Source organism: Mustela putorius, unplaced genomic scaffold (assembly GCF_011764305.1).
Source record: "Mustela putorius furo isolate JIRA1106 unplaced genomic scaffold, ASM1176430v1.1 tig00000281_pilon_pilon_pilon, whole genome shotgun sequence".
In the NCBI taxonomy this organism is placed as follows: Eukaryota; Metazoa; Chordata; class Mammalia; order Carnivora; family Mustelidae; genus Mustela; species Mustela putorius.
Window position 1 is genome coordinate 18,969,815 of NW_025421343.1, and position 63,639 is coordinate 19,033,453.

The window sequence follows — 63,639 nt, forward strand, 5'->3', positions numbered from 1 at the left end:
AGTCTTGCTTAGCAGAGCTCCAAAAGGAAATTTTCCCGTCAGCCATCCCTAAAGGACAAAGGAAGTTTATCTACATTGGAAATTCAACCACCTCCACCACCCACTGCTGCTCTACACAGTCGGAATTATCATTGCAGAGATGGGGCAGGGACAATATAAACATGAAGAAACACTTCATCCAGAATGAACAACGTTGAAGTATCAACTCACTGAGGCACGACACAGCCTGTGCCAGAGATACAGATGCAATACTGTCCCATTTAACCCAAAAAAGGTTTTTCTTTTCTTCCCTGATTTGAGGATATGCTCATGTGGAAATCTTATGAAGGTATCCAAATGAAACCACCACCTTCTCTTTCATAAATCATTTTTATCCAGAAGAATAAAATGTGATGAACTCAGGACCACTGGAAGAATCCAAGGCAAACGGTTTAGTGAGAGTGGAGCCCAGAGAACAGCACTCTTCTTCTCTAGTCAGACACGAACGGTGCATCTGGTCCACCTGACATGCGCGGGGGCAAACACGTTCTGCTTTGCTTCACTGAACAGAATCATCCCTGGGAAATGGGACAAAAGAGAAGTGTGCTGCGCTGAGAGGGCACTCCCAGGAGTAAGAGCAGAGCAGAAGCAGCACTCAGCTGGCATGGGGAAGGGTGTGGGAGGTTTCACCCCCTTCACTCCCGCAGCATCATCTCCTTTTCCATTAAAGCATGTTCACAAGACTACCCTCTCAGTATAACAGAGCAGGTGACGATTTTGGACCCAATTGGGAAGCACATTCTGGGGACAGGGGTGGGGAGTGTTTTGTTTTGTGTGGTGTTTGACTTAGAAGCAAGTTCTTTATGATCAAGAGTTTTCTCCAATTACATACCCCACTGCTTCTGATCCAAGATCTCTATTTACCTAATGAATGGTGCAGGGTGCTCGGGCAGCAACCCAGAACCTGCCAAGGACAGAGTTACTTTGATCAACATCTACAAGCAAAGCCTATGATCTGAGCAGCATATGGCATAGCAGCTAAGAACGAGGACTTCAGAAGCACAGTACTTGGTTCGAGGTCAGTCTCTGTCGGCCATCTGCCCTTAGGCAGGTTCCTTTACTCTGAAGCACCTATGTCTCTGTGTAAAAAGGGAGTGAGAAGAGTATGTTCCTCTTAAAGACGCTAAGAAGTCTAGGTGAGGTGATCCACAGAAGGTACTAGTAACTGTCCCTTAACAAAGCTTAGCAATTTTTACTACCATCATCCGCCAGCATAATTCATAGGCCCAAGGGTCCCAATCTGGAAATGTGACCTCCAGCCAATGGTTGGTTTCTCTCTCCTCTCCTCTGCCACAAGACAAATCCTCTCAGCCTTTAAGTGTTTCCTGCCTTTACGGACAGATGGGTATCATCTAGCTAACTAACTGCATCCCCACTGAAGGGAAAGGACCAGCTCTAACTTATATAGAATGTACTAAAATATTTGGCCATGCATTATTGTTTAGAATGATTTTATTTTAAGGCTACACAATATATATACATTTGTAAGTGCACATATGATGTGTTTTATGTACAAGGGTTAGACAGCTGTTTAAAGACAGCCAGGACCTGCTGGGAAATTATTGTCTATGAAAGTGTAGAAAATAACAAAGATCAACTTAGGAGACAAAAACTAGACATGGATACAAAGTATGGATATAGGTTTTCCCAATTGAGAACAGTATCTTCACCAGCTCCTCCCTGCTAGGTGGTCACCATGGGGGGGGAAACTTTAATCAAAGACGGAGCTTCGGGGTGTTGGTTCCCCGACTGAGGGAGAGAAGGGAAGAGCAACAGACAAAACAGCCACTCTTTGGTAGTGGGCTAGGCAGCACCCAGGCCACAGACGTCCTGGTCACTGAAGGAGCGATGAACCCTGCTCTGCCAGCTTTTCTCAGGCAAACTTAATCCCCTTGCCTCACCAGAATGTCAGAAAGGTCCTCGGTTCCTTCCAGCTTTAGATTCTGAAGAAAGACCAAACATGTGAACTTTAGCATACTGAAAATACAGGAATCATAACATAGATTCTAATCAAGGCAACAGGGTAGTGACTATAAAGAATGAGGTTTGTCCCGGGACTTTAAGTAAAATTACGTTACAGCAAATATAATTTGCAGGATAAAGCTAATTCCAAATCCTTGCCACCTGAAGGGGAAAAATGCAAAAAGCAAGACTTCCTGGGCACTGGCGCCCGAAACAACCTCTCTCTGTAAAGGGCCCAGGAGTGAAACTATTTGCTCTGGCAGGAGCTAAGAGAAGTGAATAGCCACCAGGAGACACGATATGTGACTGTTAACCGTGTCTGTGTCCGTGCGTGGCCTCCTGCAGCCCTCCCCCTCACTGCCCCATCACCTCATCCCTGGCCATCTGCGCAGGCCTTTCTCTCCCATCTGCGTAGGCCTTTCCCTACCTAACAGCTCTCTTCCCACCTGACACCCCCACACCCACCCTGTGAACTCCCCACCAAGCTGGGCACTTGTTTCCCGCAGGATGAAATGGCTGTCCGAAGCCCCTCTCGCCTAAGCTTGCCACAAGCGTACCTCCCCTCACTGGGTCCTGAGGCAGTTGAAATCACCCCCCGCACCCCACAGTGTGACTTCTGTAGCTTGGTTCCTGGTGGTTCCGCTCTGGCTAACAATTTGCACCCTGCTGGCACTGAGGACCCAGCGTCCCGAGTGCTGTCACACCTCACTTCTCAGGGATCTCATTACCAGAGGGGCTGATGACAGACAGGAGTGAAAGCCTGGGAGCAAGGCCACAAAAAGAGACATGTTCTGGTATTAAGTGTTGTGAGATTTCTCTCTGTGGCTCTGGGAAACAGAGCCGATCATCACCGCAGCACTTTCATCACGAGGGCAGAGGTCAGACACAGGCACACAGGAAATCCGGGGCACTTCTACAGCACCCGCTTTTGCTAGCATTCCAGTACAATCCGACCGACCCTCTCAAACCACACTTCGGTGTTCAGACAGGTGCCACACTCTAAGATCCCCCCTCTTAGCTGGGGGCCGGTGGGGGAGGTCAGAATCTACACTGGTGGTACACGAGGGCAGCTAGGGTAGGGATGCTCTGCCTCAGTGACAACATCTGCGTTAGGGACCAGGGCCCCGGGACACAAAGGATATCAAGTTTCATCTGGGCTTGTTGCTGGCTGCCACGCTTGGCTGCCCGCCCGGGGTGGCACCAGCAAACTCTTGAAGAGATGGGTCCCTGCCTGCTCCCTTGGGAACCAACACAGCTGCTCAGCTCTGCAGCTGGCGTGGCGCACTGCAGAGCCTGGCCTGCTGTCACAGTTGGCACGTCTCCTGGCTCCCGATGTGACACTCTGGTCCCAAGCCTTTCTTCACACCTCTTGGTGGTCCAGCTTGGCTGGCCACTGCCTCCATGTCTTGGGACTCCTTCTTCCTGCATCTTCCTCTCATGTCCTCCTCTGTCCCCTCTGTTCTCCACGTTTCCATGTGTCTTGACTTTGGCACTAGTAGGATTTGGCCTTTAAAGCCTTTGACACGCAATGATATCAAAGTGCTTTATGTTTTGAAGCTGGGAACTGATAGACTACAATTCAGCACTTAAATTTTTTCATTTGGGTCCTCCTCATTATTTTCATTGCTAATCATACCCAATGGCCCTTTTCGAAGATTCTTCTAAGTGCCTGGCTAATCCTCTGGGGTCGAAACTATTGTATAAGTCAACTGTATTTAAGATGTCTTGTGAGGTTGCCCAGGAAAGATCTAGAAAAAAACCTCAAACAGGGTGCCACAAATAAAAGAATTACTCCCTTGCACAACCAAATTTACTTACCTTTTCATTGGCTAAGTGTAGGAGACAGGCAAAGGCCAGGGGTATAGAGAGGTTCTGAGCCATGAGAGGAGGAAGGCTGGAAAACAGAGAGGCAAGTATTTAGCTTGGTCACTGTGGTTCTAGGAACAAAGATTCTTTCAACAAGTAAGAACACACATTTCCAGTGAACAAACTAATGAGAAACAAAGAAATATTTCAGATGCATTTTATAAGCAGATTTTTCCAGTTTCTTATTTGGAAATAAAATTTCACTTGCTCCATTCCAGCCAATGGTGCAGAAAAATGCTTTTTTTTAAAAAAATGTCTTTTTAAAAAGTTGGTCTATATTAAGTCATTTATCAATGCAAAGAAGAAACAGAAAAACTGCCCCGAGTATTAAAACAGCAGATGGGGGCGCCTGGGTGGCTTAGTGGGTTAAGCCTCTGCCTTCGGCTCAGGTCATGATCTCAGGGTCCTGGGATTGAGCCCCGCATCAGGCTCTCTGCTCAGCGGGGAGCCTGCTTCTCTTCCTCTCTCTCTGCCTACTTATGATCTCTGTCTTTCAAATAAATAAATAAAATAAAAGCTTAAAAAAAAAAAAACAACAAAACACAGCAGATGGTGTGAGGGTCTGTCACACCAGCAGCTCAGGCTGGAGCACTCTCAGCCGGGGCTCAGAGGAAGGGGCCGGGAGCCCCCCGCGTTCACCGGCTCATACCTCTTCTGCAGGTCCCTTGTGAGCCCGCTGAGCATCTTCTCATCAGCCACCTTCACCGGGTCCTCTTTTCCAGTTTCACTGTGGTTTGTCTAACAGAGGAAGGATATTGACACTTAGACATTCCAGGTCAGTTCACTTTTGAGAAAGCAACATAAATTTCGAAGTTGTACCTCCAAAGAGTTTACAATGAAACCAAAACATTTCTAAGTTACATCTTGAAGAATGGGGACCCATAAAGAGACCCTGTGCCGCAGCCCTGGACTATGACACTGACGAAGTTATGGTAAATGTGGACGTCAATGGCCAGTATAATCCCAGTAAAGGAAGAATTGCAAAGAGGGTTCTGGGCTCCTCTGAAGTAAAAAAATACAAACTAACAAGACCCATGATTATTTATAGCTTCAACCAAGGGCAGCACAGAATCCATAATCTCTAAGGCAAGCAGTTATCAAAGGATATCATGTTTGGTATCTGCATTAAGATAACCCAGAATGTGTACACAGGGAGAGGAGTGGGGTGACAGGACAGGATAGGTGATAGTACAGATAAAACAGTGATAACTATTGGAGAAAAAGGTGTTCACTATACTATGCTCTCTCTGCTTTTGAATACCGTTGAATATTTTCTTTTTTTAAAGATTTATTTAGGGGGACCTGGGTGGCTCAGTGGGTTAAAGCCTCTGCCTTCAGCTCAGGTCATGATCCCAGGGTCCTGGGATCGAGCACCACATCGGGCTCTCTGCTCAGCCAGAAGCCTGCTTCCTCCTCTCTCTCTCTCTGTGCCTGCCTCTCTGCCTCCTTGTGATCTCTGTCTGAAAAAATAAATAAAATCTTTAAAAAAAAAAAAGATTTATTTATTTGAGAGAGAGTAAGAGAGCATGTGTGAGTAGGAAGAGGAGCAGAGAGAGAGAGAGAGAGAGAAAGAGAATCCTCAGATTCCCCACTAAAGGTGGAGCCTAACATGGGGCTGGATCCCAGGACCCTGAGACCATGGCCTAAGTTGAAATCAGGAGTCAGATGTTTAACCAACCGAGCCACCTAGGCACCCTGTTTGAATATTTTCATGATAAAAGATTTTTTTTAATAAAGAATAAATCCTGGATGTCTGGTGTGGCTCAGTTGGTTGAGCAACTGCCTTAAGATCAGATCATGATCCTGGAGTCCAGGGATCGAGTCCCACATCAGGCTCCCTGCTCAGAGGTGGATGGTGTGTGTCTGCTTCTCCCTCTGACCCTCGCCCTCTTATGCTCATTCTCTCTCTCTCTCTCAAATAAACAAACAGAATCTTTAAAAATAAATAAATAAATAAATCCTTTGTTAACCGGGTATAACCAGAGGACAAGGTATAAGTCATTTAAATTAGAAGTTTAAGTAGAACCCCGTTCCCACCTCTTAAAAAGCACATTTCTCTTACATTTGTATCCTATTCAGTTTAGTTGATAAAACCTTATGAATATGACTGAAGCTTTATCTGATAACCATGACTACACAACTCGGGGTCCTCAATCAAATCATGATTTTCACTTCTCAGCCAGCAGGAGAAGGTTTAAGAGAGCAGCAGGCTCAGAACACTGCCTGAACAGAAGAGGTCCAGAAGAAAGAATGAAAGGATTCTGGTTAATTAAGAGCTCCATTCAGCTGGAAAGAATTAGTCAATGTTTCACCTTATTCTGAAGGAGAGAGAGAGAATTTGACAGAAAAAAAAGTAATAATAATAATAATAATTTTTTTTATACTTCTTTTCTACTTAGAATACATCTCCCTATTAGATCAAAGGGCTTAAACATTTTATGGTATGTGAGATGTTAGAATTTGTTTTCCAGAACAGTGGTTCATCAACCTAAATCACACCAGCAGTGAGTATATACACCAAATTTTTCCTCAACTCTGTTTAATTACTAAGGCTGCTAAAGCTCTGTTTAACTGCTAAAGCAGTGGAAATTGCTTTGGTTTGTATTTTGTGATGACCAGCAAAGTTAACTAATGTCTGTGCACTAGTTTACCATCTGTATCACTTTTTGTGTGATTTGTTTGTTCTTGGTTCATCCCACTTTCAGAGGTGTGAGATCTTTCTTGTATTTCTTTTTCTTTTTTTAAGAGTTTATTTATTCATTTGAGAGAGAGAGAGTAAGAGAGAGCATGAGAGGGGAGAAGGTCAGAGGGAGAAGCAGACTGCCCATGGACCTGAGAGCCTGATGCAGGACTCGATCCCATGACTCTGGGATCATGACCTGAGCTGAAGGCAGCCACTTAACCGACTGAGCCACCCAGGTGCCCTGTCTTTCTTGTGTTTCTGAAAGAATACTTTCTCTATTCACTGTTGATCTTGGAGCCTTAACCATGAGCCATTCCCCTCCCACATGCTGGGTAGCTGGAGAGCAAGCAGAGCGTGTTACCTCTGTGTCTGCTTGCTTGGAGAACTTTGTCAGCAAACTCCACATGCTCTGCTTCAACTTCTTCATGTCCATTCTCTTGGCAGTCTTGGCATAATGAATTTCAATTTTATTTACCTAAAATAGATATGTGACAAAGTAAAATTAAGCAAACTAAAGAAACATTTATAATCTACCCATTATAAAATCAAAAAGTCTGGAGTTCAAATAAAGATTCTGATATAGTCTTGATCAAAGGAATGACAGAGCTTTGTTTGGATATGCCAAAACAGAGTCCCTCATTTCAATCTAATTTCTTGTTGATCAAATGCAATCTACATTTTTTTTTTAAAAAAGATTTTATTTATTTATTTGACAGACAGAGATCACAAGTAGGCAGAGAGGCAGGCAGAGAGAGAGAGAGAGAGGAGGAAGCAGGCTTCCTGCGGAGCAGAGAGCCCGATGCGGGGCTCGATCCCAGGACCCTGAGATCATGACCCGAGCCAAAGGCAACAGCCCAAACCACTGAGCCACTCAGGCGCCCCGCAATCTACATTTTTTTTAACTACCTTTTTTTTTTTTAAAGATATTTAAAATTTATTTATTTGACAGAAAGAGAAAGTGAGAGAGAGAGAGCATGAGAGGAGAGGTCAGAGGGAGAAGCAGACTCCCCATGGAGCTGGGAGCCCGATGTAGGACTCGATCCAGGAACTCGGGGATCATAACCTGAGTCAAAAGCCGTCGATTAACCAACTGAGCCACCCTGGCGCCCAAGAACAATCTACATAAAGACTTAGCTGGAGGCTGCCTGGGTGGCTCAGTGGGTTAAAGCCTCTGCTTTCGGCTCAGGTCATGATCTCAGAGTCTTGGGATCGAGCCCTGCATCGAGTCCTGGATCGGGATCTCTGCTCGGCAAGGAGCCTGCTTCCCTTTCTCTCGGCCTGTCTCTCTGCCTACTTGTGATCTCTCTCTCTGTCAAATAAATAAAATCTTAAAAAAAAAAAAAAAAAAAGACTAAGCTGGAATTCTAGGGTAAAGAGCTAGGCCAATCAAATGGATATGAAATCACTAGGCCTGTCACCTGGTATGCAGGTGATTAATGCATCATCGTTTCATATAAATTGAATCTGGCCAAGATTTTCTTTCTTTTTAAAAGACATTTTACTTTTAAGAAATCCTTACACCCCACACGGGGCTTGAACTCACAACCCCGAAATCAAGAGTGGCCTGCTTCATGGATTGAGCCAGAGCCAAATGGCCAGCCTCACCCAAACAGCACAGAAACCGATTTTCCCTGCCTGCAGCCTTCATTCACATACTTTACCACTTTGCTTCTAGTCATATGGTTTATCACCATTTTTTTTTAAAAAATATTTTATTTATTTATTTGACTGATAGATCGCAAGTAGGCAGAGAGACAGGCAGAGAGAGACGGAGAAGCAGGCTCCCTGCTGAGCAGAGAGCCTGATGCAGGACTCGATCCCAGGACCCTGGGATCATGACCTGAGCCCAAGGCAGAGGCTTTAACCCACTGAGCCACCCAGGCGCCCAGTTTATCACCATTTCTAAAGAGATGGCTAGTTCCACACAAACTAAATTAGCCATCAGCTCGAATATTCTCAACATGACCCTACTTAAGAATCAGCCACTTGGAGATCAGCAGGTTAAAACTAAGAAAGAAAAAAACAAAAAATCAAGTCCAGACCAATGTGACTCTCAAATAGGAGGAAAATTAAATAGATCTCAGGCAAACAATCTAACATAATTCTTGGCTTTCATCTTTACCTTCTGAGGTTCAGCTACCAGATTTGACTCCCCATAAGTGATGATGTCTAATCCTTGGACTTCAGGCACATCACCATTCTCTTGTGCTGTCTTGGGTGGATGGCAGGATGTAAGGTCAAAGGTCCCACTTGGTCCCACAAATAAGTCATCCGACTCTTCATAGTCACTGTCAGCAGCCTGGGCAAGGAAACAGTTCTTTAAGTTTGGCAGGATCTTGGAGTGTCCTTGAAAAAGGCTCTATTTATACATTAAGAGCAGAGCACCTGAGAGTTCGTTATATGAGTCAAGCCTAGGATGGTCTTCTAGGTGCCTCCAGTGACCCTCTGGTTACACATAAGCCCTATGAGGAAGGTATCTGCTAACTAAGACCTCCAGAGCAAGGTAGGAGGAATAATCACAACTGCCAGTGTCCCCTTTGGTTTCTAGCCAATTTCAGATTTCATTTTATGGACAGCATTTCCAAAACACCTGAGATCTGACCCACATGCCTCACCCGACGTGAGCACAAGAGGTGTCAGAGGTCTCCAGCCAGCAGTGGGGGTCCTGCCTGGGAGCTGTGAAAAAGTCGTTCTTGGACCAAGACCAACGGGAATGGATCAGATCTCTGGGCTGGGGCCTAGGACTTGGTTTTCAAGCAGGCTCTCTTACCCCCTAAAAATGTGAGAAGCACTTGCCAAGCGGTCTGGATTTTCACTAAAAGGTAACCACCCAACTCTCCTCCAAGGAAGATGACAAGGTGAACAAGCTATTCTTCAGTTCTTGTCCCTCTCCCCAAAGGGACACAGAGACCTAATATTTCCTCCCTTTCTGTTATTTACATTTGCCACTTTATTAGTAGACTCATAAAATTATTTAGTCTAAACTAAGATTTAAAAATGGAGAGTGGCTTATACAAATTCACAACGTAACAACTAAAATCAGAGCTATAAGCCCAGTCTCCTGAATCTACCCCCTAGACCTTTCCCTTTCAGATCCCACCATCTTCACATGTCTGAACGTCCTGTACCCCTAGACAAAAATATTGGTTTCTAAAAGCAAGAGGAGTATTTTCCTCTGAAATCCCAAAATAGTCAAAATAAGTGCTTTGCACAGGCTAAAGACATTGGCTGGTTTATTGGAATATAACCATTCACTTTCCACATACAGGGTTTGAGGTAAAGCAGGCCTAGCTTTTGGCTGTTTCCTCAGCTTTTTGCCATTTCCTGATGCCTGGGGGGCTGGGCAGGCAGCCATAACCCTCCTCCCCCAATTCAGAATTTCCTACAGTCTTCCGCCATATAGGAAAGGGAGGAGATGGGGAATAGAAAAGGCTCTTCTGCTTATGAGAAAGGACAGAGCTCCTCTCTCCTTTTACCTGTAATCCAGGGCAAAAGTTGGAGGTGTCATTAGGGTTATTGTAATCATAGTCTCCAATTTCTTCATAATGTTCGGTTCCTGCTCTCTGGCCTTGGGCAGTCTTAAGTAACTAGAATGAAGGAAAGAACAACTGCAGAAAGCAATTTCTAGAAAAGTAGTTCCAACCTAGGTTGGATGATAACCTTAGTTCTTATGATCAAGCTCCTAGAATTACAGAATTTTAGAGTTTTAAGGGCCGTGAGAAGTCATCTAATCCCGACAACTTCAGTTGCACAACTCCATTCTAGAGCAAGCCCCACGGTAGTAGTGCTTGGAGGCCATCCATCCCAAATAAACCAGAGCAGCTCATTTGCAATTAGGTCTGCACACAATTTCATTTTAAAAAGGGTTCGTTAAAAACAAAATTGCCAAAAAACAAAACAAAAACCCCAACAGAATTGCCTATAGTTATCTGAAAAGAAGTCAACTTGAGGTTGCTCAAGTAATTCTGAGAGAAAACCCACTCATGATTTTAATTCACAGACAGCCTGTCCCATTTCTGGGGAAATCTCTGCTCCCTACATAGCTAGCTATAGGGAGAAACATCCAGCTCTTCTCCCCGTCATTACACCCCCAGGTCTTTGTTCTGTCTTCCAGAGCCTCACAGAACAAGCCTCCCTCCTCTTTTGGGAATGACTGTGACCACAGCCCTTCAAATATTTGCTGCCCGTTAGACCAGTGATTTTTACCTGGGGTATGTGTCTTTGGGGTGAAAGGTCCCCCAGCAATGGGTCTGTGATTAAAGGAGAGAGACTGATACAAAGCAAAGGTCAAGCAAATCTTTATTCCGCGCCAAGCATCGAGAATCAAACCGAATGTTCGGGGCCGTGCCTCTTACAGAGAGGGTGACCTTTCTCTGCTTCACAGACTAGCTTTTAAGGGCAAAGGCCATGTGGTTGGGCCTGGCCACGCATAGGTGGCCAATGAATTTGTAACACACAGAGAAAGCTGCACAGTCATGTTAGGTCACACATAAGTGACCAATTGAATTACAATTTACCCTAGTAGATACTGGAACTAGCCTATCACCTTGGTCAGAATTGGCGCCCAAAAGGCTCCCAAAGGGTGGGGCCCATACTCCTTGGTAACTAGGGAGACAGTATGCGGCCCCCCCCTCCCCACAGATGTCTCCACAAGGCCTGAACCACTCTTGTATTTGGGCTTTGTTATCTGGGACTGGTTTCTGGGACTGGTTTTTAAGTAAGTCCCCTGGGGGGAAGGGGGGCAAGGACAGTTTAAGGGTTAAACAACAAGGTTATTGTTTAACTGGACGGAAATGGAAGTGCTCTGGCTAAAAAGGTCCTTAAAGGAGTGAAGGAAGTGAGGCTGAAGGTATTCAGTTTACAAAGCATACTGAATATTCTACTACAGTGATATAATCCAAAAGCAGGCAAAAAAAAACAAAAAAAAAAAACAAAAACCCAAAAAACCACCACAAAAACCCCCACAATGTTTTTGTAACACAATCCAAAAATAATATTCAATAATAGGTATTTATTGACTTAAGTCCTCTTTCTTCCTCAGTTCCTCATATGACACCATTTCTAAATCCCTCCCCATTTAGGATACTGTCCTTTAGGCACACGGGAAACTGTCCATAGTCTACAAGAAGTGTTTCAGAAAGGGGCTGTGACCGCCTCGTGTTATCAGCTGGTTGCTACTAGAATCCGCCTGTAAGATAATTAATCCGCCTGTAAGATGGTTGATCTGTATGGTCTGTAGCCAAACAGTGCTTACTAACCCAGCATTTAATTTCCAGGGTTCCCAGAGTTTAATAGTCATTATCCCCGTGTAGCCCTGGTGGAAGGGCAGGGATCTTCAGTTCCTGCTGCCTGGCTGCCCTACCACTCAGTGACTTTGACCCTGTGGACAATCAGAAGCAGAAGTTCTTTCTTCTACTATAAACAACAAAACTACAGCCCCTGGAATTAATATGCAAATTCCCACCGAAGGCCACAGTCTTCAGATGCTCCTAATAAGGGCTTGAGGGAAGGGGGTTGGGTAACTCCTGGCCACAGAAAGGAGCTCCAGGCTGGGTAAGGTTTGGTAGCAGTGTCCACTGTCCCTCTGTCCTGCTCTTCTGCCGCAGGGCCCCATTTTCCCATTAGAACACGACCCGGCTAGCATCTAACCAACACTGACCACAACCATCGTTTCTACTACTGCTGCAACTCTGTATCTCTTTCTACATTTTTAAGAGTATTTCTGTTAAGTAAACAGTACTGATTAAAAGGAAAAATATATCAATGTTGGTTTATAAAAACACAATGGGAAATTGTGAATCCGGAGAACTGTATACATATCATTAATGTCTTGTAGAGAAGCAGGCAGAATAAGGAAGAGGAAAATAAAGACAGTTTGTGTCTAGGACACCACAAGACCAGAACACCCAAGGAAAGCAAGTGAGCAGAGGGTCTAGATAAAAGGGAACTTGGCAGGAACCGCTGCCTGGTAACCCTGGCAACAGTGACACGCACTTGCGACCAGCATAGCCAGAAGCAGCCACGCACGCACGCACAGATGAGGTGAACAGCGACTGGGGGCCAGCCCTGGGTGGTCTAGATGCTCATCAGAAAGAGGAGCCTTGACAGAGCCCAGGAAGGTGGCCCAGCTCTAGATAACTCCCTTGAGGACTGCACAGTCAGGTGTTTGGCACCCACACTACCCCATAAGTCACAGTGGGGCTCGTGTCTACACCTGGATCATAAGGAAGGCAGTGTGGCCCGGGGAAAGCAACTGGCTAGTGAATCCACAACATCAATGAGAAAGGGAGAGAATCAAGAAATAACTACCACCACGTAAAAACCTTAGTGAAAGACTGTTTATCTCCCTAGCGTTTCAGCACCAAGGCCTCAGCGGCCACCCAGCAGTCTTACCAGCTGAAGTATCCAAATCTCCAACCTGCATCTATGCCATAAGCTTTCCCTTTAGCTTTGGGAATGCAGCTACACCCGCTGCATTTCCTGGTGACTGCCCCTGGCTAACACCTTCCCCTCCCCTTGCGCTCTCCTTTTCCTCAAAGGCGAGGGCTGGTAGTCAACATTGCCAACCATCTGATTTCTCCCACGCTACCAGCACGTTCGACAGCAGCAGCCTGGAGGAACCAAGGAGCAGTCTTACCCTGGTGCCTGGTTTGAGATGCAGCTGGACAAGATGATCTGTCTCGTAGAAGAAATCCGGGGGAAGAGTGGTGGCTTTCCAATTCTGGTTCTCCAAAGTGGACTTGGCCAGAATAGTAGAAGCCTGTTAATTAAAAATAAAAAACCTTTTTTTTTTTTTTTTTTTGAGAGAAAGGGAGATATTGAGAGAGCACACATGAGGCAGGAGTGGAAGAGTAGCAGAGGGAGAGAATCTCAAGCAGTCTCCACAGAGCCTGTTGCAAGCCTCACAACCCTGAAATCACGACCTCAGCCAAAATCAAGAGTCGGAGTCGGATGCTTAACCAACTGAACCACTCAGGCACCCCAGGCATTTTAGTAAGAATGGTCAAAAAAAAAAAAGATATGGTCAAAACAAATTTTTTTTAAGCAGCTTGGGAAGGATTTGGGCAGCACTAGCCTACTGTCAAGAGTTCCCAGTTCTGTAGCAAAGAGTGATTTTGCTAGACATTATTAATATTCTAAACCTGATTCTACCTGTCACTGAGTTCAGGGCTATTTCTCAATTCCTCTAGAGTTTGAGGGAGAATGAAACCATCCATTTACTCTAAAACTTAAATTTGTAATGAATTTTTTAAAATCTGAGAAGAGTGAAAAGAGCAATTTTAAAAAGCATATAGGCTAATAGATCTAGCACAAACCTTTGTTTTTTTAAAATATACATCAAAGTCAATATCATCGTCAAAGTCAATTTCAAAATCCTTCTTTGTACTCTTCTTTTTGTTCTCTGATTTGGAGGAAGCATCTTCTGCAGAAATGAACACAGATGTCACATTGTTCACCTCTGTGGACAATATTATGTACCCATTTTGCAAGATCTTACCAACCGCAAAAATGCTCACGTTTTTGTCTGAGCATAAAAGCATCAGGAAAGGCAAATCATACACCTAGTTTCATCCCTAACTTAAGATTTGTGGTCTTGCTAACAAAACACACTTACAAGTATGCTAATTAATCCCTTCTTTTCAAAGAGAGAATGTAAAACACATCATGCTGGCAAGGCCCTTCAGAGTTCTAGAGTCCTGCCTTGTAAGCCTATGGTCATTCCCACGTATGGCCTCTGTTTGAAGTCACATGGATACTGGATGATCATCAACACTATCTCTTAAAGTTCACACTTGGAAGTACAGATGTTCAAACTTAGAAGTACATACGTTTGAGTCGGGGTCTAAAGCGCCAGTGATCTGGGCCAGCCCACATTGACATGGTACGGGGACTAAAATAGGAATATTCTCCAGGTTTCGTGGATAGAAGAGGGCACATGGTCCTAATGTCTCCGTCCCCAAGGGGAATCATTTCTCTCCTGTAACACACATGAAATCATATTTTTACCTGTCCAACTGTGTACATGTCAATATCCATAATACAATCATGCCATTTACATGCAAAACAGCGTGTGATGAAACTGAAGACGCTACCTACCCACTTCTCCACAGATGAGCAGCATTTCTAAGAGTAAGTACAATATAAATATTTCATCGTTAATAATTCCTTAGTTTTTACTTCATCAAAGTGCTAAAGTTTCTCTTAATTCTATATTATGATCACAAATAGCTATACAAAGAGGCTTTAAAGTACTTCATGGAATACAAGTTTACCCATCTGAGAGATAAGGAAACAGTGGTAGAGGGAAGGTAAGTTGTCTTTTTTTTTTTTTTTTTAATTTTATTTGAGAAAGAGTGAGAGGGGGAGCACACAAGAGAGGGGGCAGTGGCAGAGGGAGATGCAGGCTTCCCATTGAGTAGGGAGCCGCATGCGGGACTCCATCCCAGCACTTCAGGATCATGACCTGAGCTGAAGGCAGACACTTAACTGACTGAGCCACCCAGACGCCTTGGAGAGAAGGTAAATTTTCACGTAAGACTGCAGTCAAGTAAAATGCCAGAGCTGGGGGCGCCTGGGTGGCTCAGCTAGTTGAGTGACTCCCTTCAGCTCAGGTCATGATCCTGGAGTTTGGGGATTGAGTCCCACATTGGGCTCCATGCTCAGCAGGGGGTCTGCTTCTCCCTCTGACCTTCCCCCTCATGCTCATTCTCTCTCATATAAATAAATAAAACCTTAAAAGAAAAAAATGCCAGAGCTGCAAGGAGGACACAGTTCTCTGAATCTGCCTCAAGATCTTTCCATTCGCAAGGCTTCCAGCCATACAGATGATAATCGCTCAGTCTTTCTTTCCCATCCTTCGTAAGTGAGGGCTCCAATAACACTTGTAGTGCCTACTAAAAGTGAATAGATGTTACTCTGATTTGTCCCTCAAATGACAAATGACAATGGGGGGGGGCACTTATAATCTGTTAAGCCACCTAGCTTTATTCCCGGCTGTGTACGAAGAGTCTGACTGGTCAGTCCAGTATGACAGTTTGGGTTTGGTTTTTCAACCTTTCGGCAATGTTCTAGTCTGTGCGGGGAGCCTGATTCATCAGAAAGTATGCTAGTGCTGCTATACTGCCCTCTAAAGGTCAAGGTCCAAAGGAAACCTCAGACACTGAGCCACTTTTTATCTACACTGAGCTATAAATACACCATCTTCAAACCAAGCCTTGTGTAATAAGGTTAAAATACTTTAAAAGAGGACGTTGCCTTTATGTACAGAATCTTTATTTTAAAACCAGGAATCTGTATTTGTATATTTATTGTGTAATTAAAACTTAATTTTATTTTTATTTTTTTAAAAGATTTTATTTATTTATTTGACAGACAGAGATCACAAGCAGGTAGAGAGGCAGGCAGAGAGAGATAGAGAGGAGGAAGCAGGCTCCCTGCCGAGCAGAGAGCCCGATGTGGGACTCGATCCCAGGACCCTGAGATCATGACCTGAGCCAAAGGCAGAGGCTTAACCCTCTGAGCCACCCAGGCGCCCAAAACTTAATTTTATTATTTAAAAAAAATTTTAATCTGTCCACCCAATGTGGGCCTCAAACTTACAACCCCAATATCAAGAATCACATGCTCTACCAACTGAGCCTGCCAGGCGCCCCTAAAACTTAATTTTAAAAATTAGAATATATGAAAAAAATTCACATTTCTAGTATGTAAAATGCCTTTATGTTATAAAGGAACTCTTCTGTTCTGGCATTCAGGCTGGGAATTTATTGGGAACTTATAGGCAAAGCTATAAAGAGCTTGGATCCCATCCCCTGAGAATCTGTGGGCCAGGGCAGGGCTAAAGCCCTTGAGGCTTGAACTCCAGCCATTTTCTCTCGCAATATACAAGGCTACAAGGCTACGTGGCAGGTGCCTTTTTCATCCCAACTCCCCGACTCAATAACTAACCTACTTCCCAGTGTCCTCAATTCTCCATCAAACATCCCCTCCAGCAAACTCCTCTAATGCCCTCTGGAGGAATTACTTCTTCTACCTGCCCTCCTCCCACAGGGCCCCTCCAGGTTAGTACTGGTTCAGTACATAGCACTAGAATCTATCTGTAGGTCACCTCCCAGCTGGCTCCTGGCATCTCACCATGCAAGTAGTAGAATGCCTCATTCCTGCATGCATGAAACAGGTGGTGGTATGGGCCTAGCCCACAGTCTAGGTCTTTAACCACAGCAAGCACCTGTTTCACAGAGACTGGCTAGAGTAGACACACAGGTTGTTGCTGCTGCAAGAGGGAGTGCATCCAAGCTGCTGTTGGACATACGCCACTATGTTAGGCCTGCCCTTGTCAATGCATGAAGTGTACAGCAGTCTGAATAGTGCCATCCAGGGACCAGCAACAAGGGGCACCCTACAAAACACTGGTATTCCCATAATTCAGCATGGCCCCATCCCATCTCAACCTAGAGAAGCCCATAAAGACCTTTCAGTCCAGGGGCGCGTGGGTGGCTCAATCGGTTAAGCATCTGCCTTTGACTTAGGTCATGATCTCGGGATCCTAACATTGAGCTCCATGTTGGGATCCTTGCTCAGCAGGAGCCTGCTTATCCCTCTCCCTCCCCTTACAGTCTCTCAAATAATAAAATCTTACACACACACACACACACACACACACACACACACTACCTTTTAGTCCAGTACAGTGTTCACAATCCTGGGTGCATAGTACAATTACCCATGGAGTTTTGGAAATGTGATGCAAAGCCTGGCCTCTGGGACTCTCAGTTTAAATGCTCTGGGGTGGAGCCTATTGTCCAAAGTTCATTACAGGCAGTCAGAATTGGTCAAAGGCACTAAGTGATACCCAGCTCTATCCCATTACTTAACTTCTCTGAGCCTGTTTCCTCATCTGTAAAATGGGGACAACAGGACCTCATAAGATTGTTGCAAGGCTTAAGTAATTACATTTTTGTTTTCTGTAAATTATGTGAGATAACATAGGTAAGGCCCCTGGCACAGTAGCTGGCCTGAAGCCAGATTAATAGAGCACTCAATGAGCTCAGACATTACTAATATCATCTAAGCCAAACCCTTCATTTTGTGCATGAGAAAACAAAGACCCCAATAGATGAGGCCACTTGCCTCTACCCCATACCTCACAGCTATGCATGGCAGTCAAGTCCGTGCAGTTTCAATACTGAGCTCTTGGGCGAGGCCAGTGCCATGCCAAGGATAAGGATTTCAAGACAGATATAACTTTGGGCTACAACCCAAATGCCCTGCCCCTAAAGCGCTCAGTAGGATGGATCCTAAGACTTTGTTTTGTTTGAAACTGGGGAGAGAAGTGCAGGCATTTCTTCAAGGTAATAAAATGGAAGTGACTAAAGCCCTTTGCTACCGTCAGTTCCTTAGATGTCAGGAAAGTGATGGTTGTTCATTGACATTTGAATCTGAACTGAAAGAGCTCATCCCACCTACCCACATACCATTTCTCAGTCTGTAGAAGATAGGAGGGGCACAGGGACAAAACTGCAGGTATACTAATAGTATGAATCAGGAGAAGAAAAGAGGGTGCCAAAGGGCCTCGCTGGGTAGTTTTGCCTTAAGGTATCAAATGTTTAGCCCGTCAACTTCTACACAGATGTGAAGAGACATCATCAATCTAATCATTTCCCACATGAGTAGACAAATTATCCTAGACAACTTCTAAGGTTTTGCCCCCCACTAAACCAGCTTGGCTGTCCTGTCCCAGGAACACAAAATTGTTATAGGCACAGGAGTTGTCAGAGGGACTGTTCATCACAGTCTTACGGAGTCTCTGAAACCCAAGCCCAGTCACGACCTTTAGCGGCCCTCAGTGCCACAGGATTATGGAATCCGCTTCCAAATAATATTCAAAAGTAAAACTTACTAATTTCCTAAGTACATATAAATAAAGGTCAACAAAGTTCTGATTTTCTTCTAGGCCTACTAGAGTTAATAAAAAAATTAAATTTCTACAGACAAGGGCACCTGGGTGGCTCAGTGGGTTAAGCCTCTGCCTTCAGCTCAGGTCATGATCTCGGGGTCCTGGGATCGAGTCCTGCATTGGGCTCTCTGCTCGGCAGGGAGCCTGCTTCCCTTCCTCTCTCTGCCTGCCTCTCTGCCTACTTGTGATCTCTGTCAAATAAATAAATAAAATCTTTAATAAAAAAGAAAAAAAAATTGCTACAGACCCATTCTACCACCTCTCCTCCTGCACAACATGTTCGGTTTTATCTGCTTATTTAGTTTCCCCTACTTCGCTTGTCCTGTCTGCCTATCTGGTTAACCCAACACTGCCCAGCCCCTCCTCTTTGCCTGACCCTCCAGGCAGGGGCCACTTTGTTTATACAATCAGCATGTAAGGCTGTTTCTGTCTATAACCAATCTGGAGTGATGTAGCCAAAAGCAAGACTGCACATGGTGTGGAGAAAGCACATTCCGTGCTACCAAAACACACGTGGAAACGACAGCCACCACCGTAGCAGTGCCTATATCCCAAGTTCTCCTCTCCAGCACTTTACACGTTTTAACTTTATCCTTCCAAACTCCTGCAATGTCACCAACAGGTGGCTGAGCTGACATTCCCAGGCAGGTGTGATGCCACTATGGGTCAGAATGGCTCAGCCTGTGTGGACAATGGAGCCAGCAGGCTAGGCTAGCCGATCTCAGAGATGAAATGAGATGGTGCTAGCAGGAAATCTGCTAAGAACCAATGGAAACCTCCTCTGGGAACCTCTTCCAGGCCTTCTGAGAGCCTTACGGGCAGCTCGGAGTGCGGCAGGGCTCCTTCCAGCTCCTGAACTCGGTGCGATCGCCGGCGGCACTGTGCTCAGGTTCATCGTTTGCATCAAAGTCGTCGTCCATGGGCCCGTCAGGGAAGTCCTCGCAGTCACTCTCCTCTACCTCGGCATTGATGTCAAACACCTGCTCGTTTTTCTTGAACTTGTCTACCAGAGCAGAGACAGACTGGGGAGGACAAGGAGAGGATTCTCTAGTTCTCGCCATCCATGCAGCCTGGAGTAACAGCCTGCCTGGACTCCTTCTTAGCCCTGAGTTCCAGGTTCCAGCCTCCCCTCCTGGCTCGCCCTCCCCTGAGTCAAGGTTCTCACGAGAGTAAGGTGCTGAGGAAGTTTATACTGTGCGGCACAGGATGAGGCCGTGTTGTCGTTAGGCACATTTCGTAAAACATGAAACAGGAATTGGCATCCATTAACTACATGTTTAGAGAAAACAGTTTTCCATGGAGACCATTTATTCTGGAAGTGATAGTAAGTAGGCTAAAGGGGGACAAGCTAAAAATATACAGAGAAAAGCTTTACACATGACAGTTTCTCAGGAAACTCTGTGCCAAGGGACTCAACCCTGAAGAGCAGGAAATTCCTTGAGCCTGACAGCAGCCTGAGACCAAAGGCCTGGAATTAGCCATGTTCAAGGGGATAGCCGATTTAAAAAAAAAAAAAAAAAAAGTGCACCCAGGAATGACAGGGCTGCCTCACTCTCATTTCTACCCCCCAGGTTTTAGTCCCTACAGAAGTGCCAAGGGAAATATTTTCTGTACTCCTAGCTAAATAAAAATGATGCCACGGTTTCGGGTTCTCACTGGGCAGAACTCATCTTGGGCCATCTCACTGAAACCACAAGCAGTTGGACAAATGCCCAGAGCCCTCAGAAGTCTAAAAGTTGAACTCACCTCATTATGTGTCTCACTGTCCCATTTCGTGAACTGGAACCCGGCCAGGGAAGGGCAGATCTGGCCGTCCTCTGCACACTGCTGCATGGGCGCTGGAGAGGGCAGGAGCAGGCAAAGAGTATGGATGGAGCACGCGCCCCCCACCTCAGAGTGACCAGGGTAGCATGATGGAGATATGGGGCTTTTTCAACCTCTGTTCTGTGGCAGAGGCTGGCTGGTGGCCAAGCTCCAGGTCACAGACTTCTGTCCAGGGAGAGGGTAGTGCTCAGACAACATACCTATCTTGGAGGGAGGCACCACACTGGCACTCCAAAAATTACTAAAATATTAGGGCTTCTGCCCTAATATTTAACATACACATTTAACTCTGAAATGAATGTCACGCCCAATGTTGGAGTTGGGAAATCAAAAATCCTCAAAGTGTACTAACGGCACTATCAATCACACAATGTTACTTATTTTAGTCCTAAACTAAGCGAGGTACCTTACAGAATTAAAGTCCTAGTTGACAGCAGAAACTTGAAAAATACACTATTAGCACAAATATTTATACTTAGAAAACTTTAGTCAAGAATAGAAAGGAGGAAAGCAGCCCCTGTAACATCTGTGAAGTCCTGGAGGGAAAGGAGCAATTCATGCAACCCACAAGTGTAGCTACTGTATTCCTGCCTAACCGTGCACCCAGACGATCCCCCCAGAGTGTGGAGGGTAGGATGGGAGGCAGGATAAAACCCCTGCCAGGCCAGTAAAACGGGATGACAAAAGGACAGGGCCAGGGATGCCTGGATGGCTCACTCGGTTAAGCATCTGCCCTCGGCTCCAGTCATGATCCCGGGGTTCCAGGATCGAGTCCTGCATCGAGCTCCCCGCTCAGCAGGAAGTCTGCTTCTCCCTCTGCCTGCCTCTCCCCCTGCTTGTGCTAGCTTTCTCACTCTCTAATAAAATCTTAAAAAAAAAAAGGACAGGTCTATTCTCAGACTACCAAGGTGGAGTGTGAAAATAACTACAATACCCTCTTCTCCTCAGGACACCCTGGATTGGTAACAAATAAGAACAAGGCCCCATTGGCTCAACAAAAGCCTATTACAGCCCCTTTTCCAAGTCCAAACTCTGACATTCCTGGCTAACCCCAGGACCCTGAGAAGTGACTGAGAGCCTTGGCTGTTAAGGGGCCCATGCGGGATATGGCACATATGGGCCAAGAGCAATGGCGAGAGTTAGCTACTACTGTTAGCCTCTGTGCTACAGAGGGTAAAGAAGTCCATTTTCCCCAAAAGGATGCCCAACAGGGCATTCCAGAGGAAGCTTCTGGGTAATTTAAACAAGCAACATCATGATGGAGTGTCATGAAACCCATAGCTGTACAGAAACTTTTCTGATGACCGAAATGCCCTGGTGAAATGCATCATGTGTACCCACCTTTTAAATCTGTCGCTTCCACCCAACCTAAATCCGGCAGCTCCAGGGGTTCCTCGGTGGACAGAGTCTGCACATCGGAAGGGAACAGCAGCTCACTTCTGTAGTCATGGCAGTGGAGGGTAGACAGAAACACCCCAGCTGTGCTGCACTCATCGAACGAGGCCGCCGTCTTCTGAAACATGGGGTCGATCTGAGTGAAAAACAGAACAGGCAAGTTATGGGATGCAGACAAAGCAGACAAAATCTCCTTCCCTGGACTCTGTTCATTCCAGGGTATCTCGGCACGTGATCAAAATCGGGAGAGGGCTTTCTTAACCAACCGAGCCACCCAGGCGTCCCTGGGAGAGGGCTTTCTAATAGATCAATAAAATCCCATCCTAGCAGACACTAATTGAAAAGGAAAGCCTATGTGTGGTCAGCTGAATAAAGGTACAGTGTTCAAGTACACAGGAAGTGGCAATAAGCTTCTACTGTGTCACTGTTTATAATCCACACGGACAGTACGCTTCTGCTGGCCTCCTTCCACAAGTCACTGTTTTGAACTAGCTAACCTAGTACAATGCTATCACCACAAATTTCATGGACTTAAAAAGCCTGTGATGGATCTGTTCACAAGATCCCATTATTTACTCTAGGCAGAAAAACAGCCTGGGTGAGTGGGTTAATCTGTTCGGCTCAGGTCATGATCTCAGAGTCCCCATCGGGCTTCTTCAGTGGGGAGCCTGCTTCCTCCTCTCTCTCTCTCTGCCTGCCTCTCTGCCTACTTGTGATCTCTCTCTGTCAAATATATAAATAAAATCTTTAAAAAAAAAAAAAAAAAAAAAAAAAGAAATATTTTCACAGATCTGGAGAACACAACCAAGAGATTCAGGGTAAAGACAGGCAGTCAGCAGGGCTAGATGGATGGGTAAAAGATGGGAGAGGCCCTAAGAGAGCTCCCAGGCTGGAGTAAGGAGCAGGAGTGGCACAGCCAGGGGACAGCAATCCCAAAGGCAGACTGGGGCACAGTGCAGGAGAACGAGGACAGAGCAAGACCCAGGCATGTGTAGCAAGAGTGCAGAAGCCACTTGACTCTACTGGTGGCCCTATGACAGGAAACACGTGGAGTATTAGGTTCACAAGTCTCCTGTATGTCCCAGGACATAGCTACTGTGGAGAGAAGGGCCTCAGGGAGGAAGACAGATGTGGATCTCTGGCTGAGCCTTGGTTCTGAACCTGACCTTGACAGAACTGAGATTCTCCTCTGACCTTTCCAGTAAGCCCATCTCAGCATCCTTCCAGCCCCCAGAGTATGACATACATCAACTCAAGTTCTCCCTGTCTCCTTACCCTTCAGGCTGTCAGTTACACACCCTGGCAGGGCTTCCTCCCAGCACATCTCTACCATCTACCCCTTCCTTTTTCACCCGTTGCCACCAATACAACCCACACCTGAGTTAACGCTTGTCTCTCGTTGCTCCCCATTTCCTATCCTAAAACTTCTAGTGTTGTTACTCCCATTCCTCAAATGTCAACTAGAGCACTGGCTTCCCACCTGGAGACCCACACCTTGAGAGTTCCTATGTGGGTAGTTAGTGAAAAACTCAGCATTTCAAAGAGTCAACATAGAAACTGTAACACCAAAATAAAGCTGAAAACACTAAGACAATTTTCCTCACTTTTTGCCTAGTGAAAACAATGGTTCTTTCATATAAAATGGATCTGATTGACACTTTTTTTTAGTTCTTTGATGGGAAAATGAATTATTGGTGACTGCATAGTTTAGTAGATGAAACTTTTAGCCCCCCCCCCTTTTTTTAAATAGTAATCTCTAAACCCAGCATGGGGTTCAAACTCATGACCCCAAGGTCAAGTGCTACGTGCTCTACAGACAGAGCCAGCCAGGCTCCCCAGCTAGGTGAATCTTTTGAAACAAGGGTCCACAGCAAGGAAGAGAAACAGTAAAAGGAGACGTTATACTTCCCACTTCTTTCTTGAAGGTTCTCTCCACCTACCAGCTCTAACGCATTCATTTTATTTTATTTGTTTGTTCAAAGACTTTATTTGTCAGAGAGAGAGAATGTGCACAACAAACTGCATGGTAAAGTCTAGGGCTGTTTCAGCTTTGTGAGTAAATCCTGGGTTCTAGCCAAACTTGTATACTGTCCAGCTCCTTAAAGAACCAGAATTTTCCTGTTCCATGGCTTTTGCTTGTGCCTCTGCCTAGAATCACCTTCCTGGCAAGGTCCATCTGACAAATACCTACCTTTCCTTTAAGGCCCAGTTCAAATTTCACCTCTTCCATAAACTCTGACCTCCACCCACTCTGATTTCCTATAGTATGTGCCTTGAACTTCCTTGCATTGTATCCATTTGTGCTCTCATGGTATAAAAAACTGGAACATAATCAGGTTGGAATCTCCTGTGATAGCAAACATTTTGCACACAGAGAGCTGTGTCCAAAACAGATCAGCTCACATACAAATAAGAGTTTTCAACTGGTCTAGACACATCCACAGAACGTTTGCTTTCTCATCTCCATGCCATCTCCAAGAGAATGCAGGTTCAGGAAAAAGTTGAAACGTCAAATTCTAGGTTTCTGACAATCACTCGCTCTTGTTATCCTCCGAATTGGGCTCTGGCTATTATAAGTTTATAGCAGAGGACAGAACAAAAAAAGCTTTTTATGACTGGGGTACTCAGTGTTTCTTTAAGACTAGTGGTTTCATTTGGCATAACTGTGGCTGACCACCACAGGCTGAGAGGGAACAGTGCTGCTTGCTCTCTTGTTTTCTCTTTAGAACAATGGGAAAGGCTGGTTGGTATAAGCATCCTCAGACTCCCCAGAACTGGGTCTACCTGGTTGGAAAAAAATGACTGGGAACAGAATTTCTTTTTATTTATTTATTTATTTATTTAAGATTTTATTTATTTATTTGACAGACAGAGATCACAAGTAGGCAGAGAGGCAGGCATAGAGAGACGGAGAAGCAGGCTCCCTGCCATGCAGAGAGCCTGATGTGGGGCTCGATCCCAGGATCCTGGGATCATGACTTGAGCTGAAGGCAGAGGCTTTAACCCACTGAGCCACCCAGGCGCCCCCAGAATTTCTAACTGTGTTGTTGAACAGACATTTCACTACAGATCCAGAAGCAGAGACAAGAATGACAGTGAAATAATACTCAGACTATCTAAGAAGGGGGAAAAACATGGAGAGTTGGGGTGGAGAAGGGAAGGTGGGAGAGAATTATATGGCTCCCCTTTGGATATATACAACATATTACCATGGATAAAGTACTTTGCCAGGGACAGATTCACTACCACAAAACCTGTACATGGATGGGACTGGTGTTAACCTGTTGCGACAGTTTAACAAAGTAAAATTCAGAGCCTTTTCCCAGGGCCACGCAGCTAAGATAGCAGAATGAGGATGTGAACTTTCCATCTGCTGCCCCCAAATCTGGTACTACCCAATGTCAACGCTGACATATGAAGAAATACCACCCCCCGCAGAAAGCCAGCCACCCTTTTTTTCCCTGCTCCCTCTTCAGCCTCAGCCTCAGTGTCTCCACTGTCCTCAGGCCCCTCCAGTCCATCCACACAAAGTCCTCACAATAGGATAGGCTGGAGAGGCACCTGGGTGGCTCAGTTGGTTAAGTGATTGCCCTCGGCTCAGGTCATGATCTCAGGATCCCAGGATAGAGCCCTGTGGTGGGCTCCTTGCTCAGCAGGGAGCCGGCTTCGCCCTCTCCCTCTGCCTGCTACTCAGCCTGCTTGTGCTCTCTGTCAAATAAATAAAACCTTAAAAAAAAAAAAAAAAAGTGTAGGCTGGAACTGCTAGGCAAGCCCAGAGTAGAATAGCCCCATTACTCAGAGTGAACCCAACAAGGCTCCTCACACCTAGCCCCCGTGTGCTCGTCTCTACCTCATCTGCCATGAGGCCACCATGACTAATCTCACCATTGTCCTTCCTTTAGTTTATTTATTAGTCACACATTAAAGACCCAGGTCTACCCAGGATTCTACATTTTTCAGGCTCTAAAACCTAGAAAGACCTGACATTGCCTCTTTGGCCCCCACCCCCCTCTGCTAACAATGGATATTCCCCCCAGGATACTCTAGATAGTCCCTACATTCCCCACTTCTTTCCTGAAGCTCTCTCTTTTTTTGTTGTTGTCGTTTGTTTTGAAATTATTTGTCAGAGTGAAAGAGAGCATGAACGTGAGCAGGGGGAGCAGCAGGCAGAGGGAGAAGCAGGGTCCCAGCTAAGCAAGAAGTCCAATGCAGGACTCGATCCCGGGACCCTGGAATCATGACCTGAGCTAAAGGCAGAAACTTAACTGACAAAGCCACCCGGGGACCCCTAACTCATTCATTTTAAATTGGGGACGATATCATTCTCAAGGGCATGAAAACTGGTTCTTGGGGAAGGGTAAAAAAAAAAAAATCTTAGAAATTACCATAACCAGGGTACCTGGGTGGCTCAATCCTTAAGCATCTGCCTTCAGTTTGGGTCATAATCCCAGGGTCCCAGGGTCCTGGGATCAAGCCCTGCATCGGGTTCCCTGCTTCTCCCTTTCCCACTCCCCTTTTGGGTTCCCTCTCCCGCTGTGTCTCTGTCAAAATAAATAAAATAAATAAAATCTTAGGGAAAAAAATTACAATAACTTGTGAATCTCTAAGCCTCAACCCTACCTGATAAAATCTTACTCAATAATCATTCATTTCAAGGGCAGAGGGTAGGAAGAAAAGATCTAAAAAGGGTCCTGAAGTGGGAAGGAAATGACAAGCACTGCTTTAATGGAACCCAGCCTGCCCAAGGGCATTGCTTCCCCATAGGCCAGTGTGGCTACTTCCTCTCCTGCAGCCCTCCAACCTCTGGCCTAGATGTGGGACAGGTGAGTTCCTTGTTCCTCCTCATTGCTTCCAGACTAGTCTCCTTCCGAAGTCCTAAAACCTTCCACTTTGAACATTGTAAGGTCAGACCTCATCAGCCTCTGCCCATCTATGTTTCGATCACCTTTCAATCCTCAGTTCTCTCTGCTTCTTGGAAGATTTTAATATTAGCTCTTGGCTCATTACTATTCTCCAACTTTGCTGCTGTCCTAAGTTTTTGGTGATTTTAATATCCCTATATGCATCCAACACTGTGGCTTCTCAGTTCCTTGATGTCCTCACCTTCAATGGTTGTGAGCTTCATCCTGAAAACCCCAGGACTTCAAGACATCCCTTGGTTGTTCTCTGAACTTTCAGAACTATGACTACAGCCTCTCTGTATGCTCAACTCCAAGTGCCCCTGGCCTTACCCCTTAACATTCCAGCCAACACCTTCTGGTCTCAAACACCAAGTCTTTGACCCACTGTGCCCTAAAACCCACTGTTCATAGGGCTTTCTGCTCTCTCTCACTCCCCTCTTTTCCTGGCTGAAGTCCCAAAGGCAGTGATTGTCACCCCTCCCTTGCACGTGCTCATCAAAAATGCTCCTCTCTAGCCGTGTCACACTGACTCAGCAAAACCCAATCCCGTGTTCAATACACTTTCTGCTGGCTTTGTGTTCACACCCGCACAGCTAACCATAGCTGGAGAAACTCACAAACTCATGCTGACTGACCTCACTTTAAATCCATCTGCCACAGCCCCAGGTCGACAACCCTGAGTGTTGTCTGGGAAGCAAACTACTTCCCCAGTTCATTAGCTCCCTCACCCTCCTGCTTTTTTCCTCTCTTCAAACCTTTACCTTTCCTCTTCCACGCTCAGTCAGTTGATGTCCTGGCTTCCTATTTCAAGGTGGGGGGGGCGCGACCAAAATATCCCACAAGGGCACACTCACATCCCATCCCCCACCAGCCATGGGTGCTCCTTAGCCAAGCTCTGGCGGGGCTGTCCATTCCCTTCCTGTCTCACACGCTCAAGGACTCCACTCAAGCAACTCCCCTCTCTGTCCACTAGACTGCTGCCATCAAGTAAACATGCTGTTAATCCCCCCATTAAAAAAGCAAAAAACAAGAAACCCTCTAGACTTTACTTTCCCCTTCATTTGCCACCCATTACTCTGTTCCAGTTAACAGCTCTCAAAACTCTTCAAAAGACCAGTCTATTCTGCCTTCATTCCTCTCTTGTCATGTGAGTGCCCCCATTATTAGGAAAAATTTCAGTCTTACAAAAGTGTTGGAACTGTAATAAGAACATCTGTGTTACATTTACGTAGATCCCCCACTGGGTAACATTTTGCATATTAGCCATCCCTCTCCCCCCCCCACCCCACCCCCAACCACAAATCTTTTGGAAGGTAGATATGCTGACACTTTACCTCTCTGCCAGTTATTAAGTGACTGCCTCTTAGTCCCTGTCCTACCTTCTACTGGCTACTCTATGATGCTGGTTCTGGGACATCTGGGCTTTGCTAGCAGCTCCCTGGTGGCCTCCACCAGTCAGGGGCACTATAGGGAGACTGCAAGGATAGAAGGGACTTGCTTCTTTCTGTAGCCTTCCAGTTCCTGTCATCCAACAGGGCTGCTTCAGCCCAGATGCAGCAGTCCTCCCCTACCTATAGCACTAGCTGAGTTTAATTTGCACTTTTTCTCACACTCACAGAACCAGCCTCATCGTATGCCCCTCACAGACACAAGCACCAACCAGCATGTCCTCCTCAGAGGTCTGGGTCCTGGGGTCACGAGCCCCTCTTTCAAACTCAGGGACACCAGCGCCAGCCAAGCAGGCCCCTTCCCTGGAGGTCTGAGTTTCTGCTCCAGAAACTCAGAATGGTGATCCATTCTCCAAGCTTCAGTGGCCCTAGGCTTCCACTTTGACATGGCTAATCACTCTCTCCTCCCTGACAGTTTCCCATTTGGGTGCCACACTCTCCCAGTTTTCCTCCTACCCACTGGATGCTTCCTCTGTGGCTCTCTGAACTCTTAAGATTGGGGCAATCCAGGGGTCAGTTCTTTTTCCACATGTGCTCATTCCTTTGGTGATCAATTCTAGTCTCAACCTTAGCTGTCATTTACAAATGTTGTGGAGGTAGAAGAGTAATCTAGTCCACTGCTGGGAGGGATAGTAGGCTGGTACAACCTGTTTTTGAGGGCAATGGAAAATCCATGACTCGAATGCTCTTATGGATACATTCTCAGAAGAGCACAAAGATAATATGTATAAGAACTTTCACTAAGATACTGTTTTTAACAGCAATATTTTTTAAAAGATTTTTCTATTTATTCATTTGAGACAAAGAGAGAGCCTGAGCAAAGGGAGAGGAAGAGGGAGTGGGAGAAGCAGACTCCCTGCTGAGCCAGGAGCCCGATGTGGGACTCGATCCCAGGATGCTGGGATCGTGACCTAAGCCAAAGGCAGATGCTTAACCAAATGAGCCACCCAAGTGCCCAACAGCAACATTTTTAAAAAGCTTGTACCAACACTGTTGCTTTAAATTAACTATGCTAAAGATAAGTTGAGGCCTCTGGGTTCCTTTAAGGAGAAATTCCTTAGGATTTGCCAGATCATAAGGCTGTTTAGAGCAAGGACTCTGGAGCCAGACCACTTAGCTTCAAATCCTAGCTTACTTACCAGAAGCATCATTTGGGGCAAGTTACTTAACAGCGCTGTACTTTGATAACCTCCTCAGAAAATATAACAAGGATGTTGTGAAGATTAAGTGAGGTCACATGGCTCAGACTTAGGGCTGCACAGGGCGCCCAGTAAATGAATAAAAATATGTTAGCTATCACCATCTATTCTGCATGTTCCTGGAAAGAAAATGAATGGTTTAATTGATCAAAGTCCTCAGTAATGTGCCATCTCCTTCTACTCAATCTTCCTGAAATACTGTGGGAAAAGCAGGGACTTACACACTTGAGTCTTAATGTGAAGCTAAGAGAAGATAATGCAGATGCCACTTACATATTTGACTCCCTTGAGGCCCAAGCAGGCACATACCAGTAAGGCAGGCGTGGCCCTGCCAAGTTTCAGCCACTGAGGCTCTGAATTAGTCAGAGACCACCCTGCGCCCAGCTCCTCACCTCGCACTTCCGATCTGCTTCAGAGACATTGAGGTTGTTCACATTCTGCTCAATGGTTTTATAGGAGTGCTTCTTTTTGGGCTTTTGAGCCTTTTTGGTTGTTCCTGTTTCAGTAGCACTTCCATCTGAAAGAAGAAGTAAGACTAGGTAGGGTAAGGATTGCTTTGGGGCATGCAGCCAAGCTTATATTAAGTCACGTTTTTCAAAACTCTAAAGAGCGATCACAACAGAAAATGACATTCTCTCAAAGCAACAGCACATCTCATCTGCGGCTTCCGGAGAAACCTGAAGTATTTGGCTTCTAATACAAGTCAATTCCAAAAGCGCCCCCAAATCAGAACTTCCCCATTTGAAGTTTACTCAGTCTTCCCCAAATATGATCTAAAAGGTCCTTCTCTCTTCCAAAGAAAAACAACTCTAGGGTTTAAGGGTCTTCTCATAAACTCTTCTGAAAACGTTCATGTCTTCAACCGAATGAGATTATCTCTTACGACTTCATTCCACAGTATACTACCCAAATAACTACCTCCTATGCCCTTAAGAAAGCCCCTGGAATCCAGATCCCAACTCACGTACCTGCATTATGGCTCTCTGCTTCTTCTGGGGAGGGTGTGTCTTTGCCCAGCCCCCCAAGGACTCTGTAGACATCAGCATGGACCGCGTCCACACGCACTGCGTAGATCTTTGTGCTGGCATCCAGAGTGCCAGCAGCCACCTAGTCCAACAAACAGAGCTCTGCTCAGTGGAGACATAAAAAGGAACTGCCAAACAGGCAAAACACAGCAAGCTTCATAAAATATTGACTTGCTCTTAAGAAAAAAATGATAAAGATTCCCCAAAGACTGATAGGGAATAAACACTATATAGCAGAAAGATATCGTCTCTGTATTCATCAGTTTAGGAAAGAAGCTAATGAAGTGTCTCACACAAGGAAGGTTCTCATGTATCTGCGGGATTCAATGACCGTGCTGTGCTCAGTATCAGAAATAACCACCATTAATTCAGATGCAAGAGGTGAACAGCCTTCTTACTTTAAAGTTGGTCGGTTCGGTGTCTTTCTGTTTAAGAATCTCTGACATAAAATCAATCAAGTGCAAGCCAAAAGCGTTCTTGGTCGTGATTTTCTGCAAACAGAAAAGGGTGGGAAGGTGGGTCACTGACAGCCAAGGCTCATGTAAATACTGCTCCTCTGACAGAGGAAGCTACGTTCTTACACAGTAACGGCCCACATCTCACCACAGGTATCAATTCCCATAAACACTTGGTGACGCGGCCTAATCCACACAAACTCCTCATTCTCAAGAGCTAGAAAGTGACAGCACACTTCCTGAGTTTTCACCGTGTGTAGACCCTGTTATCAGCACTGCCCACTAAGGGACTCCGTGACCCTGAGAACAAATGAATGCAGCAGGGACTATTCACGTTGTCATTTGACAGAGGCGGACCCTGCAGCAGAGTACTCAGGTGACCTGCCAAGGCTGTAGACCTTGTGAATGACAGAGACTGGATTCCAACAGAGACTGGTTCCAGAACTCACATCATTAACCCCCAAGCAATGCTGCCTCTCTGGATGCTCCCTAGGAGGCAAGCAACCTGCCAGAAAGAGCACCGAAGTCCCACATAGCACAGTAAGAGCCTGTAAGACCGGTATCAGCATTGAGAAGAGTGGCTGGAGAAGGGAAGCACGCAATTACCGTCGGTTGCGCATTCTCCACCGAATCAAGAAGGCTAGACTTCCCTTGTGACCATGCTGCAAAATCTTCACTGATAACCAGCAGATACTCACATTTTCAGTGGACAGTTTGATACAGGTGGAGTAATGTTCTGTAATCTGCGTGTTTGTAAACTTAGGGGTTGTGGCTGAAGTGTCAGTATTCCTAAATGGAAACCCAAACCAAAACACTCTGTTAAGGATCCACGATACTCTAACTTTTCAAAATCCAGACCCCAAACCCCCGCCTCACAGAGGCACCCAGAGCGCACGCACCTGCTGGATGGGGAGGCCAGCAGGCGAGGCGAGTCCGAGCTGAACTGCAGGTCCAGCACTCGCGAGCGCCGCCGCTGCAGCCGCTCCTTCTCGTCGTCATTCTGAGGAAAGTCTTCGAGGACTGGGGTGCCAGGAGTATTGAGAGGGGCCTTCCGGGGCAGGGACATGGAGAACGCCCGTTCTGAAGGTGAGGCGGCACTGTGGGGGTGCCCACGGATTTCTGAAGAAAAGCAACTAATTATGGCTGACAGTGTTGAAAGAGAACCCTTGCTCAGGAAACCTGCCACGGAATATTTCCTGTATCCAGAGTGAGGGTTGGGGACTGTCAAAGGGAGGAAGTTCACTGCCTGTTTCCCACCAAGATCTTTTCTAACTCTAATATTTCTCTATACAGTTTCTTAGTCGGGTGATGGGTTTCTGATGCTTCCTTGCCAAATTGAGGGGTGTGATGAGGTCAAATTAGAGAAAGACAGAATCATTCACTGGATTGAACAACCTAGAGGTTACTGGCGACCTTGACAATAGCAGTTTTCCTAGACTAGCACAGGCAGGAGAAAATCAAATGGGCATAGATTCCAGAGACGAGAACAGAACAAAAAGAACAGACAAGAAATTGGAGACAGCAGATGGAAACAAGGTTTTCAAGGACTTACAGAAAAGGAAGGACAAAATTGGGAGAGAAGCAGTTGAAAGGGAAGTGAGGTTGAGAAATTAACTTTAAGATGGGAAAAATCCCAGTTTGGTAGAAAGAATGAAGCAAAGAGATTTTATTAGCTTCCTATTGCTGCTATAACAAATTGTCACAAAGATAGTGGTTTATACCAACACAAATGTATTCCCTTGCAGTCCTAGAGTCAGTCTAAAATTGAGGTTATCAGCAAGGGCCGTGTTCTTTTTGGAAGCTTTAGGAAAGAATCTCTTTCCCTGCCTTTTTCGGTTTCTAGAGGCTGCCTGCTTCCTTCCTACCATTCTATCCTCTTGTTTGTTTGTTTCTTTCTTTCTGTTTAAAGATTTTATTTATTTATTTGAGAAAGAGAAAGCAGGAACGGGGACAGAGGGAGAAGCAGACTTCCCACCAAGCAGGGAGCCCAATGTAGGGCTTGATCCCAGGACTCTGGGTCATGACCTGAGCCAAAGGCAGACACCTAACGGACTGAGACACCCACGTGCCCTTCCGACCTCTTGCTTCTGTCATCACATAGCCTTCTCTGACGAACTTCCTGCATCCCTCTTATGAGGGCCACTGTGATTGTGCTGGGCCCATCCAGATAATCTAAGATAGTCTCCCCATCTCAAGGTCCTTAACTTAATCATACCTGAAAAGCTCCTTTTACCATGTAAGATACCATAGTCACAGGTTCCAGTCATCTTTGGCAAGGAGGGGGCATTATGCAGAGATCATGTGGAAGGGTAAAGTTGTTGAACACACTCAGGCAGGTAAAGGGGCTGCCTTTCCTGAGATCACTGAAAGCCCATCCACAGCAACAGGAAGGCAGCCAGACAACACAGACACAAAGGCAGGTAGGGGAGCAGGTACAATGGGGTGCCTGTGGATGTTCCTTTTGGATTGTTTTCCTTAGTAAAATAAGAAGCACCTCAAGACCAAAAACTCAATAGCTAAGGGTGAGGGCCAGGGAGGAGGTGCTGGAGTTTCAGGAGAGAAAAGAAGGTAAGGGAAGTCACCTAGGCGCAGGTGAGTGGATGAACAAGGGAATAACCATGACTGCTGGGCAGCTTTAGGGTTCCCTTGAGATCACTGAGTGAGCAGGGGCCAACGCAGAGTAGGCCAAGTTGGAAGTAATCACGGTTGTGATTTTTGTCAAGAAAGTATAAACAGGCCAAAAGAGGGCAAGGAGTTATACGTGTAGGAAAAGGAGTGATGATAGTGATTGACCATTGAATGTAAGCTAAGTAAGGAGGGGAACAAGAACATGAAAAACACGAGGGACAGGGAAAAGCAAAGAATATACATCTGCTGGGTCAAATAACTACTGGAGTTATTGGAATCAGGGAACAAGAAGGAGTGGAAAGATAGGAGTGGTACTGAGAAGTGGGGTGCTTAAAACTGAGATGACAGAGTGGTGCAACTATTGATAATGACAAGGTCTAGGGTGTGACTGTGGTTGTGAGTGGCTACTGCCTATTTTGGTAGCGCAAGAAACAAGATCACTGGGAGAGAGATGAAGGAACTGAGAGACCTTAGGGGAAGAGGTTTCCAGATTTAAGAATCAAAAGGCCTGGCTTCATATCCCAGGTCCAGGGGTGCCTTGCTGGCTCAGTTAAGCATCTGCCTTCAGCTCAGGTCATGATCTCAGTGTCCTGGGATCGAGACCTGCACTGGGCTCCCTGCTTGGCAGGAGGCCTCCTTCTTCCTCTCCCACTCCCCCTGCTTGTGTTCCCTCTCTCACTGTGTCTTTCTGCGTCAAATAAATAAATAAATAAATAAAATCTTTAAAAAAACAAACCAACAAACCCAGGCCCATCACTTACTGGCTGGAGAATTTTTTTTTTTTTTTTTAAAACAGTAAACTCTACACCCAGTGTGGGGCTTGAACTCATGTCTGAGTTCAAGAGTTGCATGCTCTATAGACCAAGCCAGCCAGGTACCCCATTAGCTGGAGGAATTTTAAGCAAGGGGCGCCTGGGTGGCTCAGTCGTTAAGCGTCTGCCTTTGGCTCAGCTTATGATCCTGGGGTTCTAGAATTGAGCCCCATATTGGGCTCCCTGCATGGCAGGAAGTCTGCTTCTCCCCCTTCCACTCCCCCTGCTTGTGTTCACTCTCTCACTGTGTCTCTCTGTCAAATAAATACATAAAATCTTTTAAAAAAAGAAAAGAAATTTTAAGCAAGTAAATGCTCCAAGCATTTGCTTCTTCATCCTCCAAATAGAAATAAGAACATGTGTCTTAGGTGGTTCTAAATTGGTGATATGAAAAACAAAAAAACAAAAACCAAAAAACCCCCAAACCCACAATATAAGACATATTTTATAGGGACACATTAAAAAAACAAAGGGATACAGGGGCACCTGAATGGTTAAGTGTCTGACTTTGGCTCGTGATCTTGGGCGTCCTGGGATTAAGTCCAAGTTGGACTCTGTGCTCAGCAGGGAGTCTGCTTGTCACTCTCCCCCGTCACCATGTCCCTCCCCGACTCATCCTCTGTCTCTCTCATCAACAAAATCTTAAAAAAAAAAAAATAGTGATACACAAAAAACACTACATGTTGCTCATATGGGGGAAGGGAACAGAAGTGGTGTATAGGGATAAAAGGAAATAAAAAAAAATACAATGAGAAGAACTTCACGTGTTCCACTGATAGCTTCCCATAAGCTCAAGAGTATGGCAAACATACTTCTCAGCTGAGGTCAAACAAAAGAAAAAGAAAGAAGAAATGGAAAGGAAGGAGGCGAGAGACATTTTTAGAGACTGAATTAAGAGGACTTGTTACTATCTGGGTCAGGGCCCTTCAAGAGGAGGGGGGCGGAGTTGGACCTTGAGAGGAGACTTAAACAGAAGCAGGAAGCACCTAAGGAGGAACTGGTCTGAGAGGGAAACTCAAGACAGGATCAGAGACATGCTTCAATTCTTGGAATATGCTTTCTCTGATTTCTCTCATTTAGATGGTTACTAAGCTCAGACACTCTACACCTACCTCCTTCCCTCCCACTCATTTTTCAGCCCCCTATGGTCTGGCTACCATCCCCACCACTTTATGAAAACTATCTTGACACTATCACCTACAACCTCCATGTTGCCAAACCCACTGGCGACTTTTCAGGCCTCATCTCTTGAAATTCAGCAGGATCTGAAACAGATGACAACCCCTTCCAGTGCTTCTTGAAACGATCCTAGCTTCTATGACACCACTCTCTTCTGAAAAGAGAGTTTTTAAGCTCTCCCTTCTGTCTAGCTCCTAAATGTTGGTCCTGAGTGTTTTCTCTACAGGGTTTTCTTAGGGTTCTCACCTGTTCCCATGGTTTTATGATCCATATGATGATGTCCGAATGTGTTTCTGAGTTTATGGGCCACTTCCCTGAGCTGTATCACCCTCTGAGTGTCAAACTCTTTTCCAAGTGTTTACTGACCCCTCACCTGTCTCGTGCATAAGTCATTTACCATGTCCAAAATATAACTCTAAATTTTCAAGCCTTTTACCAAGACCAAGGCCCTGCCTACCTCAGCGGCCTCACTCACTGTTTAGTAATGATGTTCTAGTTCTAGCCCAAGCCAGGCTCTTTCCTTCCTGCCTTTCTTTTTGCACTCATTCCTTCTGCCTAGAACGCGTCCCCCAGTGCGCTCTAAGATCTTCCTTGAATCCTCAACCTGAAGGAGCCCTTCCCCTCACTCTGCTGTTCTCAATCACAGCACTCAACCTCATTTGTAATTCTTTGTTTACGGTCTCCTCAACTAGAGTACAAGCTGTCTTCGACTCAAGTCATGATCCCAGAGTCCTAGGATCGAGTCCCACATCGGGCTCCTTGCTCGGTGGGGAGCCTGCTTCTCTCTCTCCTTCTCGCTCCTGCTCTCTCTCACTAGCTCTTTCTCTCTCTCAAATAAATAAAAATCTTTAAAATAATAGATTACAAGCTCCAAAAGACTAGATCTTATCTGTTTTGTTCTTTACAGTATCTCTGCACCTGACAATGGGTTTGGCGTAAAGGGAGAGCTCAGTTGTTCAATGAATGTAAAAATAAGCGCATGCAGGGTGCCTGGGTGGCTCAGTGGGTTAAAGCCTCTGCCTTCGGCTAGGGTCATGATCTCAGGGTCCTGGGATGGAGCCCCGCATCGGGCGCTCTGCTCGGCGGGGAGCCAGCTTCCTCCTCTCTCTCTCTCTCTCTCTGCCTGCCTCTCTGCCCACTTGTGATCTGTCAAACAAATAAAATCTTAAAAAAAAAAAAAAAAAGGCGCATGCGTCTTAAGCATTCAGCAGGAACCACAACTTTTTCATGGTCCTGAACTAACATGCAGCCCAGGGAAGCCACCTGCCAAGGGAGAGACACCCTCCACCGCGTAGGAGCCCACCGGAAAGGTACCAGAGTGGGGATCGCCCCACGCGCGCTCCCGACGCCGACCCAAGCGGCCTGCTGATTGGCGGCCTTCCCGGCTTCCCGCCTCTTCCTCCCCGCGCCTGCCTCCCCCTTTGCCAGGAGCGCAAGGCCAACAACAACGAAGCCGAGAATATCCGTACCTCCGCTCAGCCCCCAGCCGACCCTGCCCGCCCAGAGCACCGTTTCACGCCGACCCCTTCCCGCGGCCCACCCAGCCTCACCTGGGCAGGGAGGTCCCATTTTGCTCGCTTTCTCTGGAGCTGGTTTTAAATCGCGCGCCGAGAAGCCTTAGCGCCGTAACGGCCACGGTGACGTCTGTCGTGGGCGGGGCCAGAAGCGCGCCTGCGCAGGCGCCCCCATCCTCGGCTTGTAAAGGGGCGTTGGCACCTGTGTGGGAGTGCGCTGTATGGAATCGCGGGCTTCCGGCTGTGTTCCTGTGGGTGGACTGTAGGGGTCCATGGATCACGGTCCCTCGCCTTCTTTCGAGAGTCAGATGAGGAACTAAGGATCCTAAGGATCCGGCGTGGAGCAGGACGGGAGAGGGCTCTGCTTTCACGCAATTTACTTTCTAATGGGAGGGAGGGCGGATTTCTAGGAAACAAGGTTAATTTCCCACAGCGACCTGTTCTGTAAGGGCAGCAAAACCCTAAGGGGCTAGAGAGGGATGGATGGGGTGAGAAGGAGCCAACAACACGATGAACGTTCCAGGCAGGCGAAGGACGGGTGCAAAATATTTATGTACATTTTTAAATAAAAGGCCATCATTTTTATTCAGATTCTTGTGAAAAGCTTCCTGGATATCTACCCCCCCCCCCCACACACACACACCTCACCCCCGCATATCCCACCACACAAAAGAAAAGGTTAAAGCGAGAAGTGAGAGGGACATAATTTGCCATCTTTCCATTGTGCTTCATCTGATCCCAAGAATTGTATTTTTCCCAAATTTACTTGAGAGAGAGGGAAGGGAGAGCACAGAGGTAGAGAGAGAAGCAGACTCCCCGCTGAATGGAGCCCCACTCAGGCCTCATCCCAGGAACCCCAGATCCTGACCCCAGGGAAAGGGAGACACACTCAATCGACTGAGCCACCCAAACACCCCCTGCCCAACCAAGAGTTGTATTATGGGAGGAAAGGCCAGGGCAATTCCCCCAAATATCCCTAGAACATCCTATCATTTCTTATGACATGCACAAGGCATTTTATGCAGTGTTTCCCTTGAAGGGTGCTATTGGCATTCAGGGTGAAATAATTTTTGACATGTGGGGCTCTTTGTAGGACACCATTTGTCCACTAAATGCCATCAATGCCTCTCAGTCATTTTGGCAAACAAAAAATACTACCCTTTATAGAAAGCCACTTTTTAAGCCAATTTGCTTTTTTTTTTTTTTAAGATGTTATTTATTCATTTGATAGGCATAGAGGCAGGCAGAGAGAGAGAAGGAAGCAAGCTCCCTGCTGAGCAGAGAGCCCGATGCAGGGCTTGATCCCAGGACCCTGGGATCATGATCTGAGCCGAAGGCAGAGGCTTTAACCCACTGAGCCACCCAGGCGCCCCTAAGCCAATTTGCTTTTGCACAAACTTGTTCTCCCGGTGACCACCGTCAAATCTTTAGTATAAGGCAATGTGGAATAAAGAAAAGAAAGCAGGTTTATAGTGTTTTTCATCTCAGTGAAAGATTCTACCAGCCACCCAGGAACCCAAATCAGCACCCAGGGGCCATCCTGGATGTCTCACTCTCCACACGCAATCAATTGTTGAGCTCTTTCACTTCCAAAGAATCTCAAACCTGTGTCTCTTTTTCACCCATATTACCTTCTTGCTGGTCTGCAGCAGCCCTACACCAGCTCTGACTCCCTTCTCATTGGACCCTAATGAGTGGTTGCTAAGTACCAATCTAACCTATTCCTTCCCAAAGTCTCAAACCATTCAAAAGTTCCATTGCTCTGGGAGCTTCTAAAGTGATCTAGGAGACCCTGTGGGGTCTGGGCCCTACAGCCTCTCTGGCCTCCTCTTGCACCTTGCCTCCCCTTGCTCCCTGAACTCTGGTCACTTGGGCCTTCTTTCAGACTCACTTTCATCCTGCCTACTCCCACCACAGGCCTTTGCACATCCTCTCCTCATCCTCATCTTCATCCAGTTGGCTGCCATCACGTTTCAGCTCACATCACTTCCTCAAGGAGGCCTTCCCTGATACACTCAAGTGTCCTTACTGGAGGTTTTAGTGGAACTTGCCACCGTTGAAATTTTACATCCACTGGGATGACTATTTGATGATTACTCCTCCATAGACTGTCTGCTCCATGAGGATGGAGCCATGGTTTGCTCGCCATTGTTTCCCCAGGGCCTGGTGCTAGCCCTGGACACAGTAAGTACTTGAATACGTATTGAATGAGTTTAGTTGGAAGACAAGTTTAAATCCTGGGTTGGGCATTTGAACCTCTCTGGGCTTCACTTTCTTCTCCGTTTATAAAACAGTCATGATAATACTCCTTCACTGGGCTTTATGAGGAATTGGGTAACAGATTAAACTCTTGTGGGCACAAAGGCTCAGTGCATGCTGGGGTTGCCATCATCTCACTCATCTTCTCTGTGCTGAGTGCATTTGAGGAGAGTGGCAACAGCTTGTGATCCTCTGGGCACCGACGAGGAGCAGTGTGGGTTGGGAGAGTGGCCAGTGGCACTGAATCAGAAGGCTTGGAACACCCGGCAGAGGATGAGGCTGTTCTGGGATTATAATGGAGCCCCCTGAGCTGGCTGCCTAGGGTTCCCTGTGCTGGGACAAAGCCAGCTCCACCCCCTGCAGACGGTTCATTCTCCACCACTCACTCTGAATGCTCTCTTTGTTTTTGGGGGGAGGGGGTTAGTTCTGCAGAGGGTGCCAAAAAATTGAATGATTTATCAGTGGTATCAGTGGTATGCAGAACTCAATTCCTCTGTCTGGACAAAACTAAAGCAGTGGGTCCCTCCCCCACTCCTTGTCTGCCAGAAAAGCAATACTGGGGCCAATCCTCTTCCCCATTTCACTCCTCACCAAGATTCTACTTCCCCCAAACGAATGGCAAACAGCTTTAGTTTAGGTGACGAGCAATACTGTTATCAGTCGGCTACCTGAACAAACTTTTGGCTTCGGATTTTCCCTGATCTCCCAGCCTGCAGCTGGCTTATATCATAATGTAGTTCACGATATAAACCATCAAGCCACTGGGGGCCAACAGGCATGTAGTTCAAATGGCTTTACATTCATTTTGGCCTCTGAGCAAATGCCTTTAATTTTTGTATGTGATACGAAATTCCTGACCTAAACACTGGGCTACGGACCAACAATTTCTGTCTTCTAGAATTTCTAAACGGCATACCGCCCTTGATCTTAAAATTAGTATAACACTTTTCGCTTTTCAAAGCATGTTAACCCCTACATCTTGATATTCCCAAGACCATGCTGGAAGGTTGTGAGAACAGGTACTTTGTTCCGGGCTCTGCCTTTACTAGCTGTGTGACCTTAGAGGAAGTTGTGTGCTGTTTCTGTGCCTCGGCTTCCTCATTGGAAAAGGGGAAGGGACAAAGCACCCACTTCATGGAGTTAGAGTGTGAGGATTAAATGAGTTACCAGATGGGAAGCATTTAGGGCCATTGGCAATGCTCGATGAACGCTAAGTATTCCCATTACTATAACTGCTGTTATATCCTGGGTGCCCGCCAGGAATTGTTTTAGAATAAAGCTCAGCTTCCTAAATAATCTGGAGAAGTTTCTCCTTTCATTGTAAGAGTACTCCCAGAGCACAACAGCTCTGTTCTTTCCATTACTACTTGTTTTTTCTATACTCTCTCTTACACCCTCGGCCCCACCCAAGCTTTGCTGACTGTTCCCTTTGTAGTCTTCTGCCAGCTCCTGTTTTCTTACCTCTTACTACACTAGAAACCACAGAGTGCTAGAACATGATACTGCCCCTCTACTTGACAGATTTATCCTTTCTACAGCATATGCATGTTTTTTTTGTAGCCACTGAGATCTTTTAAATTGGCTGATATTTTGAGAATGAATAACTTAGATGTTCCTTGACATTCTGGATTATTCTTTCCTGGCTCCTGGCTGTGCCACTGGGAAACCTCAGGGCAGACTGGTTCAAGGTGTATTGAGAAATACCAGGATGTACGGCGTGGAGCTATCAGGGTAACAGGAATATCTTGGCAATAGGCACGTGAGAATTCTGATCTTCTGTGGGTGTTATTACATACATTCCAACCAACACACAAAATAGCTTCCTTTATTGATTTGGAATGAAAACACCAGCAAGCTATTTTCTAAACAGAAAGAAAGAATATGGGTGTTTATAAAACATCAAAACCCCACAGGGTGGAACCAACCATCACAGCATCTTGAAAGCAGTACCTGGCAGATATCAGCAGACAACATGGGAATACAACCGTTACTATGCAGTGCGGGGTCTCAAATATTTATCGGCATCAACTCCGGGGACATAAATTTGTCATTTATTTTTGCTGTGAGGAGGGTGTGGATACAACCAAAGCCCACAAGACCAGCATCTAAACCCCCTTGCGACTTGAGTTAAATGTGGGGCCAGGTTCTCCTCCCCAGATCTTCCTGGTATGCAGGGCAGGAACAGCATTGTTATCTCCAAAACAACCAAACAACCACACCTACAACTCTCCGTCACTTTCTTAAGCCTCCACATCAGCATGCCCAGGATTTTGAAAGAAGGGCAAAATCCACCACTCCTATCTCCAGAATCACTAGTGTTAGAGCTGGACTGCTCTACAGTCCCTTCCTGTCCAACCCTGGCAACGAGCCTCGATTGTGATGACCCCACTTTGCAAAACCACAAACAGTTCAAAAAAAAAAAAAATCCCTTTGTCATCTTTGAAAAGAGAATACAGAGGCATTAACAGACTGAGTTGAAAAAGCACAGTTACACGTGGTGGCTAAACCTTCTTTTCATTTGACAAACAAGTGGCTTCCTTTAGAAACAGTTGTCGTTCATCTCAGAAACCGCCCCTCAAAGATTGTCCTCATTAAGGGTTTTACAATGTTGCTTCCAGGCATGAGAAGCTCGTTAGATGCTAGCTATTTTATTAATTTTAGTAAATATGTTATTTCAATTATGAAACAGATCACCATTGACTTAATATGTTTGTGAATCAATGCTAATTGTTTGGATAGTATTGGAGTTTTCTTTCAGGTGCATAAAAACAGCTATATTATGTTCTATTTCATATATTATATGAAAATAGGGCTAAATTGAGAAATGGAAAATAAGCATTCTGGGTATATCTTCAAACACAGAAGGTCTGAAAAATTAGATCCTAACATACGAGAAGTTACCTTCACGGTACTTAGAATAAGATGGAGCGCTATCTGCTCGGAGGTGACTTAAGCCAACAATTCAACAAGGAAACCAGTTTACAAGGAATGTGCTGAGAGTCGCTCACAAAAAGAAATAAGCTGGAATGGAGGTATTCTCTGGTTCTCTTTTTCACTTCCAGTGTTGATACAAAACACAACCTCACAGGCCCTGTCTAGTCTCAACTCTAGCTACAAGATCATCCTGTAACATCCGTTTCCCTGGGCCCTCCTCAGGTCATACTAAAAGTCAGGAGAGGAAAACCTCAGAAGACACACCCTAGATTAGGCCCTACAGGTTGGACCCCATCCTGATGAGCCCTTCAGGTGCTCCTTAAAGTTATCATAGCCACAGGCAAGGTGAAGGTCACACATACCACTGATGCGTCTGGAAAATAAACTCTTCGGCAGCCTGAGGAATCAGAAATACCTTCTCCCCTCTTTTAATGACCTTTACATTAATGTGCCTCTGCCAATGGGGCACAGGGCAGCTTTTTCACTTGGGTCAGAAGGTTGTGGAATTCTTCCACTGCCTGCGAGTGTGCCATGGGGTTTAGCACCAGGTGCTGGAAGAGATTGACGGGCTCGGCACTCCGAAACGTCTTGGGGATCGGGATGGTCAGGGGCAGGAAGGTGTTGCCAATGAGGAAATGGTGGAGGGACCTTTGCTGGAGGCCCCGGCCGAGGAACCAGAGGATGTCCTGCAGCCGCTGGGACAGCATGCTGTGCTGCCAGTCGGTCAGAGGCAGCCGCAGCAGCAGGTGCATGAGGGCTGTTTTGAAGTGGTAAGAGGTAAGGACCGGGCGGGATGCTCCCTGAGGTAAGCTCTGAAGGTCCCGCAGACTTAAGATGATCTGGAGGCACTTGAGGTGACAGGTGTTCTCTGGAGCAAAACGCCCGACCAGCTTCAGGAACAAGTGTTCACAGGCTGCAAAGGACTCGGGCCAGTCCACACTGGTGAGCGGTTCCTGGTCAGGAGCCTGACTCACCAGATAGACCAGGGTGTCTTCCCGTTGGACTCCCAGGACCAGGCGGATGGAGAGAAAGCGGCCTGAGCGGTAGTCCAGCCTGAGCTTGCAGGAGTTGGTGGACGGTGGGAGGCTGAGCTTGAAGTCATACTTGTGGGCCACAAGGGCCCAGGCATTGCCCACCATGTTCCGGAACCACTGTATGGTCTTGCACACGTCCAGGTGGGAGCCCGTGCACAGAGCCACCTTGATGGAGCTGCTGCACTTGCTCAAGATGGCCGAGTGATCCCTGTGGTGGTGCACCAGGCACAGCACGTCCCCCAGAAGCTTCTCGCGCTTGCACACACATTCCGACTCTACGAGCACACAGCCGCAGCGGCAGCCGAGGGCCGGATCCCTCATCTCCAGCACGAACATAGTGCCCTGCGGAGGAATGATGGGTACCAGAATATCAAATTTCTGGGTCTCGTGGAGGGTTCCCCATTTCTCAAAGGCCGCCCCGATGCCCAGGCAGTCCTCCAGCTGTGGCTGAGCCTCCCGGCGGCTGAGCGCCCGACAGGCCTCGATGAGGTCATCCACGAAGCTCTCCACGAACTCACAGGTGCAGGGCAGGTCACGGGTGACATTCTGGACGTAGTGTTTGTAAAAGGAATCCAGGGCCTCCCGCGAGGGGAAGTCAGTGAGCCAGTTGTAGGAGGTGACAGGCACAACACGGACTTCCTCCTCCTCGTCGTCACTGCTGGAATCAAAGGCTGGCTCATGCTGCATGTTCTGTCGCAGGAGCTCAAAGATGAGAAAAAGGCAAAAGAGGCCAGCATTCCACAGGTTTCCCAGCATCCAGCTCAGCGGCCCCTCCTGGCCACTGGCCTGGAATGGCCACCCCATGTCTTTCTTCCCTAGCACTAACTGGTCACTGGAGGTGTCTCCTCTCCAGAAGTTCTCTGCCTTCTGCTTCTGCTCAGCAGCTCGCTTTCTCTCTTCAAACTCTATCTCCAACTGGCGCATCTCCTCGCTCATCCGCTTCTCCAGCTGCCGACTTCTAGCTAGTGTGTCTAGGTCCATCCGGTCACTGACCATCAGGGGGTGGTGAACTACATACATGACTGCCAGGAACACGAGGCTTATCAGAGCCATGGAGGCCTCTGCATCTGGAGAAGTAGGAGGGTGGGAGTCAGTAGTGATCTTCACCATTCATTTGTTTGCCAGTGCATATCCCCCAGCGCCCTGGAACCCCAAATCCTGGAAGTTAACTACTCAGGAGAAACAGAAAGCTCATAGAGCTGGGCTTGGACAGAGCAAGGGTCCGCCCAGGAGGTGGTCTGGGAGAAAGGGAGTCAGTGGGAGATGCCACTCAGTCTTTCTGCTTTCCTTCCACATGGTGTGGGTGGTCTTTAGGCCTCCAAAGTATGGACACAGCACTGTTTTCATTCCTGTGTAGGAGGGGGAGGGGGACCCTCGTGGGAGGGTGGCCTCACCCGACTCATCAGTCCACTATGGACACCAAATGTGCCCTGCTGATCCCAGAGGCTCCCTTCCACGGGCAGAAAGCACTGATCTGCCTGGGCAACACTTTCCTCTTGCCAAGCCCCAAGCCCCAGCTATAGCATCCCATTCCCTCTGTGACTTCACAATCCTCATTCTGTCACCCTCTGTCATCAGACCCCTCGGCCTCTCCTCCCTTGTGCCCAGTAGGGCAACTCCCAGTTGGCGCCAGAGAAGCACAGTGCCACCAGACTGCTCTCCACAGCTTCCCGCTGTGTTCTCTGAGGTCCTAAGGTGGCTGCCGGATGCCCTGTTGATGGGCCAGGCTCAGAGGCAGGCATGGCTCCACCTCTCAGCCCAGGAAAGTTTGCGAAGAACCAGGTGCCCAAAGCCACTTGACAACTGCAGTAGTCGGATCCTCTGCCTCCCCACCCAGCACGAGGACGGAAGCTTCTCGTATTCACCCCACAAGCTACTGGGCTTACCGAGATGATGAAGGACTATGCCCTGTGGGCGCTGAAGGCAGGTGGGGGGACTCTCCTCCCTCTGGAACTTGGCCTTCTAATTCTCACCGACTGCTCCAGGAGCCCTGTTAAAATTTACAAGGTACCTAGCGGCTGTGGCTCAAAGCAGGGTGACCCCCCTACACACACACCATTCATAACTTTCCCAAATTCCACGCCCAGAGAGCTGAACTCTCATCCGCCTGCCCTCCCGGGGGTGTCTCCCGGGACCTGGGGCCAGGTTACTCACCGTCGGTGTTAGCTGGAACACGGTCTTAAAGAGACAGCGCGGCCTGACTGCCCCCGCCTTTTGGCCGGCGCGGTGGGGGCTCCGGGTGCCTCGCCGGGGCCGCCCGAGGGTGTGGCCCCGCTCCCCCGTCCCGGGGGACGCACCATGTTGTCCGAGGGTCAGAGGGTCCGAGGGTCTGCGCGCGGCCCGCCCCGGAGCCCCCCTCCGCGCCGCGCGCCTCCCGGAGGGTTGCAGCCCCGCACCGCGACGCCAGCCGTCCAGGCTCCACCCCGCCCAAGCTCCTCCCAGCCCAAGCCCGCCGAGCGCGCCGCGGGAGCGCCGCCCTGGGGCCCCTAGGGCCCGGGTGGCGGAGGCGCGCCTTTAGTGCGCCGTCCGGGCGCCTGCGGGGTTGTGGCCCCGCACTCGCGGCCGAGGGGGGCTCGCACGCCGCAGCTGCTCGGTCTCTCGGGGGGTGGTGCCAGGGGCAACCGAGGGTACACTTACTGGGAATTTGGAATGCACCGTACTCAAACAGTGACGAGGATGGTGGCATCACTAGGAATTGACCGGGGCATGGGGGCGTCATTCCCAGTCCGGGCTGGTCCTGCGCACAACGGCACAGGAGCTGGGGTGTATTGTCAGCGTCCGTACTGTGCCTTACCCCCAGCCCACGCCCAGACTCAGGTGTCTCTCCCCACCTCCTTCTTATCAAGTGGCTGTCCTGAAAGGCCAGACGGCACGCGAAGACCTGGCTTGAGGCCTTACTTCTCGCTCACTAGCTCCGTAGGAGTAAGAATCCTAAACCTCCAGGGTAGCTCTGCTGATGAGAGGTGGGCGTATACAGGAAAAGTTCATGAAGTGTGGAGACTGGACAAGCCTTACGATCCAGTAAGATAGCTCCACGAAAAGGGTTTCCGGAAAGGATCTTCAGAGTATAACAAAGAGCCCCCAGCCCTCCTGTCCTGTGTCAGCTAACCAAGGAGAAAAGGGGAAGTGCTATCTTTTCATACTTACAAGCTCAAGTTCTTCTGCTGAAAGACAGATTTCAGCCTTTCTTATCCAGTGGCAATGCGCAGGGGGGCCCAAACAACTTGCACAGTGCTTCCAAAAATACTGACTTATTTCACTGTAGGAGGGAGAAAGACTATCTTCTGGCTAGCCATGACTGAAGTTCCAACGTTTTTTTTATTAACTTAGGGACTATTACCGCTAAGCATTTGCAAAATCACGCCATGACAATGAAGTTCTCTTTATTTCTTCGCTTATGACAATGTTGAGATGGAAAAACATATTCCAGAGTGTGCAAATAATGCTGTTGAAACCCATGTGTTTAGGGGCGCCTGGGTGGCTCAGGTGGTTAAGGGTCTGCCTTCAGTCAGGTCATGATCTCCAGATCCTGGAATCCAGCTCTGGGTTGTGTTGCTGGCTCAGCAGGGAGTCTGCTTCTCCCTCTCCTTCTGCCTGTCCCCCTGCTCATGCTTTCGATCTCTCTGTCTCTCTCTTAGATGAATAAATAAAATCCTAAAAAATAATAAGGCCATGCGTTTAAAGGCATGTGTGTTCAAATAAGGGTTTGTTTCAAAAATGATTGGCACATTAAAAGACATTTGCTTGTTTGTGCTCATGAAGTTGGTTACTATAGCAAATAGACTCCAGGCTAGAGAACTATAATCCATGTAAAAATTGCACTTAAATCGGCAAAAAGCCCTCTAGCAGTGAATATTTTTTGGCCTGTTTTTGGTGATTTTTCTGCTTTGGTGTGATGTGAAGCGATATGTTGGCTTAGTAGGATTAAAAGAAAACCAAGTCGTTTGTACACCCTGGCCTTCATGCTATTGGTAATTGTACACAAATGATGTGAGTAAAATGTAGCAGTGGCCACTCATTTTAACAACTGAACTCCTCTGTGGTGGAATTTATCCTTTTCAAGCAAGGAAACATGGTAGTTCCCCCCAGATAACTTTATTTTTATCATTAAATAAGTAAGTACATATGGGGCGTCTGGGTGGCTCAGTGAGTTCTAGCCTTTGCCTTCGGCTCAGGTCATGATCCCAGGGTCCTGGGATCGAGCCCCGAGTTGGGCTCTCTACTAAGCAGGGAGCCTGCTTCCTCCTCTCTCTCTGCCTGCCTCTCTGCCTACTTGTGATCTGTCTGTCAAATAAATAAATAAAATCTTTAAAAAAAATAAGTACATAGAAAGAAAGTACCTGCATAATCTATATACGATACGATTCTTGGCATGTAAGACCTAAAATTTAAGACTGTTAATGTTTACTGGGGCACCTGATTGACCTGGAGGAACTTGCAGCTCTTGGTGTCAGGGTTGTGATTTTGAGCCCCACATTGTGTGCAGGTAGAGATTACTTGAAGAACAACAACAAAAAAAAAAACCTGTGTTTTGGTGAGAACAGTTGCTCAAAGGCTTGAAAACACCGGGAAAAATATCAGTAATATATCTTAAAAACAACTTACATGATTCTGAGTGATTTTCTTTGGCTTGATGAATCAGTAAATGTTACTACTGCTCAGTTGTTGCTGTTTATTCAGGAAGCCAATGCAGAGTTTGCAATTACTGAAGAACTAGACTTTATGCATAGTCTGTATGAGACAACTAGAGGCAAGAATATTTTAAAAGCAGCTGAGAAAACATTAATTCAGTACAACCTGACATGGAATCTGCTAATTTATGTTACTACCAATGGTAATAAAAGTATATGTGAGGGAGAAAAAGGCTTAGATAGGAAATCTACAAAGTTTGTGAAAATTTCAGGTGTTTAAGCCTATGGTTGGTTATTCATTGTATTATTCATTGGCAGATACTTTGTGGAAAATACTTGAATCTGTTATGTATTAATGAACCAATAATGTCAATGGTGAACTTTGTTCATTCTCATGTACTTAAAAATCATCAGTTCTGGGAATTTTCATCAGAAATAGACACTGAGTATCTTGACTTGCCCAACTGTCATCAGTTTTCCATCTTTTTGAGCTTGAGGCTGAGATTAAAATTTTTCTACACAAGAACTGCTTTCAACTACTCTCAGCAAGCACTGAATGACTATGGAAATTAGCTTTTGGTTGTAAACTTGATACTGGGGTTTTTTGGATGGTTTTTTCTGTGTGTGTGTGTGTGTGTGTGTGTGTGTTTTAAGTAGGCTCTGCACCCAACATGGAGCCCCATGTGGGGCTTGAACTTATGACCCAGAGATCAAATCCTGAGCCAAGACCAAGAGTCAGACATTTAACTGACTGAGCCATCCAGGTGGCCCTTGATACTGTTTCTTAATGAAGTCGATGTAAAATTACAAGATAAAATCGTGTTTATATGTAAAATTTATTCTCTGACGAAATCATTTTCACAAACTTTAAATCACAAGTAATATCAAGCTGCTTTTTAAAACTTCCTGTCCTGTCAAAAATAAAACAAGAAGCAAGATATCCATTCCTACATACATTTGAAGCAGATATATTTTCTGAGCTCAGACCACATACAGTTCCAGCAGAGTTTGTCAGATGTCAGCACAAGTGGAAAGAACACCTCCATATTTCAAAATCCATTGAACTGTGTAATCTTTGTCAGTACTATACTGAAAAAACATTTTCAAAGAGGCAATATGTAATAAGTCATTACAGGGCGCCTGGGGGGCTCAGTGGGTTAAAACCTCTGCCTTTGGCTCAGGTCGTGATCTCAGAGTCCTGGGATTGAGCCCCGAATTGGGCTCTCTGCTTGGCAGGGAGCCTGCTTCCTCCTCTCTCTCTGCCTGCTTCTCTGCCTACTTGTGATCTCTGTCTGTCAAATGAATAAATAATATATTAAAAAAAAATAAGTCATTACAGATCAGCACTAACAGTTGGACATTTGCAATTAATTTGGGTGATAGGAAACATTAACCTTGAGCCCTAAGTGACATGTTATTTCCAAAAAATAAAAGAATCCCATTCTTTTCATTAGCAGCTCCATATTACAAATTAATAACTAAATAAACAAACAAATAAAACACACTCAATTATTATTACATCGTGAATTTTGTCAATAAAATTTTGTGGAAATTTATTTTCTCTCATTATGTAAATGCCTACATAATTCTCACTTCTGCCTCTTTGCTGGGAAACACTGAAACATTTGCTCTCTGGCCATTTACAGAAAGAGTTACCAGTCCTTTGTTTCTAAGCAGCAAAATGTGCACATTTCCCCAGAACTTTTGTAAAAATGACACATGCTCATTGGAAAAATGCATATTACATAGGAGGAATAGGAAGAGAAGCTACCCTCATACCCCACTACCCAGAGATAAGTGTTAGAGATTTGGGGAGTAGCTTCAGGACATGGTTTGTGCCAGTATACCCAAAAATGTGCCCCTTGGAGAACTAGTTGCTCAAGCTGACCCTCCACAAACAGATTTGTATAATGTTTCTTGACAACCTTTAAATAAAACTCGTAAACACAGGGCGCCTGGGTGGCTCAGTTGGTTAAGCCTCTGCCTTTGGCTCAGGTCATGATCCCAGGATCCTGCTCAGCAGGGAGCCTGCTTCTCCCTCTCGCTCTGCCACTCCCATGCTTGTGCTCGCTTTCTCAGATAAATAAATAAACAAAATCTTAAAAAAAAAAACCTCTCATAAATACAAAACAAAAATGATCATTGTGAAAAGTTTGGAAAACATTGTAAAGTTAAAAAAAATCAGTTTTTTGGGCGCCTGGGTGGCTCAGTGGGTTAAGCCGCTGCCTTCAGCTCAGGTCATGATCTCAGAGTCCTGGGATCGAGTCCCGCATCGGGCTCTTTGCTCAGCAGAGAGCCTGCTTCCCTCTCTCTCTCTCTCTGCCTGCCTCTCCATCTACTTGTGATTTCTCTCTGTCAAATAAATAAATAAAATCTTAAAAAAAAAAAAAAAATCAGTTTTTTAAAAAATCACCTTTAATCCTGTGGTATTGCCAGTTAGGATCCCCAGGAGGATGTTGTGGCATATTCAAGTTGAGTAACTGAGGAGAGTTTAATTGAAGAACAGAAGAGTTCCAGGGTTTGGGGAAAACTGCAAGGGACATTTACTGTTCCTGGAGCTAGGCCAACAGAGAGCCTATGTGAGGATGAGGGAGGGAGTGATTTGTTACCAAAACTTCAAGACAGTAGCTATGTGGAGAGGATGTCTGATAAGAAAATGTGGTCTTCAGTTGAGAGGATGAAGTCAACCCTGTGGGACACCACAGGAAGAGAGCTGAGTTCTCTCGAAACTCATTTCCTGCTGAAGCCTCTCATTGGCCAAAAGCAACTGGAAGCCAGAGAACAAGGGAGTCCCTTGATTCAGTCCTTCTGGGTCATCGTGTGGCCCTAGGGCACAGAGCAAGAAAGAGAAAGAGAGGAGAGGGTCCGCAGGGGCAGAGAGAGATGCACCCATCTGCCAAAGGTCCCCAACCTCGTCTCCAATGAGCGCCAGTCTGTGAGCTCACACTCAGAAATGAACTGCCTCAGCTCCGTACAAACACATTTGGAGCCCCACTGCTCAGACCACTGTGCTCTTCTCCTCCAAAAAGAATCAGAACTCCTCTGACGATGATGGCACAATAGGTCAGGACATCCAAAAAGTCAGGTGAGCCTATGACATCCCACTGATGTTAGAAAGTAAGAAAAAAAAAATTTATTAGACCAGTCTCAGGTGCTGTTAGAAAAGGGGGAAAGGGGCCACACAGAGAGACCACCCACTGCTAACGTGAATGGCAGGTGGTGCCGGAAAAAAATCATTATGATCATTGGGAGAAGGTGATCCATGGGTCTGGGAAAATATTTTTTAAATGATATAATTTTTTAAAAGATTTTATTTATTTATTTGACAGAGAGAGAGAGAGATCACAAGTAGGCAGAGGGTGGGGTAGGGGTGGGGAAGCAGACTCCCTGACAAGCAGCGAGCCCGATGGAGGGCTGGATCCCAGGACTCTGGGATCATGACCTGAGCCCAAGGCAGAGGCTTAACCCACTGAGCCACCCAGGTGCTCCAATGATATAAATTGTTAAAATGATATAAAGTTTTTGTAAAAGATTCGTGTGGTGCACCCATGTGTTTTCACATTTTTTTTTAACCAAAATTAATCAAATCATGACACAAATCTTACTCATGTTTTGGTCTTTACACAATAAACCTATAAAAATATAGAAATGTACTGAATGTATAAAAAATAGAACGTGTAAGTCTACCTTGAAGTGGAAAATAGACCAAAGCATAGTAAGTGAAAAAAAAAAAAAAAAGCAGGTTACAAGACTAGCGGGAATGTAATCCCCCTGCATGTGTGTATTATATCCTTAAGAAAAAAGTTTCAAAGGGTGGATTCCGAATGTTCCTCTGAGGATGGAGAGACTGATTATGGGCGACTTTTACCTTTCTCTGTGCCTTTTTCGGACTAGTTAACAATGATCTGGTAGTATTTTCACATCATAAAAAGTACCATTCAGACAGTGTGCAGGTCACGAATGAATGGGCTGTGTGCTCAAAGCTCTACTGTGAATTAGGTGAAGAGAGCTCACATTGCGTTTTCTAAAACAACAACAACAACAACAACAACAACAACAACAAAAAACAGGTGGGACCACGCTGGCTTGCCCTGGGACCGGCTTTGTGCCCTGGCGCAGCGTCTAAGCGGTTCCGGAGACCGGGTCTAGGGGCTTACTCCGACCGGTCAGTTCCCTTGGCGCCACGAAAGCCCTCTCCAGGCTGGGACGGCCCCACAGCCTCCCTTTGTCCCGCACCCCGCACGGACATGCTGTGCCGCCACCCTCCCGCGCACTTTTCTGCCCGCTCCGAGCCCTCAGCGCCTGGACCAGCCCCCCCTCCCCTCCACACATCGGTTACCACCCGCGAGCTGGGGTGTCACAAGGACTCGGGCGCACCGTTGCCAGAGCTGGCGACTCTCCGGGAAACTGGAGAGCCTCTGAAAGAGGATCTGGGCCAGCACTTCGCTCATGCAGACGGGTGAGGGGTGGGTAGATGTCTTAGATGAAGAGAAGGTATATGAGTTTGCTGGGGCTGCCATACAATTTTGGTGGTTTAATACAACAAAAATTTATCCTCTCACAGTTCTGGAGGGCAGAAGTCCAAAATGAAGGTACTGGCACGGCCATGCTTTCTGCGAAGGGTCTATAGAGAAGAAGCCAGCCGTCTTTGGCTTGTAGCTGTAGCATTCAGATCTGTCACTCCATCTCCACATCACCTTTACCGTGTGCCCTCTATCTCCTACAAGGAGACTGTGGTTGGGTTGAGGGAACAACCTAATACACATGGTATCATTTTGGTCCTTAATTATATCTGCAAATATCCTATTTTCTTTCTTTATTTTTAATATTTATTTGATCAGAGAAAGACAATTATATGATCTCTCTGATATGAGGAATTTGAGAGGCAGGGCAGAGGGTTGTGGGGGATAGGAAGGCAAAAGTGAAACAAGATGGGATCCGGTCGGAGGCAAACCATAAGAGACCCTTAATCTCACAAAACAAACTGAGGGTTGCTGGGGGATGGGGCTGGGTAGGGATAGGTGGCTGGGTTATAAACATTGGGGAGGGTGTGTGCTATGGTGAGTGCTGTGAAATGTGTAAGCCTGATGATTCACAGACCTATATCCCTGTATCCCTGTATCCCTGGGGCAAATAATACATTATTTGCTAATAAGAATAAAAAAAATATTTTACTTATTTGACAGAGAGAGAGGGAGAGGGAGAAGCAGGCTCCCTGCTCAGCAGGAAGCCCAATGCTGGCCCATCCCAGGACCCTGGGATCATGACCTGAATTGAAGGCAGACGCTTAACTGACCGAGCCACCTGGCACCCCCCAAAGACACTTTTTTCAAAAAAGATCTCATTCCTGGGTTCTGGATGGACGTGAATCTTTTGGGGGTGGGGACATTATTTAACTTCATACAGACATACAGATAGATGGATTAAAAAGTAGACACTGCATGGGGTATCAGAGGTTGAATTGTGTCTCCCCAAAACTCTCTGCTGAAGACCGAACCCTCAGTACCTCAGAATGCCACTCTATTTGGAAATAGAATCTTTGCAGATAGATGATCATGTCTACATGAGGTCATTAGGGTGGGTCCTAATCCAATATGACTGGTGTCCTTATAAAGAGGGAACCTCTCCATAAAGAGAGAGCTGAGAATTACAAGTGTTGGTAAGAATGTGGAGAAACTGGAATCCCTGTATACTGTGGGCAAGCACATAAAATGGTGCAACCACTATGGAAACCAATGGAAGTTCCTCAAAAAATTAAAAAGAGAACTACCAGCTGATCCAGTGATTCCACTTCTCTGTATGTACGCCCAAAAAACTGAAAACAAGGTCTTGAAGAGATATTCGTACATCCATGTTCATTACAGCATTGTTCACAATAGCCAAAGGGCAGAAACAGCTTATGTGTCCCTTCTGGACAGCCACACTGAAAATTGTCTTAACCCAGAATGGAAGACTGAACTCCGTGATCAAGTCTTGGCTCTGCCAACAGCTTGTTCTGTGACGTGGGCAAGTCACTTCCTGTCACTCTAGCTCTCGGCTCCCGATGTGTAAACATTGGGGTTGAATGGAATCCTTCCAGCTGGCATGGTTTTCATCTACTGAAAACAATGGCCCCAGTGTACCAGCCAGGCCAAAGCATGCTTTTCATGCCTCAGACTCATTCAGCCTCAAGAACTGTGGGGGGCCAGCTCCCCCAGAGTAGCCTAGGGACACTGATAATCAGACCTGTGATGTCAGCACCCACATACACACTGGCTAAAAGAACCCAAGCCCCCAGTCTCTCTCAGGTTGTCACTAAATGATTACCTAAAAAGACACAAGAGATTGAGATGAGGGTCCTGTCCTGCTTTCCTACTTCTGATGCAATCAACTTTTTGCCCAGCACCCACCAAACGGGCCCTGACCTCACCCCACCAGCCTCCTAGGGCAATGTGTTCCTCTCCATTCAGCCAACTCAGACTAATCCTCTTGCCAGACACTAATAAGAGTCCATGGGACTCCCAGCTAGACTGGCACTGGCTTCAACTTGGCCTCCCAGAGTCTGGCCTCCTCCTGCTTTATCTTCTCATTCTCAAGGATGACCCCACTTGTCAGAGCTGTGCTCTCCCCAGTTTTCAATCTCTCACTCTGCCCTGGACTGTGGATTGCTGCCTGACTTGCTCCTGAATGTTAACACATGGCACTTGCAAGGGCAGTCCCCTAGACTTCGTCACTAATTGGATTCTAATTTCTCTTTCCAAAAGGTATTAGCAAAAAGAATTTTTTCCCACCTTGGGTTATTCACTTGAGTTTATTTCTGATTGGTGACATTTTCTTAGACTCTAAAACTGTAACACACATGTTATAGTAATTATATGAATCTTTATGGGGCCACAGGAAGTGAATACTAAGGTTGGGCTTCCCTGGCAAACCCAGGTAAACAGTCAACAGGACTATGTCTCAATAGTGGAATTCCTTTCTCATCCCCAAGCCCTGGGTTTTGCCCTGTCCCCTATTCACTTACTTCCCTAAATCCCCTTCTCCTGTCTTCTGGGTCTAAGTGTCACCCTGCCCCAAGTCCCAGCATCAGCCCTTGGAGCAAGCAGGCATCAGATTTTAAGGAATAATTGATGTGCTTGGGCCTATCACCCACCCCAGTCCAGTCACTGTCCCTTTCCTGATTTGTTTTTAACCCCATCAGACACTCTGCCCAGGATAGGCCTTTGGCTCTTTTCCTCAAAGTGCATTGTTATAGCAGAAATGCAAAGATAAATAAAAGGAGCTTATACTTGCCATGAAGGAGACACAAATTATCTTTGTTGGGAAAGGAGGAGGAGAGGGGGAGAGAGGCATAGAAAGGTTAGAGACTGGGGTGGGTGGTAAAGGAGGGACCCATCATTGCTCTGGCCTAAAACCCCCAGAGAGAGCCAATGGGGAGAAAAAAAAAATTTCCTCCACCCTTCTAAGTTCTCTGTGGGGAACACCATAACAAGACAGATTAACAAGAGAAAAACCAACAGAATTTTATTAACATGCATACCTCATGTATACATTAGGAAATACCCAGGGAAAGAGAAGTAACTCTCTAAGATGGCTTAGAACTCGGGCTTAAAAAACCACCTTCAGCTACAGACAAAAGAAAGATGGGTGTGGGGGAGCCCAGTCATGGGAGATAATCAGGTAAAGTACAGAGAACAAAAGTGAGGTCTGTTCTGCAGATTTAAGTGCCTTCTCCATTAATAAGAATTTCTTTTTATTTAAAGCCATTCTCTGGGGCGCCTGGGTGGCTCAGTGTGTTAAAGCCTCTGCCTTCAGCTCAGGTCATGATCTCAGGGTCCTGGGATCGAGCCCCACATCAGACTCTTTGCTCAGCAGGGAGCCTGCTTCCTCCTCTCTCTCTGCCTGCCTCTCTACCTACTTGTGATCTCTGTAAAATAAATAAATAAAATCTTTTAAAAAAAAACTTAAAAATAATAAAGCCATTCTCTTTCTGGTGCAGAGAGGGAGATGCCTTTATAATTGGAGATTTCTTTTATAAGGTAAATTTTCCTTATAAAAGGGAAACTTCTGCTCTGTTTTCAGAGCTTCTCCTGTGTCTGCTGTTTCTCAAAATAACCAGCTCCAAATTACCCTAATGCCAGGTGTCTGAGTGGTTCAGTTGAGTGTCTGAATCTTGATTTTGGCTCAGGTCATGAACTTAGGGTCCTGGGATAGACCCATGAGTTGGGCTTTGGGCTCTGTGCTCTGTGGGGAGTCTGCTTGAGATTCCTCTCTCTCTCTCTCTCTCTCTCTCAAATAAATAAATCTTTAAAAAATATATGGATGCCAAAGAGGCATATTTGGGGGTGGTACTTTCTGGTCTTGTACAGTGTGAAGGGAACCCCTATAGTCTGAGGATTAGAGAGCTGCAGAGAGGACTGCACAGGAGTCTCTGAGGTGGATAGAGAGGCCTGGAAAGCCCTCCATCAAGCTTCCCTGAGCCCTCAGAGGAGTGAAAGTGGCACTGAGCATGCAAGAGGGTAGTCCTCTGGAGCCCAGAGCCATACTCAGGATCTGCATGACCCAGTGAATGGGGGCAGAGGGCCAAGGGTTGAGTTCCTTCTGAGAATCTAGGGGTCCCTTGGAGAAGGGGGAATGTGTAAAATATAATAAATGAAAAAATCTTCTTCTAACTCAAAAATCTTTCCACAAAGGTAGTAGAAAAAGAAACAAGTTTTATTATTGAATAAACATTAAATCAGTAAAGGAAATCAGTGTCACCCCAAAATATGCCTTTTGTCATAAAAATTATGTTGAGCTGAAGGCAATTAAGAAGCAACAAATGTAAAAAAAAAAAAGAAGAAGAAGAAGAAGAAGCAACAAATGCAGGAAAAGCTGTCTCTACCATTTCCCTTTATGTCTAAAGGCAGGACAAAAATTCTCCCTTTACTGGAGACAGACTCTTATCAACCCAGAGACAGCACCAGAGGATTCTGTGAGCACACCTCTCCATTAGCTTCTCTATGTACATTAACCTTCCCACAGTTTGCTGTCCTTCGAAGCTTAATACTGCTTTACATTGTCCTGTCATTTCTCCACAAATTGTTCTTTTCTTTTTAAAGATCTGTTGAGAGAGAAAGAGCTTAAGTGAGTGGAGGGGAAGAGGGAAAGGGAGAGAGTCTCAAGCAAACTCCATGCTGAGTGAAGAACCCAAGGCAGGGCTGGATCTTACAACACCAAGATCAAGAAGAGAAATCAAGAATTGGACACTCAACCAACAACCACCCTCAGAGGGTGCACCTACAAACTTCAGCTGCATCATAAGCCAGAGTTCTAAGTTATCACTTTGAGTTACTCTTCGTTTAGGTTTCTTCCACTGTACAGGTTAAGAAACTGTTTGCTTCTATGTTTTGTTAGAGTCCCAGCTGAAAATCCCAGATGGTTAGAAATAAAATTTTGCCTGCCCTACCCCAGAATGTGATGCACTAACTCCCTCAATGTTTGCATTTTTTTTTTTTTTAATAGTCTTAGGATGCCTGGGTGGCTCAGTCAGTTAAGCCACTGCCTTCGGCTCAGGTCATAATCCCACGGTCCTGGGATCGAGTCCCACATTGGGTTCCTTGCTCAGCAGGAAGCCTGCTTCTCTCTCTGCCTCTGCCTGCCACTCTGCCTGCTTGTGCTCTCACACTCTCTCTCTCTCTCTCTGATAAATAAATAAATAAATAAAATCTTTAAAAATAGTCTCCATGGGGTGCTTGGGTGGCTCAGTGATTTAAAGCCTCTGCACTCGGCTCAGGTTATGATCCCAGGACCCTGGGATTGAGCCCCGCATCAAGCTCTCTGCTCAGTGGGGAGTCTGCTTCTCCCTCCACCTGCCTCTGCCTACTTGTGATCTCTGTCTGTCAAATAAATAAAATCTTTAAAAAATAAAATAAAATAAAACTAGTCTCCATGCCCAGTGTGGGCTTCAAACTCAAAAACCTGAGATCAAGAGTCACCAGTCAGGTGCCTCAATATTATCTTTTTTTTTCTTTTTTTTTCCTTTTCTTTCTTTCTTTCTTTCTTTTTATTATTTTTTTTTTTTTATTTATTTATTTATTTATTTTTTTATTTATAGCGTAAGTAGGGCAGGGACAGTGGAAGAGGAGGAGAGAGCTCCTCAAGCAGACACCACACTGAGCGTAGAGCCCAACATGAGGCTTGATCCCGTGACCCTGAGATCATGACCTGAGCTGAAATCAAGAGTCAGACACTTAACTGACTGAGCCACCCAACTATCCTTTGCATTTCAAAAAGACAGCTTCCAGGTCTCTGAGGAAACATTCCAGAGCCGTGAGACTGGCCAGAGTACTAATGGCTTATTTAGTCATTATAAAGATTTAGGTACATTGAAAAGGACAGAGAAAAGCATTCTGAAAAGAAAGGGAGTGAATTAAAGGAGAATTAAGCATCTTATTTGTAATTTGTGTCTGGCCTTATAGGGACCTGACTGAGCCATCTACACTTGTCTGGGCTTGTCCTGAATTGACCAGGGTAATTTCTGCCACATAATGGAATGGAAACTTAACCCAGGAATTCAATTCAAGTGGAGATTTTTTTTTTAAAGATTTTATTTATTTATTTGACAGACAGAAATCACAAGTAGGCAGAGAAGCAGGCAGAGAGAGAGAGAAGGGGAAACAGGCTCCTGCTGAGCAGAGAGCCCTATGTGGGGCTCGATCCCAGGATCCTGAGACCATGACCTGAGCCGAAGGCAGAGACTTAATCCACTGAGCCACCCAGGCGCCCCGAGATTTTTTTTTTTAAGTGGATTTTATTTTCACATATCTGAATTCCTGCTGTACACCATTTAAAGCATTTAAAGGTAAATGAGGTTTAATTCTCACAAAAAGCACATGGTTTCTGACTAGGAAGAGATATAGAAGCTACCTCTCAGGGAAGCCAATACACACCTCCCTTTGCTCTGACAACTTAGCTGGAGGGCACAGCATAGCATGTGGCAGTCATATTCCTGTCCCTGACACACACCCGTCAGTCATACCTTGGTCAGAAGCCCTGCCTAACACCTTCCATGGCTCACACTGCTTTCTGGCCCAAGTCCAGGTGTTCACGGTGACTCAGGTCCCAGGGGTGTATCTGAGTCCGTCCTGACCCCTGGGCCACTCTGAGCTCCCTTCGATTCCTTGAGAGTACCTGGCTATTCCTTCTGGTGAAACCCTGCTTACCCACCAGGTGCAGCTGGAAGAGCACTGTCTCTGGGGACCTTCCCTAACTCTTGAAGGACTGGGTTAGGTGCCCCCTTAAAGGCCATCCCTCCCATAACCCCCTGAGGGAAGGTCCCTTTCTTTCCATCTCTGGTGCCTCAATAGATGCCAATTAGAGCTGAATGAGTGAATGGTGGGCAGGTGGGTGACCAGGGCCTCCCTTACCCAGGGCCGTCCACCACACCTTGTCCTCTCTCAAGGCCAGCAGCATGCAATGAGGCCCACCTGATGAGAAGAAGGGCATGACCATGTCCTGGAGCTGATCTGTGTATTTCGCACCCAGGACACTGCCTGGCTGTCTGGCCCACTGCAGTCTTCTCACTGCCTGTCAGATGCAGAGCTGCTTTTTGGCTCACGTGGGGAAAAGGATGGATGGACAGATGGACAAATGGGAGAACTTACACCTCAGGGCCATAGTCTCCCTCCTGGGGGTTCCCCAAATCTCTCAACAATTCTTGCCTGCCCTGGTGGGGATAGCCAGACCAGGAAAGTGGCCAGAAGGGTGACTAGAAGGGTATCTGACTCAGCCTGGGAGTACCTGCATGACAGAGCCCAGAACCTGGACACAGTGAATTTTAGGACAATGGGGGAGAGGCAGGATGGCCTGTGGGAACCCAGCGTGGCACCCAGACACATAGCCCTTAGGTCCATGTTCATGTACTGTTTTATCAGGCAGGCCTTACTGTGGGCAACTTGAGTTTGTCTCAGTAGATGAAGACTACTCATCAAGGTAAGACTCGCTCCATTGATTTTGTCTAAAATGGCCCCTTTGGGATAGAATTAGCACTCTGCTGCATAAGGGAGGAGAAACTTTTCCTCTTACACTCTTAGGTTCTGGACCTAAGTCCTGCAAATTAAACTAACAAAAGACATGTGTCTTTTGTTATGTACATGTGTATGGGGGCTTCATAGAAAAGAAGTGAAAATCCCAAAGAAGCTGTTAGACTCTGGCATTTTATATACTATTTTAATAAAAGGTGATAAATTATGGAGAAGTGACTAGACAAAGGAAAGGGGGTTTGGACTCCTCGAGGCTGTAAATTGTGTGGCAGTGACCAGGAAATATACAGTAAATGGAGCTTGTTTAGGAAGGTTTGTTAAGCAAACTCATCTCTGGAGTCTCCAGTCTTGTTAGGGGAGAGGGACAGTTTCACGAATGGAAATTTATGTCCTACTTTTTGGCAGAAATGGTTAGAGCAGAGAGTGCTACCTGTGCCTGCTGTTTCACAATTGCCTACAGCTCAAAATAATCCTTATGGCAAACTGGCCTATTTTGGGGTGGAATTCTGGACCCCTTCAACTGCATTAGCCAAACAGATCATCGCAAACATACATACTTTTTGCACCTTGTTTTTATAGGATATAGAGAAGCTAAATATACTTAGGTTTGTTAATAAACATGAAAAACTGTCCTATAAAGAAACATGTTTCTATTCATAAAATTGGCTAGTCTGCTCACACAGAACTTCTGGTATGTCTACTAACTAGTTCTTTCTATAAAAGAAAAGTTACATTTAAAAATTATAATCAACATTTGTAGTTAAAACTACTAGAAATAATAAGGATGAAGAAAAACAACTGTGTAGAAAGAGTATGCAAGAAAAGTAGGATGTACTTATTCATAAAGAAAAGTATGAAGGATGTGTTTTTGCTGTGGGGAAAAAGAGAGTTATTTTCTTTTAAAAAAAGAATGGTTGTTCCAGAATGAAAGGAGGAAAATATAGAAAAATAGACAAACGCCTGAATGAATATAAGAAATGTGTATAAGTTTTGCAGAAAATAGACCTTATCTCATGTAGTCAAGCTGAATAAGACCTGAACAGATTTATTTTAAGGTCCTTTATACCAGTGCAAAACTAAACTAAAATATGGTCTTCTTTCTGTTAGAATGACAAAGTTTCCCGAGATTATCGGTCTGCTCTTAATAAGAGATTGTAAACGGTTTCTTCTTTACTTTTCAGTAATCTGCCGAGGACACCAAGATCTTATCAGAATAATTTCTGTGCTTTATTCTAACCTTTATCATATCTTTGATTATTTAAGAGAATCAAGACTTTTCACATTGAACAGAGCTAAGGTTTTTTACATTTTTGATAATTTTTTTCCCCCAAATCAAATTCCAAATGAAGTTGTTTTGACCTCAGATTAACTTTGGGACTTCCTAGAGAGTTCCTGGAAAACCTCAAAGTTTCCTGAAACTTGAAAGTTGTTCTTTCACATCATAGACAAACAGATGTTAAAGTAATTAGGTTTATTTGATTTGTTAAATTGCATAATAACAAGGCATTGTCAAATAGAACTTTTAACCTTCCTAGGTTTTATTTGTGTGGGTAAATATTATTAATGCAAAAATATTTCACAAATTGTGAAATGTTTATAAGAATTTACCAATACTTTTGCTATCCATGGTATGTCCTGATACAATGCCATCAGTCAAAATCCTGGTTATTATTTTTGTTATGTTTCACAGAAATAATGAAATTTTCTTGTCAGTTGAACTCTCATCTCATATTTAGAAGCTGACATGTTCACTGAACTGCTCAAGTAGAACAAGAACTGATTAAATGGAACTTAACATTACGTGGGAGTTAACTGATAAAGCATGATTATAGCTATTGTTCTGGAACATTACCAGTTCTTTAGAGTTATTCCAGACATTTCACTTAAACTGCCTGCAACTTACAACAGTTTGGTAGATGATATTTTTGTAAACAGAAATCACACATTTATCTTTTCTCCCTATCTGATCCCTTGAGAATTTGGAGACTCTTATTCAATATTCTTATTTCTGTGGCAATATAATTCCTTGTCTAAGTTCAGTAAGAATCTGTTCCTGTAACAGGACACAACTCATTAAATTTGGACAACATTAGTTAAATTACCAAGGGTTTGGGTGAATGTCATATTTCAGAATGATGCTGAGAATCAGAAAGCACCAGACAGTTCTAAGGAACCACACTTAATTTTATGAAGCCAATGCTTACAAAGTCTTCTTGGAAAAATCAACCTGTGACCAGGCTTACAGGGTTCCCAGACTTATAGGTGACTAAGAAAGGTCACTTGTTGGGAGGATGAGGAACCTCGGGTTATTTGGGAGATTCTAGAAGAGAGGAATTCATCCAAATCGATAGGTACTGCAAGTGAAATCTGGAGAATTTCTGGCTTGGCTTCCTCGCCTGGAAGGGATTTTAAGAATCTAATCTGAGATTCTTTATGAAAAGTTCCAGCAAAGCAAACTCAAAACTACCTATGTGGTCAATTACCATTCTTGCTGCACGTGGATAATCAGGCCAAATCCTACCAGACCTAGTCTGTTTTGTAAACAAGAACCGGAAACAGGTGACTCTGTTTGTTTCCATGGAAAACTACAGCGCCCCCTTGTGGGTTCCATTGCTCACGTTTTGCCACTCATTACCAAATTCTCAGTTCTTTTAAGACTCCCCACTGTATCTAACTACAAGTCTCCAAACCAAGGCTTCCAGTTTTCCTCCCACCCTCCTGACTTGGCATCGCTGAAAACGAAAACCGCCCTCCTCCCAGAGCCCTGCAAGCTAAAGCTGGAGGACTTGACATAAAACTCAAAGAAATCGCCTTCTTGCCTGCCGCTCAGAAATGTCACCAGATCATTCAGAACCATCACCAAAGACATGGTCTTCAAACTGAAGGCCAAGGAATTCGTTGCATTGCCAGTCCTATCCTCAAGCCAAACATCTGGAAATCTCAACTGGCTGATCTCTGGGCTTAGAAACTGGGTCTCCAACTGTTAACCTTCTTTCCTTTTATTTTTATAGAAATTCTCTTCATTAAATGCCTGAATGCTCTCACCATCCAGCACATACCCACTACCGCTCAGTCCAAGTGGATGGTGCAGCTGATACTTAATGAGCAAAAAGCAACTAAGTGAGAAAATGGACTTCTACTGCTCAAAAAGAATGTTGCTTCTACCCTTGGACAAGAAGGGGACTGACAGTCTCTCCCTGACCAAACTTGAATCAGGCTTCTCTGTGCTCTTTCCAACGAGGCCTTGACTTTTGGACATCCGTGTTCACCGTGGCGTTGTCCTGTTTTATGAGCCCTCTGCTCAGTCAGGTGAGCCACTATCCCCAGCCTCCATGGCTGGGCTCACTCTCAATACCTGATCAGGTTTCTCGGTCACCACCACCTGCAGATGTCTAGTCATCCCACCTTCTGCCTTCGGCAAGATTCCTGTTAGGTAGGCTAGCCAGAGTGCCCCTGACCCCTGTTCCTCTTAGCCACTTTCCATCCCCTGACCTCCCCCCTCCTCCTTGGCTATAAATTCCCATTTGGTCATGCTGCGTTCAGAGTTGAATCCATTCTCTCTCCCCCATCACAAGACCCCACTACAGTAGTGGTGATACCCACTGACCTGGACCTCCTTGAATAAAGTCGGTCTTACTGTTCTTTAACAAGTGTCATGAAGAATCTTCTCTCCAACCACTCCGCCTTTCCTCTGAGGGAGGGAGCCTCTATGACTTTTTCCCCTCTGTTCCTGGAGAGGACCTAGGTGTCCCTGCCTGGGGAAGATGACTCCCGATCCCCTCTTACTCAGGGCTTCCCCGTCTGATACTTTATATCCAGGGTGGGTCCCCAGGGCTTCTTCTAGAGACAGACCCAGTGGCTCTGGCCCTAGGACATCGTTCCTGTCTGTGCCC

At 45.9% G+C, this 63,639-nt stretch overlaps 2 protein-coding genes across 3 annotated transcripts; both read right to left on the bottom strand.

Annotated features, from left to right (window-relative positions):
• Positions 1 to 1,473: 1,473 nt before the first annotated feature.
• NCAPH (non-SMC condensin I complex subunit H) lies at positions 1,474 to 37,068 on the bottom strand. Its single transcript, XM_045079164.1, has 18 exons — positions 36,923 to 37,068; positions 31,653 to 31,872; positions 31,452 to 31,542; positions 30,697 to 30,789; positions 30,242 to 30,380; positions 29,666 to 29,790; positions 21,672 to 21,861; positions 20,253 to 20,344; positions 19,323 to 19,528; positions 14,380 to 14,528; positions 13,867 to 13,973; positions 13,188 to 13,310; positions 10,027 to 10,137; positions 8,673 to 8,849; positions 6,912 to 7,025; positions 4,517 to 4,605; positions 3,820 to 3,895; positions 1,474 to 1,982 (listed from the first exon to the last, which is right to left on the bottom strand). Exons 1-18 carry the CDS (start codon positions 36,939 to 36,941, stop codon positions 1,923 to 1,925), a joined length of 2,181 nt encoding a protein of 726 aa, XP_044935099.1. The 5' UTR covers positions 36,942 to 37,068; the 3' UTR covers positions 1,474 to 1,922.
• Positions 37,069 to 40,952: 3,884 nt separating this feature from the next.
• Positions 40,953 to 45,558, bottom strand: ITPRIPL1 (ITPRIP like 1). 2 transcript variants are annotated; one of them, XM_004770926.3, is made up of 3 exons: positions 45,268 to 45,558; positions 45,000 to 45,103; positions 40,953 to 44,180 (listed from the first exon to the last, which is right to left on the bottom strand). In XM_004770926.3, the coding sequence occupies exon 3, from the start codon at positions 44,164 to 44,166 to the stop codon at positions 42,523 to 42,525; it is 1,644 nt and encodes a 547-aa protein (XP_004770983.1). In that variant the 5' UTR covers positions 44,167 to 44,180; positions 45,000 to 45,103; positions 45,268 to 45,558; the 3' UTR covers positions 40,953 to 42,522. The 2 variants fall into 2 exon arrangements, with proteins under 2 accessions (XP_004770983.1, XP_004770984.1); XM_004770927.3 differs by lacking the exons at positions 45,000 to 45,103; positions 45,268 to 45,558 and adding an exon at positions 44,508 to 44,954.
• Between the last annotated feature and the right edge of the window lie 18,081 nt (positions 45,559 to 63,639).

Excerpts from the sequence above, each read along its gene's own strand:
- NCAPH (XM_045079164.1), bottom strand. Across the intron at positions 30,381-30,696 it reads CCGAACCGACCAACTTTAAA|GTGGCTGCTGGCACTCTGGA; the intron begins GTAAGAAGGCTG and ends TTGTTGGACTAG. Across the intron at positions 3,896-4,516 it reads ACAAGGGACCTGCAGAAGAG|CCTTCCTCCTCTCATGGCTC; the intron begins GTATGAGCCGGT and ends TCTGTTTTCCAG.
- ITPRIPL1 (XM_004770926.3), bottom strand. The coding sequence starts at position 44,166 with ATGGCTCTGATAAGCCTCGTGTTCCTGGCAGTCATGTATGTAGTTCAC.